The sequence below is a fragment of the Helianthus annuus genome, chromosome 9 (genome assembly GCF_002127325.2).
Source record: "Helianthus annuus cultivar XRQ/B chromosome 9, HanXRQr2.0-SUNRISE, whole genome shotgun sequence".
Lineage (NCBI taxonomy): Eukaryota > Viridiplantae > Streptophyta > Magnoliopsida > Asterales > Asteraceae > Helianthus > Helianthus annuus.
The window spans coordinates 42330609-42402697 of NC_035441.2; the positions used below are offsets into that span (position 1 = coordinate 42330609).

At 36.0% G+C, this 72089-nt stretch overlaps 1 protein-coding gene and 2 long non-coding RNA genes across 3 annotated transcripts in view; 2 read left to right on the plus strand and 1 right to left on the minus strand.

Annotated features, from left to right (window-relative positions):
- Window positions 1-14870: 14870 nt before the first annotated feature.
- LOC110914813 lies at window positions 14871-17480 on the plus strand. Its single transcript, XR_002578617.2, has 3 exons — window positions 14871-15096; window positions 16731-16797; window positions 17247-17480. It is a non-coding gene; the product is annotated as an uncharacterized LOC110914813 (long non-coding RNA).
- Window positions 17481-37299: 19819 nt separating this feature from the next.
- Window positions 37300-38562, minus strand: LOC118481708. Its single transcript, XM_035976917.1, has 3 exons — window positions 38004-38562; window positions 37822-37949; window positions 37300-37680 (listed from the first exon to the last, which is right to left on the minus strand). The coding sequence occupies exons 1-3, from the start codon at window positions 38560-38562 to the stop codon at window positions 37300-37302; spliced, it is 1068 nt and encodes a 355-aa protein (XP_035832810.1).
- Window positions 38563-65767: 27205 nt separating this feature from the next.
- Window positions 65768-72089, plus strand: part of LOC118481969 — an 11793-nt gene continuing 5471 nt past the window's right edge. The window contains exons 1-2 of the long non-coding RNA XR_004866470.1: window positions 65768-65961; window positions 66045-66180. This is a non-coding gene — a long non-coding RNA (uncharacterized LOC118481969). The remainder of the gene's footprint in view (window positions 65962-66044; window positions 66181-72089) is intronic.

Consider the following 72089-nt stretch of genomic DNA (forward strand, 5'->3'; position numbering starts at 1 on the left):
ATATAAATGAAATTTTAAAGAGGTATGTTATGCCCTAATAAATAATTTATCCTATGAAACGTTTTTAATAAATCATGACGAATAGGATTGTAAATAAATAAAAATAAAACGCAAATAATCTTGGAATTCCCGACACTCTATGACAAGCCCAAAAACTTTCTCTTCTACCCATTCCATTTGGGAGTGAATAAAGCCACATTATAAAGAGTTTTGCTTGAGGACAAGCAAAGATTCAGGTGTGGGGGTATTTGATGTGCACAAAATGCAACATATAAATTACATCAATTGTGGCTTAAAACTAACCCTTTTTTAGTACTAATGTTGGAAAAAGTGTGCTTTTGTCTTCCATTTGTATTTTCAGGATTAAATGAGCTCAAAATAACGAAAGAAGCAAAACGACAGCAAAATCTAAGATAAATACAAGAAAAGGAACAAAAGTGACAAGCCCGACCCCCCGACAGCATCCTCCCAAGCAAAACAGAGAAGACAGAAGACTGAACACGCCCCGTGCTCAGCGAGCACGGGGCCGTGCCCAAAGCACCAGAAAAGACAAACCTATAGAAGCTTCTACTGCCCACCACGAGGCCGTGCCCAGCGGACACGGAGGCGTGGTCAAGTTGCTGTAGGCGCATTTATTGTAATTGCGAATTACAATTAATGAAGAGAGAGAGTGTCAGATAGACACGGGGCCGTGCCCAGCGGGCACGGGGCCGTGCCTGGGCTTCTGTTCAGCCTATAAATAGGAGTGTTTGGAGCTCTTGCAACTCATCCCTTGGCACACCACCTCTCTCACACTTCACCCACCACCCACCACCACCATAACACCATCATCCACCACCATCATCCACCACCATCATCCACCACCATCATCCATTGTCCATCATAGAGTGTGTGAGTCATCTCGGGATCCAAGATTGATCGTAAGAGTTCTTGACAATCAAAGGCCATGTTTGCCTAAGTCTCTTACATCACTTGGTGAAGACAAGTGTTTAGTGTAATACTTTTTATTTTTAATCTTTTGCACTTTTTAATTGATTTTGTATTAATGACTTTAATTACTAGTTTCTTATGTTGAAGGTGATTCTTCCTTATCGTTTGTCCGTGGTGTATTGGCATTATTTTACTGTCTATATAAAATAAAAGATTTTCACCATTCATATCTCCACGGTCTATATGGAGATATGTTGGCTACCTGGTCGGGTGTTAAGGGAACGGTTTGGAAAGAGTCTTGCCATTGTTAAGTGTATAGATCCTGCAAAGGACCTGGGTCAAATTTAGTAGGACCTCCTTCAATACCCAAAGGTATTGGATGGCGGGGGTCCGAACTCTTTGATCCCCTCATAAGTTAAACTACTATTAAAACTTTAACCCAGCTACTTAGGACTGTATCCCTGCTGACTCAGACTACTTAGCTGAGGGTAACGTCACCTTCAAAAGAGGGGCCTACCACATTATGCATTAATAACTTAATTAATTATCTTTCAATAATCCGACCCTTTAGGATTGTATCATTGCTGACTCAAACTACTGGGTTGAGGGTAACGTCGCCTTCAAAAGAGGGGCCTACTACAATAACTAAGATAATCTCTTAAACAAGTGTAAAAGTGCGAAAATAATCAAAGGTTACACTACACACGAGTCGGATCCAAGTGATTCATCTTGTCTACCTGTTTTTATTTTTATTTTATTTTTCAGCATTTTAGTTAGTTTTATTTTCTTAGTTTAAAATCTTTTCTAACATTTTGATTTGATTAGACGTTGAGGATAAACCGGTACTAAAAGCTCTTGTGTCCTTGGACGACCTCGGTATCTTACCAATACCATACTACGTCCACGATGGGTGCACTTGCCCATATGTGTGTTTAGTGTTAGTAAATATCATGTTTTATAAATTTAAAACTTGGCTAAAAGTGTAAAAAGGGCTTAAAATATACATCTAAAATATAACACACTTCACGCACATCAGAGCCGTGTGCAAACACGAGTGTTTTTTAGAAAATTATGCATAACACATTTTAATAGAAAGTATATATAGGTATATAGATATTGTACCAAAACGTGTTATCTATTATTGCTAAAAAAACAACTATAAACATAGATCATCGGTTAATATATCAGATACAGACGATTATTTCCATTCTCTTATTCAAAAAAGATAGTATCCACCCATTGACAATGTAAATTGTTTATAGACGTAAGTACATATAAAAGATGTCTAACAAACTTAATAAAATTCAAATACAACTTAAGTTTTAACAAACATTAACTAAGAACACACAATCACCTGCCTAAACAACTTTCATCAAACCTCAATCAAGAGTTTGTTACGCAGCAACATGTCCTTTGCTACATGTTGTGTCCTGGTTAAATATGCTACTGGAGACAATGTCACAGCTGCTGATCCAACAATGTCCCTATACAACAGATGATACCAAAACCCTTCTTTATTACTAATTTTTTTTCTCATCAACATCTCCCTGATTTGTCCTTTGAATTGTAGTTCAAAGTCCTGGGAGAACATGTCTTCTTCATCGTCCTTTTCAAGTTGAAGGTCCAACAAATCTTAGAGATTGTATGCATTCAAATTATATGCACTATCCATTTTAATCTCTTCAATACTAGCATCTGATCTAATCAAAGTCAATACTTGGGTTTTTGAGCATAACATCCACGTTACTATTTTTGGATCAGTTGGTTTCTTGGGAAAAGAATTATTGAAGATGAGTTTGGTGATTGTGGTCTGCTAACTAAATTTGCAATGGATTTAGATAAAGCAGATGATGAGAGAAGGTTTTTCATAGTATGGATCTTTTGAGACAGAACAACAGTTGTAGGATAGACTGGGTTTTAAAGAACATTTGGATCTTCAGATCTATTTGTAGGTCTCAACTATCTTCAGTTTAGACCATCTGGCAATGGATCTAGCTGAACCATAACCAGCAGCCACAAGCTCTACTCTCATTCTTTTAAACTTCAATGCCTCATCTGAATCCAATGTTTTGACTTTCTTTCAATTAGGTGGAGCTGGCTTTACCAGATGATCATTGCGCATTTTTGTGATTCTGTCGAATTCTTCTCTAAGAGCATCTGCTGACCAGTCTTTGAATTGATCTTTGGTTGCATTATATGGTTTGTACTTCATAATGTGTCCAACATAATCATCCCTCAATTGCCTCTCAGACATGGATTTACTCAGGTCCCTAGCATAGTCTTCAAGTTTTATGACTTTGCTAAGCTGAAATAATAAGAACCTCTAGTATTCCCTGTCATCAATCCCTATGCTATTCTCTCTTGCTATAACCTCAGCCTGTGATACTTTTAATTTCAGATACTCATCTAAGTTTTGAGGCTTCTTATAGCCATAAAGAGATGGGAAGGATCTTTTAGATGGATCCTCTATTGTGAAGAATGATTAAATTTCACCTTTAACAATGACTAACTCCAGAGGATATTGAGCTTCCAGAGGAATGACTGATGGTAGTGTAGCAAATGGAAGAGATGAAGTAGGTTCTCTGGGTGTAAATGACGAGGATGAACTGTTTTGAATGGAGGCAGATGATACAGGGATTGCTGGCTTAATCTCCTCATCATCTTCTAACACAATATGTGTTTTTCTCTTACGTGTGGACATGATTTCTGGTGAAGGGGAACGTTTTGGTAGTGAAGATGAACGTATGGGAAATCTTTGTGACGTTGGAGGTGGTTGGATTGTGGTTGGTGTAGTGAAAATGATCATGGCAGATATTTGACAAACTTCTGCTGAAACAACTGGTGTCTCGGCAGCTGTTTGGTTAACCTCCGCTGATACTTTTGTTGTATCAGCATCTATTAGGTGAATTGGTGATGATGCTGTTGAATCTATTTTCTCGTTTTTTGTGGTGATTTTTCTGCAGAAGATTTGGATTTAGTTTTTTTTTTTTTGGTAAAGGAGCACATTTTGGTGGTGAAGGTGAATGTGTGGGAAGTCTTTTAGATGTTGGATGTGCTTGCAATGTTGTTGGTGTGGTGAAAATGAGCTTGGCAGAAGTTTGACAAACTTCCGCTGAAACAACTGTTGTCTCAGCAGCTGTTTGGCTAACATCTGCTGATACTTTTGTTATATTAGCGTCTATTGACAGAATGGGTGATGATGGTGTTGAAGCTATTTTCTCCTTCTATTATGGTGGTTTTTTTTGGAGAAGGTTTGGATTTAGGTTCAGCAGAGGATACAATTTCTGTAGGATTAGTAGTGCTTTCCTTTGTATCTTGCTTCTTCTGCTTTTCTAAAACTTTTCTTCACTTTTCTGGTTTAGGATTTCATCAATCCTTTCAGCTTCTGAAGCTTTTGCAGAAGATTTTTGTTCAGCTGACTCTGGCTGTTGTTGCACCTTTGGTTTTGATTTAGCTTTTGAATCTGGTGACAACTTTCTCAGTGAATCTTTCTCCCCCTTTTTGGCATCATCATCATCATCATCTTTCTCAAAGATTGATCTAGGGGTGGAGCCAGTAAGTTTGAACATATGTTCCTTAATGTTCATAACGTCCGCTTGTGTGTCTTTATACCTAGTATCAACCATATTTCTGATAAATTCCAAACTGAAATTGTGGTTACTTTCAGCCAAATTCCTCTGAGCTTGAAGGATGGGTCGCATAGAATTCCAAAGCTCATTGGCAATTTGCTGTGTGGTAGGTTGACTTTTAAAAAGCTCTATCATCTGCTTCAACAATTCTTTCATTTCAGCAACATTTGTTTCAATGGTAGACACTATAACCGTCAAATACTTATAACTTAATTCATCGCCTATTTTAATAGGATCATCTGAATTTCCACCTGTAGTGGTTGTATTTGTTTTGATAATAGGAGAAGACTCCATATCATCAGAAACAAATGCCCCTTTTTCTTGGTTCTGGGGACTTCCTACTAAAGCAGAGATTACAGTTTTTGAGAATTTTGAATTCGAGACGGCAGTGGTAGAAGCTCGATTTAGGGATGAAACAGCGTTTATATAGAGAGAAAAAGTGAAGGCTGACGTGGCAGTAGTTATAAATATCTGATGGCTAAGATCTGTCCACGTAAGAACCTCTCTTGTGACAACAGATGAGAGTTCTTTGGAAACCTCTGTTGGCCGACTACAGAAGTTGGGAACAGTGTGAGTCAAACAGTCGTTAGATAAACAAAAGTTATGAGAATAGATGATAACTTTCAGCAGTGTTTTTTACTTTCAGCTAACATCTGTCCACGTCAGAACCTCTCTTGTGATAATGGATGACAGTCAGTAGTGTAGTAAATCAACAGTCATTAGGATAAACAGAAGTTATGACAACAGACGGTACCTTTCAGCAGTGGATGTATTTTTAGGCAAGCAGAGGTTTCAAAAACAGGTGTTTTCAACAGTTGTAACTCAACAGTCGTTAGTCTAACATTTGCTATTAGTCTAACCACTGTTAGTATGAAAACCTCTGTTCAGCATTTTAAGATTGAGTAACATCTATTGTTCGGTAACATCTGTTGGTCCATAGCAGACATTTGCATCTTCAGACATTTATTCAACAGCAAATGCTCTCTTTTGTCAGACTTTAGCTACAACAGACCTTTTACAACAGCAAATATTGACTCTTTGTAATTTGGTCTTACCGCAAATTCTTCCAAAAAACTGTTATTGATGAACAAATATTCTAGTTTATTTTGTATTTACAATCATCTGTTCAGCTTTAAACCAACCTTTAATCCTTTTAAACCTCTGTTGACTAACAAACATCTGTTCAGACATAATTCAACATCAACATAATCTAAATCAAACCCAGAGACAATTACACATCAACATCAATCTGCAATCCTTAGATGTTATTCAAAATTATATAAAAATACTTAGGAATGACTGAAATAATTAAAATGAATATGCGACAACAAAGATTAATAGTATTATAAATTATTCATTTATTCAGCAGTGGTAAACCAACAGTCGTTAGGATACACAGTTGTTTCATAAGAATGTTCGAATATATGATAACAACAGTATGCTTATACAAAGGTCTACAATTACAATGTTCACATACTGTGCAACATCTAATCTAATGGACTAACAAACTCCCAACATCTGCTATTAACCTAACCACTGTTACTATAAAAACCTTTTGTTGACTCAACATATTTTGATTATCATATGTTTTTTTAACATCTGGTCTCCCATATAGACCTTTCCTTCTTCAATCTTTCATCATCAGCAGATGCTCTCTTTTATCAGACTTTAACTACAACAGACCTTTTACAACTCCAAATATTGACTCTTTGTAATTTGCAGGAGCAAATTCTTCAAAAAACTGCTATTAATGATCAAATTTTATACCTTGTTTTATCTTTGCACTCATCTGTTCACCCTTAAACCAACCCTTGATCCTATTAAACCTCTGTTGACTTACCAAACATCTGTTCACACACAATTCAACATCAACATAATCTAAATCAAACTCAAACACTAAATAAGTAAAAGTAAATGCAACAACAAAGATTCATAAAATTAAAATTTATTCATTTATTTATGACATTAAAAGACCAATAATTACATAACATACTGAACAACAAAACTTTCAAATCTAACAATAACAACAAGAATTAAGAAATTTTAGCTTCAACTCCATCGATAGCTGAACCTCTCGATGTATGCCCTTCAGCATCGCCATGAACTCCACGTCTCTATCACCGCACTCAATATTACAGACAACACAAAGCTCACGAACCAAAGTTGAAGGCATCCGCACCAGATTTCTGGAAACCTGCTCTCTCGTGAACAGGCCAACTTGCAGTCCATTAAAGCATCTCTTCAGCTCTCGAAGAGTAGCCCTATCCTCATACACCTGTTCCTCAATTTGCCTGATAAAATGCTGCTTTAAATCATATGATTTTGCAAAAGTGTATGATGCCATTTCAACAAACTATATTACTCAAGTGATGTGAAAGTATTGTGACAACTACCACTTTTCGGTAACTTTCTTACACTTAAAGTACTCAATTTTAGCTACATTTTTATGCATTTTGAACACCCGAACTGCGTATTTCATGACATAAACTTAGAATACTCATGGAATACTTACTTATGATGCACATGATCCATTTTTATTAAATACATTTGAAACAGTTTAAACAATGCATCGAAACTACTAGAAAACTAGTATTCAGACGAAAACGCAGGATCCGCAGAAACTATCTAAACGACATCTTTAGGACTCAGAAGAAAGTCCAACAACTAATATACATTAAACCCTAACTAGGAATGCAAGGGTTTGATTTAAAACCTTTCTGAAGTCCGATAACACTAAAAACTACCCGAAAAGCACTAAAAGCGAAAATTTCAACACTTTTCCGCAAAAAATATGCAGAAATCAGCTTTTTAATATTTTTGCAACATGTAAAAGTGTTGTTTAACATAGAATTCATATGAGGATACCTTCGGGTATCATCCGAACCAATAACTACATCAATTCACACAAGTTACACAACTTAGCGTTCAAATAACGACTAACGGAAACAATGCGAAACGAATATCCGAACAATATCGGATCTTTTTAGTGACCATCTAGTGTTATTTGGATCATTATGGCCTGGTAATAGCCACTTAACACCTTCTAAACACTTAAAGACTTACACATACAAGTTTCCTAACATTTCATCAAAAAATGCTACCACTTAAACAAAGAAACCAAGTTCAAAGCAAGGGTACCCCCCATTCATTCATGGTCACAACCACTTATGTATATTTTTAGCCGTTTTTACACGTTAGTCAAGTTTTAAATTTATAAAACACGATATTTTACTAACACCAAACACACATATGGGTAAGTGCACCCATCATGAGCGTAGTATAGTGTTGGTAAGATACCGAGGTCCTCCAAGGACACAAGAGCTTTTAATATCGGTTTATCCTTAACGTCTAATCAAATCAAAAGTTTAGAAAAAGGTTTTAAACTAGAAAATAAAAACAAAAATGCTGAAAAATAAAAACAAAAATAAAAATAAAACAGATAGACAAGATGAATCACTTGGATCCGACTCGTGTTTAGTGTAACCTTTGATTTCCTTCGCACTTTTGCACTTTTTAAGAGATTATCTTACTTATAGTAGTAGGCCCCTCTTTTGAAGGTGACGTTACACTCAACCCAGTAGTTTGAGTCAGCAAGGATACAATCCTAAAGGGTTGGATTATCGAAAGATAATTAATTAAGTTATTAATGCGTAATGTGGTAGGCCCCTCTTTTGAAGGTGACGTTACCCTCAGCTAAGTAGTTTTAGTCAGCAGGGATACAATCCTAAATAGCTGGGTTAATGTTTTAATAGTAGCTTACAGATGAGGGGATCAAGGAGTTCGGACCCCCGCCATCCAATACCAGTGGGTATTGAAGGAGGTCCTACTAAAGTTGACCCACGTCCTTGCAGGATCTATACACTGAACAAGGCAAGACTCTTACCAAACAATTCCCTTAACCCCCGACCAAGTAGCCAACATATCTCCATATAGACCGTGGAGATATGAATGGTGTAAATATTTTATTTTATATAGACAGTAAAATAATGCCAAGACACCACGGACAAATGATAAGGAAGATTCACCTTCAACATAAGAAACTGGTTATTAAAGTCATTATTACATAACCAAATAAAAAGTGCGAAAAGATTAAAAATAAAAAGTATTACACTAGACACTTGTCTTCACCAAGTGATGTAAGAGACTTAGGCAAACATGGCCTTTGATTGTCAAGAACTCTTACGATCAATCTTGGATCCCGAGACTACTCACACACTCTATGATGGATGATGGATGATGGTGGTGGATGTGGGTTGTGATGGTGGTGGTGGGTGGGTGAAGTGTGAGAGATGTGGTTTGCCAAGGCATGCCTTTAAAGTGAACCAAGCACCCCTATTTATAGCCTGCGTAGAAGCCTGGACACAGCCCCCTGTCCGCTAGACATGGCCCCGTGTCCACCCTTTTTCTCTTTCTTCAATAATTACAATTTGTCTTTATTAGCTCCACACGCCCCCGTGTCCGCTGGGCACGGCCCCATGTGCAGAAGCGTATCTGTACTATCAAGATTTGCAAGATTCTGCTAATCTTAGCATTGACCACGGCCCCGTGTTGAGCTGGGCATGCCCCCGTGTCGGGAATAGAAGCTTCTACAGCTTTGTCTTTTCTGTAGAAGCCTGGACACGGCCCGTGCTCAGCTGGACATAGCCCCATGCTCAGCTGGGCACAGCCCCATGCTCAGCTTTCTTCTTGTTTTTTTGCTTTGGGAGATGTTGTCGAGGGGTCGGGCATGCCACGTTTCTTCCTGTTCTTTGTATTTATGTTGGTTTTGGCTGTATATTTGTTCCTTTTGTTCGTTTAACCTCATTTGACCATGTAAATTCAAAAGGAAGACAAAAACACACTTTTTCCAACATTAGTACTAAAAAAGGGTTAGTTTTATGCCTTATTTGATGTAATTTATATGTTGCATTTTACACACATCAAATACCCCCACACTTGAATCTTTGTTTGTCCTCAAGCAAAACTCTTTATTATGTGGCTTACACACCCAAATGGAATGGGTAGAAGAGAAGTTTGGGACTTGTCTTGAGTGTCAGGAATCCAAGATCTTTATTGGGTTTTATTTTTATATTATTTACAATCCTATTCGTTATGATTCATTTAGAACGTTTCATAAGAGAAATTACTTATTTGGGCATAACATGCCTTTTTAAAATTCCATTTATATACAAGTTCACATACCTCACGCGAGATCACTCAACACTAGGCCGAAGATGTATTTTTGTGAAACACTCGAGACCTGCATGGAACTTACTTCTACCATATGCTTGCCAAGCAACCAATCCACCTCCTTTTTAACTATAAACCTTTGTAAATATCAAGAGGACTTGGGGAAGGGTTAGGCTTGGGTTAAAGGTAAGTGATTTCGGGTTAGTGGTTAGTAAAAAGGGCTAAAAGCATAAAAAGCGTCGGTTGTCGTGAATCCTCTTTTTTTTTACATTTATTCGAACTAAGCATATTCAAACAAGATTTTTGAGGAACTTGTTTGGTTATTGCAAAATTCTTTCTCTTTTTTTTTGCACAAGATAACCGAGATTTTTACTAAAACAAAATGGGTTTGAAAAGAAAAGGGTTTTGGTGGGTAAAGGGTGTTTGTTTTGTGGGTTTTGAAACGAAAAGGTTTAGGCTCAAAGGGGATAACTAGGGGGATTTTGGGTAGGTGGTAAAAAAATGAAAAATAATGGTGTTGAAAAGAAAAAGGGTTAGTCCTAATGCCTCCATCATTTACTTACTTGGGTTTAAGTTGGTAAGGGCCGGGAATGTATCGTCATGGCAAATTCTAGAGTCGTAAGAAACCAAAAGGCTATTCACACAAGAAACGAAAGATGAGCACTTAATCTAAAGATGTGTATTTGTTTGCTCAATAAAGGCTTAAAACTCACTTTTTTGTGGGAATGGGTTTTTAATGTGATCAAATATATATAATCAAATTTTAACTAGATTTGTCATGCCGTTTCATAATTTTCTTATGTTGGTTCTTTTTATCACGACGCTATCGGTTGTAAATTTGTAAAAATATAACCTTTTTAGAACTTGTTATTCCCAAATTAAACCAAGACAAGTAAAAAAAATGAAAAGTTTTTTGAAAAAATTTGGGGTGATTAGCGGTTCCAGTAGAGTTTTGTGTAAGGCTTGTTATTAGGACTTGCAAAATTCAAGGTTTTAGCATCCCCCCCACACTTAAATTACACATTGTCCTCAGTGTGTCCCAAAAAAAAGTTTTTCGGTTGATTAAAATGTGTAAAAGTGGGTTAAAAACAAGATTTTATGTTACTAGGTAGCTGAACACGGGGTGTGTCGAGCTGAGCACGACCCCGTGGTCAGACTGCCAGTACCAAAAGTAAACAGAAGGCTGGGCATAGGGGCGTGTTCAGTGAGCACGGCCCCGTGTCCAGTTACCTGAACTGGGCATTTTCTGCAGATCCTCGGGCACGGGGGCGTGTTGGGTTGAGCACGGCCCCGTGCTGAACTTGCTGTAATGAAGAAAAATTGTCGGGAGGCTCTGTTTTTGTGCATGGGGTGTGGGTTCAAGTTTCCCTTAGTGACCTTCACCATTTCGAGTGTGCTTTATTCCTGAAAATTAAAACTAAACTAGAAAACATAAAAGTTAAACTAATCTAAAACTAAGGATAGTTCTGCGGAATGCCTCCGTGGTGCGCCACGTTTATAAGGGTCATTGGCTAGATCCTCCTTATCGGGTGGTTCTGGCTCATCTTCAATTAGGGGGTCGTCATTGCTGATTGGATATTTTATTGACCGTTCAAGATCGACACACCTTTTGAAGGCCCCTAATTGAATGGGTAAGTTGTTTTTCTTCCGATTAATCAAAGCTTTGTGGGTTTTCACAAAAGGCCGTCCCAACACTAATGGAGCGTCATCAAGGATGACGAAGTCGGTTGGGATTACCAATTGATTGGACTGGACCAACACATCCTCAACTATCCCTATTGATTTTATTGTTTTCCGATTAGATAGAAAATGGGTATTTGAAGTGGAGAAAAATCACCAATGGCATTATATTAACACAAAGATTTTTATCAATTGTAATATTACTAATAAAGGAATTTTGAAAAAAACATGGAACCGGTGTAATGTTGATTCAAATAGGTCTTCTTTTATTAGAGAAGTTTGATCATTTGTTAACCTAATGCTTACTTTTTCGTCGATTTTAGTGTTAGTGTTTAACTCTTTTAAAAACTTAGCATGAGTGGGCACTAAACAATGATTTTCGAAAGAAGGTGACAAGAGATTAATTTCTTCAAAATTAGATTCTTCTTGAATTTTAACGTTATCGGACTCACCTTTTTCGTTGTTTAACTCATGTGTCGGTTTTTCACTTAATTGCTCTTCCATTTTTACATTTTCAACTCTCTTTTTTATTTAACTCTTCTCTTGCGCGGGATTCCTCTTCCCTTGCGCGAGATTCTTTTATGCAACGTTCGATAGTTTTAATGTGTTCTATTACCTTATCGGCTATGTCGGTGATAGAGTAAGGATCGGGATCCTCAAAGCTTGAATCCGGATGTTCGATCCTTGGTTCCTCATAATACTCATATGAAGTAGATGGTTCATACCATTGTTCTTCATTGTAAGTATATGATGGATAAGGGTCGAAGTTTTGTTCTTCATAATACTCATATGAGGTGGCTTGTTCATGCCATGGTTCCTCATAATAAGTGTATGAAGGTGGTGGCTCATATCTTGGTTCCTCAAAGTATGAGTATGAAGGCTCATACCTTGGTTCATCAAAATATGAGTATGAGGGAGAAGGTTCATACCTTTGGTCTTCATAGGATGTGTATGAAGTCGATGGCTCGTACCTGGGCTCCTCATAGTAAGTGTATGAAGTGGATGGTTGAAATAAGTCACAATATTGAACCGAGTGCGAGTCACCACAATTAGTGCAATAGTCTTCCCTATAATCATCCTCCTCATAGGTGTAGTTGAAGCCTCTTGAGTATTGATCCATAAGAATCACTCAGCAGACCACAACAGAGTCTCGAGACCAGAAAAACAAAAATAAAAACGGAAACAGAGGCTGGACACGACCGTGTTCAGTGAACACGGCCCGTGTTCAGAGTCTGTATCTGGGCGTTTAAATTAAAGTTACTGGTTTTGTGCAGCACGGGGGCGTGTTCAGTGAGCACGACCCCGTGTTCAGACTCTGTATCTAGGTGTTTTTATGAAAAATATGCAGCACGGCCCCGTGTTCAGTGAGCACGGCCCGTGTTTTTTTTGGGTAAAGAGCACGACCCGTGTTCAACCTACTGTAAATGCAAAACTAACTAAAATGCAGAAATGTGCGCGCGTTTTGAAAAAGTTTTGAAAACTAATTAGGCCGTCGATTTTAAGCTTTCTTAAAATCCTTGTGTCCCCGGCAACGGCGCCAAAAACTTGATGCGCGTGTGGTGTTATAGGTTTTTATGTATATTTTAGCCGTTTTTACATGTTAGTCAAGTTTTAAATTTATAAAACACGATATTTTACTAACACCAAACACACATATGGGCAAGTGCACCCATCGTGAGCGTAGTATAGTGTTGGTAAGATACCGAGGTCGTCCAAGGACACAAGAGCTTTTAATACCGGTTTTTCCTCAACGTCTAATCAAACCAAAAGTTTAGAAAAAGGTTTTAAACTAGAAAATAAAAACTAAAATGCTGAAAAATTAAAATAAAACAGATAGACAAGATGAATCACTTGGATCCGACTCGTGTTTAGTGTAACCTTTGATTGCCTTCGCACTTTTTCACTTTTTAAGAGATTATCTTACTTATAGTAGTAGGCCCCTCTTTTGAAGGTGACGTTACCCTCAACCCAGTAGTTTGAGTCAGCAAGGATACAATCCTAAAGGGTTGGATTATTTAAAGATAATTAATTAAGTTATTAATGCGTAATGTGGTAGGCCCCTCTTTTGAAGATGACGTTACCCTCGACTAAGTAGTTTGAGTCAGCAGGGATACAATCCTAAATAGCCGGGTTAATGTTTTAATAGTAGCTTACATATTAGGGGATCAAGGAGTTCGGACCCCCGCCATCCAATACCAGTGGGTATTGAAGGAGGTCCTACTAAGGTTGACCCAGGTCCTTGCAGGATCTATACACTGAACAAGGCAAGACTCTTACCAAACCATTCCCTTAACCCCCAACCAGGTAGCCAACATATCTCCATATAGACCGTGGAGATATGACTGGTGTGGATCTTTTATTTTATATAGACAGTAAAATAATGCCAAGACACCACGAACAAATGATAAGGAAGATTCACCTTCAACATAAGAAACTAGTTATTAAAGTCATTAATACATAACTAAATAAAAAGTGCGAAAAGATTAAAAATAAAAAGTATTACACTAGACACTTGTCTTCACCAAATGATGTAAGAGACTTAGGCAAACATGGCCTTTGATTGTCAAGAACTCTTATGATCAATCTTGGATCCCGAGACTACTCACACACTCTATGATGGATGATGGTGGTGGATGTGGGTTGTGATGGTGGTGGTGGGTGGGTGAAGTGTGAGAGATGTGGTTTGCCAAGGGATGCCTGTGAAGTGAATTAAGCACCCATATTTATAACTTGCACAGAAGCCTGGACACAGCCCCGTGTCCGCTGGACACGGCCCCGTGTCCACCCTTTTTCTCTTTCTTCATTAATTACAATTTGTCTTTATTAGCTCCACACGCCCCCATGTCCGCTGGGCACGGCCCCGTGTGCAGAAGCGTATCTGTACTATCAAGATTTGCAAGATTCTGCGAATCTTAGCGTTGACCACGGCCCCGTGTTGAGCTGGGCACGCCCCCGTGTTGGGAATAGAAGCTTCTATAGCTTTGTCTTTTCTGCAGAAGCCTGGACACGGCCCCGTGTCCGCTGGACAAGGCCCGTGCTCAGCTGGGCACAGCCCCATGCTTAACTGGGCACAGCCCCATGCTCAGTTTTCTTCTTGTTTTTTGCTTTGGGGGATGTTTTCGAGGGGTCGGGCATGCCACGTTTCTTCCTTTTCTTTGTATTTATGTTGGTTTTGGCTGTATATTTGTTCCTTTTGTTCGTTTAAGGTCATTTGACCCTGTAAATTCAAAAGGAAGACAAAAACACACTTTTTCCAACATTAGTACTAAAAAAGGGTTAGTTTTATGCCTTATTTGATGTAATTTATATGTTGCATTTTACACACATCATTACCCCTGATGCAAGTTGGTGAAACAAGTGGGCGTAGTGGTAAAGTAAGGTGAAGACTTATTGTTACTAGTTACCATAATCAACAAAGCACTTCATCTCATTTTTCACCTTCTTCTACACACACATAAGAAATCCTCTCAAACTTCATAAATTAACCAAGAACACCCACCAAAATCTTTCACCATTTTAATACTTTTTGATGATCAAGATGGAGCTTGAAGATACTTAAGGTGATCTAAAGCAACAACAAGAAGAAGCAAGCCTTTCCATCCATTCAAAAGCTTTCAAAACCCCAAGATAAACACTTTTTCTTTTCTTTAATTATCATCAAGATCATCCCTAGCTATTAGTGCTAGAAGTAAGCTTCAAAAATCCCTTTTTTCATACTTATTTATGTATTATTTGTTTAAAGAACATGTAATAAAGTAAATAATCATACAAAATAATATGAAAATACAAAGAAGCAAAATAATAATCATGATATAAAAGTGTGTTTATGTTGTGATTTAAGGATGATTACTTGCATATTTGGTCTAGTTTTGATGATAAGCATATGAATAACTTGTTAGATGATGTTTAAAAACATACTCTAACAAGTGTACATAAAAATGTTTAAGGGTTTTGTTAAACATAAATGTTTAGATGTATGATCATAATCTTTGATTTTGTTAAAGTATATAAGGTTTTTCTCTAAAAATAATACTTTTACAAAGTTATAAAAAGAAAAATACAAGATAGGTTTTTATAAAAAGTTTGTTAAAACTAGAAGTAAAGCATGGATTTTGAACTAGTTAACATATGTTATGATCATACCAAAACCCTACATGTTATTGATTTCATCTTGTTAAGATTTTGATATAAATCTCATATGTTTTTATTAAGAAAAATATGAGAGATTATTGGTGATTTTATAAGAAAACGATATGTTTTATTAAACATGGCTAAGCATATATTTCAAAGGAAATATGGCCATTTTTCTTAAAAATCATGTGTTATAAAAACTACCATTTTTGACAAAATCTTTATTAGATTAAAAAGATTTTAAAGAATAGTTTTTATAAAAGCAAAATTTGATATAAATATATATTTTTGAGAAAATATATATTTAGTTAACTTAACAACTTATGTGCTATGTGTTATTTATTTGTATTAGTTATATGTATGATAACTAGGAACTTGAATACAATGGTACAAATAAACACAATGTACATTTCAACTAAAGTCTTACAAGACTACATGCAAATACGCCTTAAAAACAACTTACGGGCGTTCTGAGCCTTCGGACACAACTTATGGACAAATCGGACTTACGGACAAATATACGGACTATATATATATAAATTACGGACTGTAGTATACAATATTCGATGACTTGGTTAAACTTCATTTTCTAAAATCAAAGAAGTAAACACATATTTTTCTACAAATATACAAAAATATTACTTATGGTTTATTATTAAAAAGGTATTTTTTTTGGAAGATATAAGTTATATATATTTTCTAAATGTCTAAAATATATAGTTTTAGTAAAAGACTAAAATTATATTATTAAAACCAATCTTAAAAAATAGATTATTTTTAAGATATTTTTCTATACCTTTTATTACCAAGTGTTAATTATATATTTCACCTATATCTTAGAATATATAAGCATATATATTCTAAGAATACAAGAGCACGTATAATACACATGAGAACATACGTATTTCTATACGTAAAAACGATACACATATACTTCACCTAACACTTGGTTAAAACACAGTTATACATCTACGATACAACTCACGATACAAGAATATATACATATATATATATATATATATATATGGCGAAATATCTATATACACTAAACAATTATCAGTTAATACATCTAAGACACAGTTCAACATATGACAAAGACATACAAGTCTTGACACACAATCAAGACAGAAGACTTGTACTCAAGTCATTTACAAGGACCGAAGTGTCTAACAAATATAAGAACATTTGTAGGTCGCAACATTGTTCAAGATGACCACGCGTAAGATCACAAACACGTACCATTCACGGACGCAATACTGTGAGTTCATCTCCCCTAGTCATTTAAATATTTTACAACTTTACAACTATCGGGGAAGATACATGTTCAATCTTATGTTAAAGTTAGGGAATGAAACACCTTAGATCATGTGCGAATAGGGGTTATACATCTAAGCACCATTAATCCAGTTTGGACCTAGGTACAAGTGGTTAGATCTAATGGGTTTTGGTGAGCCCCACTCTTGGTCGTGGACCCATACAGAAGAGTGCTTTTGTGTCCCAGTCGATATTAGTCGACACAAAATCGTCTAGGTTTGGATTGCTTCCTTTTTCGTCACACATATTAATGTCCTTGCAAAACATTAATGATCAACGATTTCATTGACGCTTTACATACTACAACTTACATTTAAAATACATCTTTTACAACTAAACTGCATGAATTCGCCAACTTTTGTTGATGTTTTCCAAACTTAACATGTATTTCAGGGAATTAGTGGACCATGACGGGATTCTCAAACAAGATAACAAGTATCGGAACTCCATGCCATCTTTTGGAGGGTTTAACTGTTATATTCCTCCTCTTTGCGGCAATTTGATGGTTTAAACCTTAGTAGTTTATTTTCATGTTGATGTATGAAACAATAACACTTTACTTTTCTGTTAATGGTTTGTAACCGAAACACTAAACTTATGTTGTGATCTTTTGAAAACAATTATGTAATGGCAATGGAGTATGTTTATTCATATAGTATGTTCATGTACATCGATATTTATGCAATGAAAACAATACAGATCACACCTCGCGCTTCCGCTATGAGCGGGTGTGAAAAGTATGATATTTTCATAGGAAAACGTGATGAAAAATAGGTGAAGTGGCAATGAGTTTATATACTGAAATATCTAACAGTGAAAGAAATCACACTTAAACCCATTGTACATTTAATAATCTAATCAATCAAAACGTGTAGATTTAATATAAACATATTAATTTATATTTCAAAACAGCAGTCTTTTAATGCAAAAACCTCTTCAAACCCCAGCTTTTATGGGAAAACTATAAAATCACATAACAAGAAACCCAAGGGACAAATTTTAAAACTTCAAAGAAAAAAACAGGTTATCATAATTACAATTAACCTCTTCATTTACCATATAGACGCGTTTTTAAACACTATAAAAGACCGATGATTACTTTTGCTTCAAAACATCTCCAAATTGTCTTACAAATCACTGTTTATCAAAAGCAATCAAAATCAGAAAATCCAACAAAAATCTACATGACAAACTTCAGCTTCTACCACTGGTCAGACACCAGCGATGTTAAAACACAATTCTCGATGTGGTCACTCAAAGAAAAAAGAGCAGACGAAGAACTAAACAGGAAAGTTGACATAATCAATGACACTAATTACAACAAAACCTGGAACAACATAGCATTGCTCGATAAAGTCTTCCACTCGCCTCCATCAGATTTCCAGAAGAATGCATAAGAGTTACTGACACAACTACTAAAACAGGATCAGAAAATCTGCAACATGCTAACTGATCTGAAAAACAAAAAAGAGCATGAAATCACATGGAGAAAGGCCAGAGTCTACGAAATCCTAGCAAGTGTTAACTCTAATGTGTAGTTTATGAATATTTCAGTAAATTTTTATCTTTCTATGTATGTTTATTTAATTTAATAATCTCAATACGCATATTAACATATTCTAAAAGGTCACTGTCAATAAAAACTATCAACATTATCGACACTTGTTTCTTCATAATCAAATTAAACTACAGGTAATCAAAATAAGCCACAAACTTAAAATGCAAGTCTCCCATCAACGAAGGTAGCACATATAACTTTTCACGATGTTGCACCAATCTACACTTTGTATAAAAGAAGAAAATCTCACTTACATAAGAAAAGCTGAATTTTGATTTAACGATGTTGGAACAATGCAACTCTTCCATCAAACAAGGTGCCATATGGAACTTTTCACGTGCAACAATGATACTGGAACATCGATGTTGAAACGTTGATGTGTGAATGGAAGCTTCATTGGAACGACGATGTTGGAACAATGATACTGAAACGATAATGTATAAACAGAAGTTCAAACACATGATATTGGAACGATAATGTGTAAACAGAATCAACAAATGTTCGAACAAAGAACTGTAATCGAAGATTAGCCGGCTGAATCATGAGAGCTATGCATTTGAGAGAGAGAGAGAGATATTATTCAAAATATGAGCGGGAGAGATAGATTTGAAATTTGAAGGTGGAGCCAGATTCATATATCTTATTTATAGGGTTCGAATATATGGTTTGAATTTTGAATCTGGAGCCAGAATTTTGAATCTGGCTAGAGGTTTACTTTGGTTACGAAGAGCGGAGGTTTGAATGTAAAGTGAAGAGTAGATGTTTTAATTGTGAATGAAATGTAGATATTATGGGCAGAGGTTTGATTGAATTTTAAAAAATGATTTTATATATTGGGTTTTATGATGAAGTAATGACATAAGAAAAATATTGTTGGACAGCCTCTCTGTTTGCCACATCAGCTTTTATTATGTCACTCAGATTTCTCCTTTTATATAAAGTATAGATAGATGATTCATTTTGTTATAATTCTTATTGGAATCTAATATTATATATTATTTATCACGCATAGCTAATGTATTATATTCACACATTTAATAGTATAACATTTAATTTAATATGTATGATACAATCATTTAAAATATATTATAATACATGTAAGAAGAAGAAAAAATGTAATGTTAAATATGTTTAAGAGTAAGTAATATAGCATTTAATTTAATATGTATGATACAATCATTTAAAATTATATTATTGATTGCTATAAAAGGTACTCCCATGATTTTTAAACAATTATATCTTTTTAAACCTTCATATTTTTTTCTAAAAAAGTTATAGAATAAAAATGAGTATCTTATTAATATAACATTTAATTTAATATGTATGATACAATCATTTAAAATATATTATAATACATGTAAGAAGAAGAAAAAATGTAATATTAAATATGTTTAAGAGTAAGTAATATAGCATTTAATTTAATATGTATGATACAATCATCTATACTATATAATAAAAGAAACCAATTTTGAGACACTTGTCATCATATTAGACCATGTATCTTATGAATAATTATTATTTAGTTTAATTAATCTCTTCTAATTAATTATAGATAACCCTCCTATTAAATAGTATTTAATTTAATCTCTTAAAGATAATTATTATTTAGTTTAATTTTAATTTAATCTCTTCTAGAAAAAAATTCATAATTATTTATTACCGAAACATATTTTTTTAATTAAATTATCTAACCATAAATTTTAAAATTCGTTGAGTAAATTGCCACTTTAGTCCCTGAATTTTTGTCCAAATTATCATTTTGATCCAAATTGTTTTTTTTCTACTCTGGATCCCTGACTTTTCCTTTTTATTGTCATTTTGATCACATTGCCTAACTTAGTCTAAAAACAAGGTTAAAATCAGGGGTATTTTTGGGATTAAATTATTATGAGGTTTATAAATTGTGTTGTAAACTACCCCTGGTTATCACTACACAACAGTTATGCCAAAAATACCACTGGTTATAACCAGATTTTTAGACTGAGTTAGACAATGTGATCAAAATAGCAAGAAAATGGAAAAGTCAGGGACCCAGAAGAGAAAAAAAAACTATTTGGACTAAAATGACAATTTGGACCAAACCTTAGGGACTAAAATGACAATTTACTCAAATTCGTTTGATGAAAGGGAACACACTCAACTATCTTATTTATTTATTATGAGGATTCTTATTACTGTCTATTAGTTTATTTTAAGAAATTTATACATAGTTAGGTTCAATATTTGTTTTGTCATATAATTATTATTATTAAATTAAATATATAACTTGATTGTTCGTACTTAGGTCCTTAATTTGTTTATCATGTTTATAACTAAATATATAACTTGATTGTTATTTCTAACCACCTATAGTGTTCGTTTATTTTTGAAAATAGAGATTAAATTCAAAATTTTGATAAATCACATGGATCATCCATATACTTTACTCAACATATTATTTTCATAATTTATTACTATCTAACTTTAAATATATATATATATAAAACAAAATGTTGCAATACGTCGCTAAAATCAAGCTAAAAATCTAATAATTATGTAAAAAAATTTTGGATTCAAATTATTTTCGATAATGTGCGAATTATAATTGTAACTTTTTATTTCTCATTAAATATAATGTAATACATAAATACAATAATAAGTATTATATAATATAATATATTTATTTTTGTATCATTTTCAAAGATTACATGTTTCTTTGATGAATTTTATAATAGTAACATACATCATCTTTATATTAACTCATTTATGTCAATTTGGTACATAAACGTCTCCATCTTTGGTTTGCATTTACAAGAAATGTTTATTATATAGTTTAGATTGTTCAACCCGTGTAACACACGGGAAACTAACCTAGTTTAAAATGTTGGTTCAGTTCTGTTTGTGCATAAAGGAAAACATATAAATCATACCTGTCACAGCAGATAGTGCAGAGGAGAATCCTGTGAGAGAGTTCGACATGCCTGTCATCTTGATCTGGTTCCTCCTTAGGGTGCTGACTGATGATGGGGACTTAGAAAACCGAAAAGGGTATCGGTTAGGAGAGGAAGTTTCGTGATGATGTTATGGCTAATGGGGTGTGAATTGTGTAACTGAGTAACCCTTAAACCTCCACATAACTCTCCTTATATAAGCACCCAGGAGGAAACCTAATTAGTTACTAAGGGTAATATGGTCCATCAACAATTACCAACTAATTAAATAATAGGTTCTATATATATTTTGATCTCTATAATGTAAATGATTAAGATGGCTATAGATTAAATATTATACATAACATATTTAATCTTACATTCTCCCACTTAGCCGAGTAATCATTTACTATGAGTATTAGATAAGCCTGATCAGGAGTTAACACTCATTTTAGCCTTAAACAAGTACTATAGCAGAGAAATACAGCCGTTGAATCATTATGCGACTCAGGACCCCCATTAATCATACTATAGCCTTAATTTAAAACCTAATCATCATGATCAAAATACGCGTAAGCCCTTTGTTTGATTTGTAACCTTTTTATTTGTCTATATGCCATTATACCGGTTGAACATATTCTAATAGACATACAAAATCAAACTTGAGGAAATTTCATTAAACATAAAACATAAGCTAGTACAATATGCTCAAATAAGGTCTTTACGTAATCCCATATTCCGAACATGTTCTTCATAAACCTTAGGAGGGAGACCTTTAGTCATCGGATCCGCAAGCATATCCTTAGTACTAATATACTCGATACAAAGATTATTTTCCTCAACACGTTCACGTACAAATAGATATTTCGTATCGAGATATAAACCAGCTCCAGTCGAACTGTTACTGTTCGAGAAACTAACGGCAGCTGAATTATCACAGTAAAGCTTCAATGGTCTAGAAATGGAATTAACAATTTTGAGTCCAGTGACCAGATTTCTAATCAACATTCCATGACAGGTTGCGTTATAGACAGCAATGTACTCTGCCATCATTGTGGAAGTTGTGGTCAACTGTTGTTTATGACTCTTCCAAGAGATAGGGCCGCCTGCTAACATAAAGATATAGCCCGAAGTGGATTTCTTGTCATCTTTGCATTTGGCAAAGTCAGAATCAGAATAACCCACCACTTCTAAATGATCACTTCTTCTATAAGTCAGCTTATAGTCTTTCGTCCCTTGCAGATATCGAAGTACCTTCTTAGCTGCTTTCCAATGATCTAGGCCAGGATTAGTCTGATAACGGCCTAGCATTCCAGCAATATAAGCGATATCTGGACGAGTACAGACTTGAGCATACATCAAGCTCCCGACTACTGATGCATAAGGTATCTGGCTCATTTGCTCCTTCTCAACCTCTGTTGTCGGACACTGAAACGAACCGAAAACATCTCCCTTAACTACTGGAGCGACGGAGGGTTTGCACTGTTGCATGTTATATCGTGTAAGGACACGATCTATGTAGGCCCTTTGGGACAATCCTAAGATCCCTTTGTTTCTATCTCGGTGAATTTCGATGCCAATGACGTAAGATGCATCTCCGAGATCCTTCATGTCGAAGTTATGCGAGAGTAACCGCTTCGACTCATGCAACATGTCTAAACTATTACTTGCCAATAGAATGTCATCAACGTAAAGGACAAGTATAGTAAAGTTGCTCCCACTCATCTTGAGGTAGGTGCATTGATCCACTTGATTCTTCATAAAACCTTGCTTCTTCATGACTTCATCAAACTTGAGGTACCACTGACGTGATGCTTGTTTTAACCCGTAAATGGATTTCTTCAGCTTACAGACTAGATGCTCCTGACCTTCAGGCTCAAAGCCTTCAGGTTGCTTCATGTAAACATCTTCGTCCAAATCTCCGTTAAGGAAAGCGGTTTTAACGTCCATCTGATGCAGCTCTAAATCGAAATGAGCTACTAGGGCCATGACGATCCTTAATGAATCTTTACGAGAGACAGGTGAAAACGTCTCTTGATAATCAATTCCCTCTTTCTGAGTGTAGCCCTTTGCAACCAATCTCGCTTTGTAGCGTTCAACGTTACCATTCGGATCCAGTTTTGTTTTGAACACCCATTTGCATCCTACGGGTTTGACTCCGTTGGGTAATTCTACCAAATCCCAAACGTCATTTTTCTTCATGGAATCAAGCTCATCAATCATTGCTTTATTCCATTCAGAAGACTGATCACTGCTAATGGCTTCATTGTAAGAGATAGGATCATTGAGCTTTCCGGGATCCATTTCAGTCAGGTAGGTAACATAATCATCCCAATTAGGAGGCCTTCTTTGCCTGGATGACCTCCTGAGTAGATTATCGGGTTCAGCGTTGTCTTGGTTTTGAGCGTTTGATGTGCCTTCGTCATGAGGTATAATGGGTTCTGATTGTAGAGGTGAATTTGGAGTTGGTGCAGTAGCTTCAGGTGTAATAATTGCATTTGGTACAAGAGGAGTAATCGGAGTAATGGTAAGCGACGAGTCTCTCCCCCCCGCGTCTTGTACTTCTTGCAATTCTTCGTAAGGGTTGGTACTGCTCCAACTGACCTTGAAATCCTCCAGGAACGCGGCACGCTTGGTTTCAACAATACGGGTGACATGGGAAGGACAATAGAAACGATAACCCTTAGAGTTCTCAGGGTACCCGATAAAGAAACAGGTAACTGTCTTAGGGTCAAGTTTCCTTAGGAAAGGATTGTAAAGTTTTGCTTCAGCAATGCAGCCCCATACTTTCATATATTTAAGACTCGGTTTCCTTCCTGTCCAAAGTTCATAAGGAGTTTTAGGGACAGACTTAGAAGGAACTCTATTGAGTATATGAACAGCTGCTTTTAACGCTTCAGTCCAGAGGAATAATGGTAAGTTAGTGTTGGCTAACATACTGCGCACCATGTTCATAAGGGTACGGTTTCTTCTTTCAGCGACACCGTTCTGCTGAGGTGTACCAGGCATGGTGTATTGGTTCACAATCCCCTGGCCCTTACAAAACTCATAAAATGGACCAGGAGCTTGACCCACATCAGTATGCCTTCCATAATACTCACCGCCTCTATCTGATCTCACAACTTTAATCTGACGATCTAATTGCTTTTCAACTTCAGCCTTATAATCTTTAAAAGTTGTTAGAGATTCAGATTTCTCCTTAATAAGATACAAGTACATGTAACGAGAATAATCATCAATAAAAGTGATAAATGAAGTATGTCCTGTTATGCCAGCGATTTGGTAGGGACCACTAATGTCAGTGTGAATGAGTTCTAATAAATTAGAACTCCTAGTGGCACCTTTCTTATTTGCTAATGTCATTTTACCTTTAAGACATTTGACACATGTTCCAAAATCAGAGAAATCGAGAGGAGGTAAAACTTCATCCTTTACGAGACGATTTAATCGCTCTTTTGAAATGTGGCCTAAACGCTGATGCCACAACATGGATGAAGTCTCTAAGTCTCGTTTCTCTTCCATCTTTGTGAGTGATTCATTAATGTTATATGACAACAAAGATTTGGAAAAGCCATCATCTAGTTCTAATCTATAGAGACCTCCATCCAGAACACCAGTACCATAAAGAACAGAATCATAATGGATAGAGAGTTGGCGATGACCATGGGAAACAATAAAACCGTCCATGTCTAACTTTGGTCCTGATACAAGGTTCCGAGTTACCTCAGGAACATATAAGGTATCATAAAGTTTAATACATAAACCAGTTTTCATAACTAATTGTAATGTTCCAATGGCCTTCACTTCTAATTCTCGATCATCCCCAACCTTAAGCGTTCTTTGGTTTCTTTCCAGCTTCCGGATTGAAAGGAATCCCTGAGTAGAATTGGTAACATGAACCATAGAACCAGAATCAAACCACCAAGAATTAGCAGGAACACTTAAATTATAGGATTCAAGTATCATAAAATAATCGTTACCTTTCTTAGCCAGCCACTCCTTAAAGTCAGGGCATTCCTTCTGCATATGTCCTGTCTTTTTACAGAACTTGCAGCGGATACTGCCTAAGGAGTTCTTAGAGCTGGAAGGTGCACTTGTATTAGGGTTAGGATTAGACTTATGGACTTTAGAAGCATCCTTCCTCTGATAATTGTGCTTCCTTTTCTTAGGATTGGAGGTAGTGAAATTGGCAACATCAGTATGGCGATCCATCCTCATACGCTCCTCCTCCTGTACGCACATGGCGACCAGCTCACTCATCGTCCATTTTTCCTTCTGAGTGTTGTAATTGATCTTGAATGCTTCAAAAGAAGAAGGAAGCGAAGTAATGATGAAATGAACAAGGAAACCATCACTGATTTCCATTTCCAGCCCCTTCAGCTTATTGGCCATGTCATTCATCATCATGATGTGCTCGCGAATGCCGCTCCTCCCATCATACTTAGTTGTCACCAGCTTGAGAATAAGAGTACTAGCTTGCGCCTTAGACGTCCCTTTGAACTGAGCCTCCACATGTTCCAAGTAGGTTTTAGCATCTTCAGAATCAGGAATAGCTCCCCTGATTGCATTGCTTATGGATTGCTTCATAAACATGAGAGACATGCGGTTACACCTAGTCCACTTTTCATGAGTTAACTGCTCAGCAGCAGTACTTTGAGTGGTAAGGTCCGCTGGCTTTTTCTCTCTTAGAGCATAATCAAAATCAAGCAATCCGAGAGTAAGCATGAGAGCATCCTTCCATGCTGCAAAGTTATCACCAGTCAAAGGTGGAATCCCGCAGTTGGGTGCTGATAGTGGAAATAAGATGAGCAAGTTATGATACTAAGGAAGAAATTCTAATGTGATCTATGGGCACGTTAAACTAAGGCAGGCAAAATAATGACCATTTTACATAACGAAGCTGTGATAATGTCTATTACTAACATCAAAATAATAGACTTAACTAAAAAAAAAAAATTCTACTTAAACGAAAACAAAACAGCTTTGGCCAGAAGTGTAATCATTTAAGCATATGTGCAAAGTGGTTGTAACAAATCAGCTTTGGCCAGAAATTGAAACAATCACTTTAGTTATGCACTTGCTAAGTATGCCATCTATGAAAGAATTAAATCAGCTTTGGCCAGATATTAAAACATTCATGCTTATGATGCACACTTAGCATAGCTTTCGTAATACTTGAATGATAAGTAGATGTATCAAGTCAGCTTTGGCCAGAAATGATATATCAAAAACTCATTCAAGTTAAGCTATTCTGGTTTTGTAAAACATTACATTATCTGATTCTGATTAATTAACTAAGTAAATTACAAAACCATTTATTTAATAGCAAACTACCCGTTAGCGCGGATCGATAATGAGATTGCGAGTCGCAACCACGATCTCGACTAATAGCAAACTACCAGAAATGATATATCAAAAAAATTTTTCTTTAGTTCACATTTAAACAGCTTAAAATAATGAGATTGCGAGTCGCAACCACGATCTCGACTAATGACGTTATGGTTGCGAGTCGCAACCACGGTCTCGACTAATCACGTTATGGTTGCGAGTCGCAACTACGGTTTCGACTAATCACGTTATGGTTGCGAGTAGCAACCTCATGGTCTCGACTAATCACGTTATGGTTGCGAGTAGCAACCTCATGGTCTCGAGTAATGACGTTATGGTTGCGAGTAGCAACCTCATGGTTGCGAGTGATGACGTTATGGTTGCGAGTAGCAACCTCATGATTGCGAGTAATGACGTTATGGTTGCGAGTAGCAACCTCATGATTGCGAGTAATGACGTTATGGTTGCGAGTAGCAACCTCATGATTGCGAGTAATGACGTTATGGTTGCGAGTAGCAACCTCATGATTGCGAGTAGCAACCTCGTCAACAGCTGTTAATTGTGATATCATAACCGAAAATTCGAAATCTAAGGGATTATGAGATATCCTTTCCTGTTTTAAGCTGATCTAATTTTGTTAACAGATTTCGAAATTGTAATTTGCTTATCTTTTAACAGTTTTCTAAAAAATTTAGAGGACAAAATTAGATCAAAAACAGGAAAAACACTTAATAATCCAAATCATATTCCAAATCATAACAGAATTTTCGAATTTTCACATGAACATGATGAACCTTAATCATAAAAAATAAAATTCTGGAACCCGAAACCTGAATTTTAATAATTTTACTAAACAGATTTCGGCTAAAATTATAATCCAGTTAATTCGGTGAACAAACAATTAACCTTTTCATCGAAAATCATGATTTCGAGTCGATACTTATGACTCGAAATCGGCTGTTAAGGTTTTAAAGGTTTCAAAATTCCGTTTTCCAAGTTTCAATCCCAGAATTATGGATACGAAAACAGAACTGACTAATCAACATATGCTCTGATACCACATGTTGGTTCAGTTCTGTTTGTGCATAAAGGAAAACATATAAATCATACCTGTCACAGCAGATAGTGCAGAGGAGAATCCTGTGAGAGAGTTCGACATGCCTGTCATCTTGATCTGGTTCCTCCTTAGGGTGCTGACTGATGATGGGGACTTAGAAAACCGAAAAGGGTATCGGTTAGGAGAGGAGGTTTCGTGATGATGTTATGGCTAATGGGGTGTGAATTGTGTAACTGAGTAACCCTTAAACCTCCACATAACTCTCCTTATATAAGCACCCAGGAGGAAACCTAATTAGTTACTAAGGGTAATATGGTCCATCAACAATTACCAACTAATTAAATAATAGGTTCTAATATATTTTGATCTCTATAATGTAAATGATTAAGATGGCTATAGATTAAATATTATACATAACATATTTAATCTTACATAAAATATATTATTGATTGTTATAAAAGGTACTCCCATGATTTTTAAACAATTATATCTTTTTAAGCCTTCATATTTTTTTTTAAAAAAGTTATACAATAAAAATGAGTATCTTATTCGTTTTTTGAATATGATATTGTAATATTTATCTTTTTTAATAAAAAAAACTAACATACTATATGGGTTATCTCCGCATCACACCACCCACCCTCTAGTGTATATATTATGATATATATAGAAGTTAAAAGTGTGTCCCCTAATTCGGGTCAATTTATTTTTTATTAAATTTTGATGAGCAAGAAAAAGGTTTAACAATTAATTATTTGGCGAATATATATGTGACTTATGATTAAAGGCCACATTTGATTTAATTAATTAAAATTTAAATGTGCTTCAATCAAATCAAATCAAATCTTGATATAATAATCTCTAGAATCCAAGTACTACTTCTTGGATTTTAAGATAAGCCGTTGATTGCGGGGGTTGATAGATCCCCACTATTGTCATAAATGAGGCCAACAACTTTCAAACTTTACCAATATCACTCCTAAATTTTCTCGTTGCTTCAATTTGGTCTTCTAGTATATTTTTTTTAAAAGCTAAATATAATTTTAGTCTTTGTGGTTTGTTTCATTTCAACAGTTTAGTTTAAAGGTTTCATTTTTCATCTGTGGATTCAAAAAGGTTTTATTGTTACCATTTTACTCCACTGGGTTAAGTTCATTCATTTTTTTTAACGAGAAGGGCAATCCAGTCATTTTATATGTAATTCTGTTAACTAGAAGAACAATTCGACCATATAAAATGACCGAATTGCCCTTCTCGTTAACAGAAAAAATGGATGAAGTTAACTCAGTGGACTAAAATGGCAATGGTAAAACCTTTTTTGACCTACAGGAGAAAAATGAAACCTTTAGACTAAACTGACGAAATAGCCCAAACAACAAAGACTAAAATGGCATTTAACTCATTTTTTTTATTTTCCTTATTTTCATTTTTGTGGCAAAAGACTTTGTACAAACTTTGGGTCATAAATTCGAAATGCATGTATTGAACATTATTGCTTTGAGCAAGAGGTAAGGCATCATTGGTAGAAATGGATACACAATACACACGTATCCGTATAATTAACCTTATTTGAGAAAAGTAAACGATTTTTCTGTTCACGCTATAAATGTGACAGTTGACTTCATTAGGTGCAATGGTTATGTTGATTGAGTTGTAAATAATTGACAAAGGACATATTGCAAACTGCTAGTTGTATGTTCAAATTCAAAGAAGCATTCAAACATTTTATCATCTCTATGAATACGATATTTGTTAAATATCACAAAGTTATTTGTATATTTATGTTTTTTTTCGAGTTAACTGTCATTTTCGTCCGTGTGGCTTGTTCACTTTTGCTATTTCAGACCAATTTTCAAAAATGCACCAAGTTCCTCCCTGACATACTGGAAACGTGTCACTTCAGTCCAAAAATTAAAACTCAGTTAAGTCAGACATGTTAAATGAAGGGTATTATTGTCAATTCATAAAATAAGGTGAAAATAAAAGATGTATGAATTGACAATAATACCCTTCATTTAACATGTCTAACTTAACTGGGTTTTAATTTTTGGACTGAAGTGGCACATTTCTAGTACGTCAGGGAGGAAACTGATGCATTTTTGAAAATTAGCATTAAATCACAAAAGTTAACAAACCACGGGAATGAAAATAACACTTAACTCTTTTTTTCCTCAAACACCTAAAAGAAAGTATAAATCTCATATCATGGAATGTAAAAGAAGTTATAGCCTTAATTAGACCACTTGTTTGTGGATGTTAAAGGCTAGGGCACCAAAGCCACATCATCTTTTTTGGACGGTAAACACCAAAACACCATAGTATTCTTAACACGATTGAAGGAGAAAGAGACATGGCCATGTGCACCACAACCGATCACCAATTTTCTTTTTTTTTTATTTCTTTTATTTAATTATTATCTAAACAAAATGTGATAGTCAAAAGATAGGTTATTTAATTGTAAGTTAAACAAAAATGTGATAGTTAAAAGATGGGTTAGTTAAAACCCAGTATCTATGTGACAAGATGTTATAAACTTTTTAATTAACACTAGTACAAAAATGAACAAAGGATGCTATGGGTGTTTTCAAAAGATGCGGTTAGTAAGTTGCAACCGCATCTTTTGATTCATCTGATAAAGTCATGTATTCATTTTGAAAAAAGCATCGCCCAAAAGATGCGGTTCTAATGTTACCGCATCTTTTGCATCTTTAAATTTTGCAAAAGATGCGGTTCTAATGTAACCGCATTTTTTGCATCTTTCAATTTCGCACATAAGATGCGGTTCTAATGTAACCGCATTTTTTGCATTCTTTCAATTCATCCGATCAAGCATTCAAAGCATCGCCCAAAAGATGCGGTTCTAATGTAACCGCATCTTATGTATGAAAAATGAATATCTTTTGAGATTTCAAAGTTTGTTTTTATATGGATATAACACACCAGTCGTTTGCTAAACAGAACTGACATCCACTACAAGAAACTGGTAAAAATAAAGCATGTGCGATTATTAAAGAAATTACAAATATACACACACACACATTAGTGTTATTTTACAATATAATAATTTGTTTTTTTCATAGGCTATATGGAGGGTGTCGACAGTGTTGGTGTTTCAGTAACTCTTCATTCGGGTCGGCTTCTGGGTCAGGCAGTAATTGGTATCAAAACAACCATGCCACAACGAAAAGATGTGCAAGATGCACATTTAGTGGTCCTAAAACGCGTGACATGTAACGCCCTGCGTCCCTGAACTTTTAGCTTTTGTCAACTTTAGTCCTTATACTATGTGACTCTTGACACTTTTGATACTTGTGAATCTTTAAGCTATGATACTTATTGATACTTGATACTTAATTCCATGAAGCTAGATTCTTGAAACTTGATTCTTAACACTAGATTCTTGATGCTTAATCTAGATACTTAATTTTTTAAGACTTGATTCTTGATACTTGATACTTGGAAACTACATTCTTGACTCTTGATACTTGGTGCTTGACTCTTGAGACTCGTGAAACTTGAGACTTGGTTGAACGAGATACTGGAGACTTGTCACTGACGGAAGCTATGAAACGTAGAAACTTTGTGTTAATGATGTAATCTAGTTATGTGATACTACTACACAATAATATGCAACGCAACGCTTAATCTAACTCGCAAAACGAATCAACGACGGTGAAACTGGAAGGATGGGATTGACCGAATGGCAATCCGATCGGATGACCATCCGATCGGAGGGCCACTCGATCGAAGTGCCATTCGATCCACTTGCCACATCGCCTTAACCTCACTCTTGCACTATAAATAGGCCTGTCACATCATTCCTCACTGATGTGACAGCCTCACTCGACCAGACGCACGCCCTCTCCCATTTCTTCCATTTCCTGGCGATTTCGGCATGTTTTACACTAGATCCTTGTACATCTTTGATCTACGCACTATTCTCCACATGATTCTTCTTTGAAATCACACTTTTCACCGTGAAATCTCTAGGATTTGAGCTCTTGAGGATGACGTCATCATGGCGGTTTGTACAACTATTGTGTGATATCATTCTAGTCAAGATCTAGCTTAGATCTAAGGAATTTCATGAGTTCTTATACCGAATCTGTCACACCCCAACCGATGGCGGAATCATCGGGGCATGGCACTGAGCGAAACAGATTGTCCAGAAGTTTCCATAACAATTACTATACTATTCAATTTAAATTAATACGTCCCATACCGTATCTCAAACAGTAAATAAATTATTACAGACAAAATCCAGGCAAATATTTCTATTCTGACAACTCAGATTTTAATTACAGCAATTGTTTATCTGCTTCTAGAGACCCATAATTTGACCACTACAGACAACTATTTGTTGGGCTCTAAAGCTTTATTCTAGCCTCGCTTTCCTAGCAGATAAGCATCTTAAACACCTGTCACATACGTTAAAATAAAGTCAATACATAAAATGTAAGGTGAGCATACAAGTTTGATAGTAGCATATAGAGTTCGAAACAGTTTGCGCATAACCAGCACGTACACAGAGGAAAACGAAGCATGTTAATTATCGACATGGATCTATCGATACCAATGACTGCGGGTTGACTGCCCGAGGCAGTTCGCAATACATGATTACCACCGTAATCCATGCAAGTAATTGTCCTTAACAACTCCGTGTGAACGGGTGCTGAGTCCAAACTATAGTACTATCGTCGTTAAGGCAGGTTGACAGCATTCCACGTGCAAATATAACAACAAGCACTCATTTAGTAACGTAATACATGCGGTAATGGTTAGCGTTTAAAGTAATTGCGTAGTGTGTTCGATTGTGATTTAGAATAAGTAACGTATGTAACACCCAAAAGTGCTAAAGCAAAAAGGGTTCGAGTATACTCACAGCGGTTGATGAATTGAAGGGAGTGCTTGAGAGCAGGGTTAGCCTGAATAGTTCGATAGCATAATGATAAGCAACGCGTAAAACGAAAACAAGTGTTGGAGGGTCGGACAGCTGGTCGATCGGACGGTAGTCCGATCGGACGGCTGACCGTTCGGTTGACAGTCCGTTCGGACAGCTGTCCGGTCGGGCGGTAGGCCGATCGGGTGGCTGTTCGAGTGGATTGTTTCTTCCTTTGAGTAAGATGTGTTTGTGTATGATGGTTTGACTTTTTGCAGTATTTGAAAACATTGAAGTATCTTTACCTTTCAGGTCGGTCGATCGGACGGTCGTTCGATCGACCGGCAACCCGATCGGCTAGGTACCTCAGCAAAAACAAGTTCTCAGCAGGGTGTCAACTGATCGAACGGCTGTTCGATCGAGTGGCACTCCTAGTGCGTCGAACATGTTGAAAAATCGTTTAAGTGTTGAAGTATAGTATTTCATGATCCGAAGAGTAATCCAATCGGATGGTAGTCCGATCGAACAGCAGTTCGTTCCATACTCCACTTCAAATAAATTGGTTAAGTGTGGGACCATGTGCTAGCCGATCGGCTAGCCAGTCGATCGGCTGACTGTCCGATCGGTCAGCACCCTGACCTGATCAGCCTATTTATCTAACACTTGGTTGTTCTGATTGTTTGTCATTTTATCGAGGTATTTTGAGAACGAGCCAAACAACAGAAAACTCGGCTTTACTTGGTTCCCCTGATCGGACAGGAATCACCCAAACCCGGTCAGTGAACTGTTCGGGACGGCTGTTTAACGTTTAACCCGAAATCGGTGAACCTCGTGGATAGAATCCGGATCTTTGAGCCATGCAACCACCAGAATGATTAGCAAGTCGGCACTAGCTCCGTTTCTAACGGTTTTGAAGGCATTGAGTGCAGTCCGATCAGCTGGCTGTTCGATCGGCTGGTAGCCTGATCGTTCAGCTGCCTGATTGGAGTGTTCGGTGCGACGATTTTTTATATTTCGATTTTGATTTCGAACGATGCGAGGACGATAGAGTTTCCTATTCAAATTACTTTTTAGTCCTAATCACTCATATCTCGCACTATCCTTTCTCCACTAATTATCATAATTCGATTCCGATTGAGTTCGATTGAGTTTCGATTGCGATTCTAATTTCGATTGATTACCACACATAACATAAAGTAAACATGCAAAAGTAACACATAAGGCACACACACACACATATAATAACACCAAAGTTGCATAATTCGAGTTTTGAGTTCGATAATGATTAGATTAGTTCGATTATTGATTAATTGACTTTATCGCATTGATACTTCCTTTCATTCACAGTCGTAAAGCGTTTCGCAGCGAAAAACATTCGATTACTTCGACGTTAGCAATTACTCAACATAATACAACTAACGTAAACATAAAATAGACTAACTACAGTCAAAGAAGTCAAAACAGTAGTTGAGCAAAGAGTGATAGATCACAATTAGCGATCTTTTCTTCTTTTGACTTCAATCTTGACTTTGACTTTGACTTTCGGAAACACGGGGTGTTACAGAATCTTTACTAAATCTAGACTTTTTCGACTAAAACTCATGTTTCGTTCATCTTTTCTTAAACTTTTACTTAAAACGGTGAAATCCGGGTCTAAACGGGCTGTAGACTTGATGATTAGTCTGGAGTCGGCTTGGAAATGGATTGTTGTCGGAGAAGATGGCTGGATTACGGATTCAAACTTGAACACTTTCAAGAACAGACACCTGATCGGATGGGGTGATTCTCATCCGATCAAACAGGTTGAGCTACGATGTGTACACCATTAAGCACACCAAATACCTACGTGATGACACCGATGGGATTTACGTTGATTAAGGTATGATATACTCAATACACTAATATACCTTATTCTTGTTTTTCTAATATAGTAAACATTTTATTAATATAATTTATTCTTATTTTATGCAGGATAAACGAAAATAATGAAGTAAAAAAGACGTGTTTGATTATTTGTGCTAACTAAAAAGACATTGTCGATTGTTTGTGTTCTTTCATTTAAAACTTTTACATTGGATGGGCCAACGTTTTCCTTGATTGAAAATACACCTTTTCACTTTATTATTATTATTATTATTATTATTATTTTTATTATTATTATTATTATTATTATTATTATTATTATTATTATTATTATTATTATTATTATTATTATTATTGTGAAATCTAAATTCATTCAAAACTCTTAATTAGTGGGGAACATCTAAACACACTTGGGTAATTATTGTTGATGTTTGCAAAAGACCCGATATCAACTAAGCAATTGCCGATGGGTAATTATTGTTGATGTTCGGGTCGGGACGAGTTTCATACCGTTTCGACCCGTACTGTTTCGACCAGTACCATTTCGACCCGTACTGTTTTGACCCGAACCATCTAGAATCGAACCGTTTCGAATCGAACCGTTTTGACCAGTACCGTTTCGAACCCAACAAAATTGCCCCCTAATGTACAATCTCATTAAAAAAAACATTTTTAACCAAACCGACCCGAAACCCGTTCTGACCCGAACCAAAACAACCCCTTTTTTAATTAACCCATTTTAACCTATGACCCGACCCGACCCAACCCGTTTGCCAGGTCTACGTAATATTGTTATCATCCTTATCCTTAGTCTAAGGATAATTATTTTTTTTTAAAACCGTAAGCGCAAACCTCCTTCCCCAAAATTCTCCCCCTAAAACTCAAACCCCTACAATCTAACCCCACGACTTCCCACCTCCATTTCCACCACTTCCCACATTCAATCTGCCATTTGCCACACTCCATCGCAACCCTAATTCTCCAAAAAATTCACCCCCCCAAACGACCCTCTCCAGCCAATTGTTCCGACGCCCCCAAAACCCCACAGCGCCATCTCTCCAGCCAACTGTTCCGACGCCTCAACCCCTCAGACGCCAGCCTTCGTCACCCCTCAAACGACACCTCCAGTTCCGAAACCACATCTAAGAGGTGATGAAACCCTTAACCTTCTGATAAATTTCATTGTTTATATGTTTGGGTTTAACATTTGATGTGGTTGAGGGTATAAACATATATATAGTTTGTGGTCCAGATTCGTGTTTGTATTGCACGTGTAGTTTATTCGGAATATGATTCTTATATATTCGAGCAACGCGGGCTCGACTTGTGGCTCGGCTCGACGGCTCGACTCGTGTCTATGCTTGACGACTCGACTACATTACTTTTAACAGATCTCTGTTGAATCTGCATTACTTTTAGTCGATTACTCTTCTTGATTTAAGGTACCAATGTTAGTTCTTTCTGTAACATCATATTTTACTGAAGTAGAAATCTGTACCATCATATTTTATTGAAGTTGAAACAAATATGTAACTATGTTCTGCACATGGATGAAAATGAAGTGGAAGAACGATTAAACCAATGATATAGTTGTTATGAGGAATGATAGCTTAGATGCTTATAATGTACACACACAACTTTTCATTCTTCGGTTTGGCCTATCTAAACTTAACACAAAATTAGTAAGTTTATTCGGAATATGATTTTTAGTGTATTGCACGTGTCGTTTATTCGTAAAAAATATATATATTCGAGCAACGAGGGCTCGACTTGTGGCTCAGCTCGACTCGTGGTCAGCAATCTGTATAAAGAACACAGTTAGTTGTTAATGAAGGTATGCAAAAATTTAATTTAATTCTTCTCCTCTTTAAGTTCTTTTAGTTTTTTCTTTCTATCAAATTTGTGTATAACTAACACAGTTAGTTATGAAGGTTATGCAGACATTGAAATCAATTCTTCCCGACTTTTAGTTCTTTTCTTTCTTTTTGTTATCAGATTTTTTAATTAGTTTAAAATTGTGTATTAGTTTCCAGTTTCTTAATTTGCTAATAAAACCATGAATTAAGTAAACGTTCAATTCTTTAATATCCTCTTAGGTTAGAAATTTTTGATATGATTCTATGAATATTGTTAATTTGCTAATGCCTAATGGAATATGTGATTATGTATTTGTGTGAAGAACCTTACCTGACCCGAATTGTGGAACCGACCCGAAAATTTTATATCCGGTTATATAGTATTATACACTTTTCTTGCACCTTATCATGACAAGTAATATACACTTTTCTTCAATACATAGACATACACATACACATACACATATATAATAAATTGTTCTATATATTTTATTTTTTAGCCATCACTGCAAGCTTTTAATATTTGAACCAACCACTTCAAGCGCATTTATTGTTGATTCAATAAAAAAGGGAAAGTCGGAGGAAAGTTACCTCATTTCAGAGCTAATTCCCGGTGGTTTCGAGAGAAATTTTACATGGACAGTTATCAATGTAAGTTTTCTTTAATAATTAATGGGGAAAGTGAATACGGCGCTGTTACACACATAAGGGTATAAGGAGTGGTTAAACAGTTTAGAGTGGCAAAACATTGAACCGACCAATCAGAGCGTGCCATGTCAATTTGGCAAAAGTGTTTAAACTTTGCTGAAAAGTGTTGGCATTGGTTTAAACACTTGCTGAAGTGGTAAACTTTTATGATTATTTTTTTTTTTGCAATAATTAATTTAATATAAATAAATAAAAAACAATAAACTTTCATAATAAATTAAATTAAAAACATCAAAGTTACACTAAATTAAAAAACAATAAAATTACATTAGCATGAAACAATTTAAACTAGTCTTCGTCGGAATCGGCCAAAAGATGGGGCAAATCTTGACTTGCGAGATGATCTATGAGATCGTGTTTGAGTCTCCAATGGGTGTCTTCATTCAACAATTCGCCCAACACCGTATCGTCTAGAGCCGGCTCGACCGGAGGATCCCGAATGTGCACCGGTGCTATCGCCTTTCCATCGTCTTTCAAAATCATGTTGTGTAAAATAATACACGTGTACACGACATTCCTAATTTTTTTAACCGATCTTGCTCGCATCGGTCGACTCAATACACCCCATTTCCCCTTCAAAACACCAAAAGCCCGTTCGACGTCTTTCCTTGCCGCCTCATGTTGCCTCTTGAATTTCTTTTCGTTTACTTCGTGAGGGTAAGGGATAGACTTCACAAACACGGACCACGAAGGGTAGATTCCATCCACGAGCAAATAACCACGTTTGTATAAATGGTTGTTAACGTAAAATGGACATTTTGGCGCGGTTCCATTTCGTTCCGTTAAAAATAACGGAGATTGTTGTAGAACATTGATATCGTTTTGAGAACCCGGTGGACCGGCAAAAGCATGCCAAAACCATAAGTCTTGAGAAGCAACCGCTTCGAGCATAATAGTCGGGTATCTATGATATCCTCGCATGTATTGGCCTCGATACTCTGTCGGACAAAAACGCCAAACAAAATGGGTGCAATCAAGGCTACCGAACATACCTGGAAGGTGATGTTTTTCCTCATGAGCTTGGTATAAAAGTGCCATGTCGTGGCTTGTCGGTCTACGTAAGAACTCTGGACCATATATTTTGCAAACCGTGTCACAAAAATATTCTAGGCACTCGCGGGAAGTTCTTTCGGCCATATGCAAGTACTCGTCGTTCTCGTCTGGAGTGTTTCCAGTTGCGAGCTGTTTAATAGCCGATGTCACCTTTTGCAAGGGCGTAAAGCCCTTCCTACCTCGCGCATCGGGGGCCTCTACAAACCACGGGTCGTTCTCTTCCACATCGGACACAATTTGTAGAAACAAACGTTTTGACATACGGAACCTATGTCGAAAGATATCTTCGTTGTACTTCGGGTCTTCGACAAAATAATCCGCCATGAGTGTCTCATGCCCCTCCTCACGTTGACGTTCAATATATCTCCTTCGGTTAGATGTGCCGGTATCTTGAAGTTCGGCTTCTTCGATAAGATTTTGAAAAAAAAGAATGCTACTATCGGATGAATCGTCGCTACTCATGGGTGGGAACCATAACGGGGGGAGGTCATCCGCCATTTTGTAAGATAAACTTTTTGATGGAATTGGTTTGTATGAGTATTTGGAAAGTATATGGTTAAATGGTGTGTGTTTATATATATATAGAGTTTAATTTTAAAAAAAAAATTATTTTTTTTTAATTGTAAACGGTCATATGACCGTTGGGGTGGGCCCCCCCTTTTGCTTTCTCCTTTCTCGCTCGGTATTCCCTCACCGCCTTCAAACTTTTGCCGCGATGGATGTTAGTTGGCGGCGGTGTTTGCCGCGCGGCAAACACCTTTGCCGCACCCAACTCTCAACCACACCGTATCCCCTAAGCTTAAACCCGCCTCCCCTAAGAAGGCCACGAGAAGAATCGTAGGCATGGACTCAATGATGTAATTAAACTGAATAATATTTAGGAAATTTTTAATCAAAACTGCGTAGTTTTGATGGGTTTTCCGTGTAAGCTTAGGTGTATAACAACATCGTATTCACTTTCCCCATAATTAATTGTGGAGTAACTGTAGTGCTACCAACAACCGGGCTCATGGGAATGCGGTTATATGTTGATAAAACATATGTGGGAGTTTGTTGAAACAATTCAACATGACTTTATTAATCGTGCAAGTGTATTTCATATATTTGAGATATATCAGCCTTTTAATTTATTTGTATACATTTATATACTGTGTTTTGTTTGTTTTTCATAAATGGAATACACAAGAGAAGACTTCGGGTGAAGAAATTGAATCTATGGTCGTAGACTTGATTGAGCGTTGGATTAAGGAGGTGTTTGGGGTTCGGACATGAACTCCGTAAAGGTGTCTCAAGGTTAGCTCAAATTCCACCATTTAATGTTCATTTATATCTAACGGATAACAAAAAATTTGCTTTTAGTATAAAGATATGTATTGATATACAACGATCTTTACGGTTCTAAAGCCTTTTCTTACGGTTCTAAAGCCTTTTCTTACGGTTCCTAATGTATATAATATATATTTCCATATCCATAATTGTTGTTTAATGTCTTCATATGGCAATCGCAGTAACTGAGTGAGATTGTTTTTGCACAAGAAAAGCAGATAATTGTCAAAAGCCATCAGTGAGGTTGCAAGCATGGATTGAAGACATTGGTTTGGGTTAAAAATATGAAGACATCGGTCGGTTCAGGAACTTATTGTATGTCAATTTCATCTTTAGAGTTATATGTATTGTTGTGTTACTGGAAAATTTTTGTAATATTGTGTTACTTTGAAACCTCTGTATTTTATATTCTTGGGTTGTATTATATTTGTTTTAATTAATTTTGTTTTTTTATATATTTTATTTTAATTTTTAGAGAATTTGTTAAGGGAATTTATTGGAAATTTTTAATAAAATTTCCGGAAAATTATATATATATATATATATATTATTTTACTCTAAACGCCAACAAATGCGGTTCTAGAATCCCATCTCTTGAGTATACTAGGAATAACTTTTTTGTTAATATATCAAAAGATGCGGTTCTAGAACCGCATCTCTAAAGCATATTATGGAAAAGTAGTTTTTTTGTTAATATACCAAAAGATGCGGTTCTATCAAAAAATGCGGTTCTAGAACCGCATCTTTTGGAACCGCATCTCTTGGCATATAGCCAAAAGATGCCTTGCCATAAGATGCGGGTCTAAAACCGCATCTCATAGCCAATTTAACCGCATCTTTTGATTAAATCTGTACTAGTGTAAAGCACTTAACTATACATATGCAAGAGTCATGGTGTTAACAATAACATATGCATGTCACAACCGCGTTATAAATAAAGTTTACACTGAAGTTCTCAACCATTAACACACCATTATTCAGTTATAACTTCAAATGTATGTAGCTTACCAACCTAGCACCAACTAATTAAATTGCATTTTACAAATTAAGATTTGTAAATGATAATATAACTAAATACCAAACCCTAACAATGACAAAGATTTGTAAATGATAATATAACGAGTAAATTACTTTTTGAGTCCCTGTATTTTAGTGGTTTTAACCACTTGAGTCCAAAATCAAAAAGTTTAACGCCCTGAGTCCCTAGCCATTTATTTTATAACGTTTTGAGTCCAATTTTGTTCATTTTATAACGATTTGAGTCCAAAAAATTGGACTCAAAAGGTTAAAATTTGAACTCAAAAGGACTCAAATGGTTAAAGAAAATGCTTATAGGGACTCAGGTCGTTAAACTTTTTGCTTTTGGACTCAACTAGTTAAAACCACTAAAACACAGAGACTTAAAAAGTAATTTACCCTATAACTAAATACTAAACCCTACCAATGTTTATTAGTAAAAGGTAAGTTTATTCACGAAATTTTAATGACACATCTTCTTTCATCGAATATATTTTAAATTATTTCCTTATTTTATATAATTAGTTTTATTTTTCTTATTTGTTTTAAGAGACAATTGCATATTTCCCCTTAAAAAACTACTTAATTACGTATTTACCAAACTTAAAATTAAAATTGCATATATCCCCTTTTTTAATTATTAAAATTGCATATATCCCATTCCTTAACTAATAAAATTACAACTTTACTCATTTTAATTTATTTCATTAAAAACAAGTTATATAATGACTTTTTACCCTTATTTTTACTAAAATTTAAAAAAATACATATTTATTCATTTTTACTAGTTTTTGTAGATTTTTACTAGTTTAGCGGTTTATTTCAGTGTTTAAGTTTTAGTAAAAATAGTAAAAATGAATAAATAAGTATTTTTTTTAAAGAATTGTGAAAAATCCACAAAGACTAGTAAAAATGAATAAATTTGTATTTTTTTAAGTTTTAGAAAAAATAAGGGTAAACAATCATTATATAACTTGTTTTTAATAAAATAAATTGAAATGGATAAATTTGCAATTATATTAGTTATGGAAGGGGATATATGCAATTTTAATAGTTAAGGAAGGGAATATATGCAATTTTAATTTTAAATTGGGTAAATACGCAATTAAACAGTTTTTAAGGAAAAATATGCAACTGTCCCTTGTTAATACGCATTATATTAAGTAAATAGATGAAAAAGTAAAGCTATTTTGCATTTCAATTAGTTAGTCATATTTTTAGCCTTACCTAAATATAACGTTGATCTAAGAAGCATCCACAATGTACAAACCTCACAAACTCTTACAAAATGTCACTCTGGCATCACATCAGATATACAAACTTTCTTAAAAATATCTTCACAAACGTATCAAAAAAAATTTCCTAAAAAATTCTTATCCGCGTGGGTGTGTATTTAAGTAGGGTGGACCCATCAAAGAAATTCATTAGAGATCGGGCATGTGGACTTGAGACGAACCGAACGTGTGCCACAATATGACCGCATGAGACTGTCCGTTGCATGCCAACGAAGAACATACAAGTAAAAAGCGCACCGCGTTGTGATGATGTATACATTTTAAAATTCTCCATGTGAATTTCCATGTGAGAGGCTATAGGACTTCTTTTGGTAAAGGCATACTAAGAAAATCCTTCCCAACTAGGACCCACACTTAGCCAATGTATTTTGTTTCTTTCTCTTAACGGTGAATATAATTTTTTAGTGACAAATATTAGCGTATAAGGACTAGTTAATCACTTAAGAGTGGTAAATAAAAATCAACTAATCAGAGTGTGTCATGTCAATCAGTGAAAATTGTTTAAACTATGCTGAAAAGTGTTTGCAATGGTTAGACACTTGTTGAAGTGGTAAACTTTTTTTTTATTTTCATTTTTTTAATTTAAGATAAAATGGAAAAAACATCAAACTTTTATAAATAAAAAAAGCATAACATTAAAATCTAAGTTTAAAAAAACTAAAAATTACAAGGCCATCCATATTTTTTTGCAATCTCACGTTTTCTAACGAGTGTGATTTCCAACATCGAAGGGTGGACCTTGTCGTGAGGCCGATTAAACGTCTCCAAGTCCTTGTCGTACATTGTTTGTCGCAACGCCTCTCGTTGCTCATCCGCCAAGGTCAAGTATTTTTCTTCTCGTATAAGTTTAATATCCATTAACTCTTTCTTCATTGCCTTGTATTCTTCGAATCTACCGGTTATATCTCTTGATTTTCGTTTCTTGAATACGACCCTTTGTCCTTTTTCTCCTTTCTCTTTTGTCGTCTTGGCAAGGGATCCTCGTTTATGTTGGGAATATCGCTCGAGACTTCGACATTCGGTGTATCCGCTCTATAATTTCCCGAATTCGAAGACTTTATTTTTTGACTCAAGCCCGAGCTTTCTTCACCCAACAAGGGTACTGGCGACCACTTTTGATTTGTTCTAACAACCTCCCAAGCCGCAATATGAGCAAAGTCACATCCTTCTTTGCTTTTGTAATCCTTTAGCGCTTACTTCATTACAAAAGCACCGTCACTCCCGCTAGGACGTAAACAATCCTAAAATAATATATTATCAACAACTTAATACAAATACTTCATTAAAAAATAAACCGTTGTAGGATCGAGATTCGATCTATACGAGTCTATCAGAAGAGTTCTAATCCAAATCAAAGGCGGAATTCAGTGATTCGGAATTGATTACAGCTTGATTCACACACAGATTCACTTTAACTGTCTTTTGTATTGATTTCACAGCTTTACACGGTCTAGAGAGACTTCGGCAGCACCTCGGCTCCGGAATCACAAAGTTACAAATGAGAAACCAAGACCTAGTATTTATAGGCATCACCAATTCGTACGAACCAAGTAAGTCCATTTCGTACGAACTGGATCTAGTCCATTTTGCACGAAATGGCCATTTCGTGTGAAGTGACTATTTCATGCCTTTTTCCTATTTTCCTTGTACAACGTGTCTAAATCTATCATTTCTATTACAAGACTCGATACAAGACGAAGTCGACAAACATATGCACCAACAGACTCCCCCTTGGATGTTGACGAAGTCTTCGGTGTCGATTCTTTAGTATGACATCTTGATCAGTCTCCGTGTTCTCTCCAAAGTATCTAACATTGTAAGCTTCCATCAAACTCTATCTTCTTCTCTCTCTCTCTCTCAGCAGCTAACCTCCCCTTGGATGTTGATCTTATAATCGTTAAAATCCTCAGCATTAGCAGTTGGCGTGATTATCAGGATTCGAATCTGGCTCTAAACAGCTTCTATTTCAGACTCCCCTTTGCTAGCAGACTCCCCCTTAAGTTGTCCTGGGATCGCAATCTGACATAGTTTTCGTTCTAGGATCGTACCCTGGCTCAAACTCTGCTCAGGCTTTATGCAGAAAGTCTTCAGGAATCGAAACCTAGCTAAACTGCACATCCTCTACCCAACACATAAGTTTCACAATTATTAAAATTTAACAAATTTAGAATCTCTACTAACCACTTGTAATTGTAACACTCAAGTTTGGTTTCAACTGAATGAACCATTTAATCATTTCAAAATCAAACCTCATTTCCAACAAACTCTCCCAAACCTCTATTCATCATGTTTAGCACCCGGAATTTTGAAAAATAGCTTTCCAACATCAGTTGTCGAAAATAAGAAGAAATAAAATCTTTTTGAATTTTCAAAATTTTATGCTAAAACATTCCGAAAATCTTTTTGGATTTTTGTTCTTTAAAGAAATGCAGTAAAGACATATTTACAGACAATATTTTTGTAAGTTTGTGTAAGAAGATCATATCAGTTTATGAGACAAATCACTAACACCGTTAAGCTTTAAACATTTTAAGCTCTAAACGATTCACGTAGATTGTCAGTATACTGATCCACTTAAATTTTCACACAAAGTTCAACTGTTTCGAGATACGAGATTAATGTTTTAAGCACTCAACTTATCCGCGTGTACCACCTCAGAATATACTCCCGTATCCAGACTTCTATATTCAGTCTTACAGGTGAATGTACACTAATTATAACAACCCCAACATAAAACCGACACCCTCATAATTTTTCTGACACCCTATTATATTTTAAAATGTCTCAATATGTCTTTAAATACACCCCGTATGTGAAAACCGAGCCCGAAATACAATATAGCATTAAAAATAAATTAAAAACAAGTTAATTAAGCTGAGGCGGGCCGCGTAGGACCCCACCTCAACCTTACGCGGGCGGTTTCAAGGTTAGAAACTGAATTCATGGATTTTTTAAGTTCAGGCGGGCCGCGTAAGACCCCCCATTAGTTTACTCGGGCCGCGAGAGCCCCAGAATGTGGCGCAGCCCGGTGATGACACGTGTCATCATCGTGTCAAGTCTAAGGGGGTGATCCGGACGAGCTACACGTTGACCCGGAGTCAACGCGGGCCGCGTAGGCCCTATGCTTGTGTTACGCGGGCCGCGTGAGAGTCAGAATCAGCTCCTATATAATGGGAGCTCGGGCTTTCAATTCCCGTCGCTCAAACTTTTCATTTCTCTCTCAAAATTCTGATAGTAGGCTTATTTTACGGGTATTATACCCCCCTAAATAGCGAGGTTCTGATACGATGTAAGTGTCATAACCCCTAGAGACGTATTAGATAATCGGCCCGATTGATCCAGGGTTCCGTAACGGCTGTCGTGGTTCTGCCCGACGTAGTCGTTGGAATGCCGTCTCGGGGAGGGTATTACTAATGTTAAAATGGGTTATTATACTAACACACGTGCATTTGTGTAATTTATAGATTATTCCCAAGAAATTCTAATTGAAAACCCTAAAACAGCAATGTAAGTAATCCTCTTTTTGTTAAATATTTTTACAAAACCTTAAATACCTCTCCATGCGAATAACAGTTATTAAGTATTTGTAAGAATACAATTATCGTGGGTATGTTGGGGTTTTGTATACAAAATTTGTTACCACCTGGTCAAGGAGTAACATTTCCACAAGTCGGGTCTGACAGTTTCAACGGGTGATAATTGATATAACTTGGAAACAAATGTAATTGTGGGTATCACCCTCAAAACTGTAAACTGGGACTTTTTGTTTAAACTTGATTAAACTGGGATTCACTCACCAGTATTTCCCACTGACAAAATGTTTTTAAAACGCGTTTCAGGTAACAAAATGTGAAAGCCAATTGGAAGCCAGCTGGACAGCACTGAAGGCTTGGAAAGTGGCAATAAAGTTACCTAAAAGAAATAGATCTTTTTTCTGAAATAAAAATAGGATTTATTCCTATGAAAATGTGTGTACTGAAAACTTGGGTTTTACCCATGTGTTTAATATTATGGAAATGTGGTATTTTACTCTGATTAAATATTTCCTAACTACGGTCCTGATGAAAATTTCCGCTGCCAAATTTGATAATAACCAGATACCACCAAAACTGGCCACGGTCGGCCGTTCCCGGGATTTTTCCAGGAGGGAACGGGGGTTGTGACAGAAGGTGGTATCAGAGTTATGCCACCGATTCAGCCACAGAAGTGTTCTGCTGACATCAAAATTCAAAGTGTTAGGAAATAAATAACAGAAATACTTGTATAATTGTATTTTCTTGTTATGTGTTATCTGACGACTATTTGTTAGTTTACAGTATGACCGACCAAGGACCATCTGACGCGTATCGTCAATTGTCTGGTTCGCCTAGAAGCGAAGGCACCTCCTCTTCTCAGCCTGCCCTCTCTGGGTACTCTGCTGATACGGAAGAAGGAATCTTTGTATTTAAGGCTCAATCCGAAGAGCCATTTCGTTAGAAAAAGAGGGGATGGTTCAGCAGGGGAGCACACGAGCGTAGAAAGCGTATGAAAAAGTTACAGGAACAGCGAGTGTTAGCCGCAGCCAAAAGAGAAACCGATGCATATGCCCAGGATATGCTTAATAGGGGAATAGCTAATATCCATATTTTAGCAACCACTGCAGCTGACCCAAACCTGGAACAAATGTTAGCACCCCAACCCCAACCACAACCACAAATTCTTGATCAACCCATGGAAATAGAAAACCCTGAAAACCAAATAGAAATGCATGATTTCAACCCGGAGGAGATACCTAGGGTACTTGCACCAAATCCCCTAGACCCGAATAATTACGACCCCTGGTGGGATGATGTTAGGGACTATGTGCAACGCTACCCGATACAGGAAAATGTGCCAATGCCCAACCTAGGAGCCTACCCAGGGTTAGATCCTCAAGATCCCTATTTCAATAATGATGTATACATTAGGGAGATCTTAGAGAATCCCTACCCATACCAGGCCCCGTACCAGGAACCTGCACCCCAGATTCCAAACCCAGTCCTAGAACCTGCACCCCCAATGAGTGCAGAAAACGTACAAGAACTTAGGACTTTCGATGAGGAAATTTTAGAAAGCAGTGAGAGAATGCGACAAGTAGGAGAGCGTCTCGTATGGAAATACGATGAACGCAAAATGGATTTCTGGATGAATCATATCCATGAATGTGATGGTGGAAACGGTAGAAATAATAATAATAATAATAATAATAATAATAATAATAATAATAATATAATATTATATAATATGTGTGTTTGTGTTAAAAAAAAAAAACTACGGATGCCTATTACTAGTAGTGTAGTTTTAAATTTCAGTCGGTATTGTAATTTTTATTTCAGTACTGGTGTGTAATAGATGCATACTATATGAATAGAGTAAGTCGCAATGATCGACGCTTTTGACCAAAAGTGTGTGACATGTGATTGGCTATATTCAAATATTATTGATATTAATATTTGGTAAATGTTTAAAATTTAGATGGACAACGCATAGGCCCTATGCTTGTGTTACACGGGCCGCGTGAGAGTCAGAATCAGCTCCTATATAATGGGAGCTCGGGCTTTCAGTTTCCGTCGCTCAAACTTTTCATTTCTCCCTCAAAATTCTGATAGTAGGCTTATTATACGGGTATTATACCCCCTAAATAGCGAGGTTCTGCTGCGATGTAAGTATCATAATCCCTAGAGACATATTAGATACTCTGCCCGATTGATCCAGGGTTCCGTAACGGCTGTCGTGGTTCTGCCCGACGTAGTCGTTGGAATGCCGTCTCGGGGAGGGTATTACTAATGTTAAAATGGGTTATTATACTAACACACGTGCATTTGTGTAATTTATAGATTATTCCTAGGAAATCCTAACCGAAAACCTTAAAACAGCAATGTGAGTAATCCTCTTTTTGTTAACTATTTTTACAAAACCTTAAATACCTCTCCATGCGAATAACAGTTATTGAGTATTTGTAAGAATACAATTATCGTGGGTATGTTGGGGTTTTGTATACAAAATTTGTTACCACCTGGTCAAGGAGTAACATTTCCACAAGTCGGGTCTGACAGTACCAACGGGTGATAATTGATATAACTTGGAAACAAATGTAATTGCGGGTATCGCCCTCAATACTGTACACTGGGACTTTTTATTTAAACTTGATTAAACTGGGATTCACTCACCAGTATTTCCCACTAACAAAATGTTTTTAAAACGCGTTTCAGATAACAAAATGTGAAAGCCAATTGGAAGCCAGCTGGACAGCACTGAAGGCTTGGAAAGTGGCAATAAAGTTACCTAAAAGAAATAGATGTTTTTTCTGAAATAAAAATAGGATTTATTCCTATGAAAATATGTGTACTGAAAACTTGGGTTTTACCCATGTATTTAATATTATGGAAATGTGGTATTTTACTCTGATTAAATATTTCCTAACTACGGTCCTGATGAAAATTTCCGCTGCCAAATTTGATAATAACCAGATACCACCAAAACTGGCCACGGCCGCCCGTTCCCGGGATTTTTCCAGGAGGGAACGGGGGTTGTGACACTAATGATATCTGTAAATGGGTAATGCGAGACCATGAGAGCTCAGGTTAGAACTTCCGTTCAGACAAAGAGATGATGGCTCGTCTTTAGGTGTGTCCCGTTTGGGGATCTTTTCTTCAACAGCACATGATTAGCATTTTTCAATGTTTCATCATTTTTTATACTTAGGAAGGGCTTAAAGATTTAAGCAGTGCAGAGCATTATACGAGGACTAGGCTACTGCTCCCGCAAAATCAGAAGTCCTGGTATAATACCCCAGATATCATCACGCACAAAGACCTAGTATGTCAGAAATAGAAAGCCCTTCAAACAAGATTTCGGGGGTTACCCATATATCCGAGAGATGTTCCCCACGAAATAAGTAAGTCTTTGATATTTAGGTTTATATCTCGAAAACAATCTACTGAATGTATAAAAACCTACTGGCATATCATTCGTGAGATCGTTTATTACATTTGACTTTCCATTTCTTTAGCGTGCTGTGATAGTCCACTGATGTACTATCATTTCCTCTTTTTCACAACAAAAACTCTTTTTCATTTTCAATGTTTTTGGATTTTAGATTTTATCATGTTTTTGGCTTTTTCAAATTCTCTAATGTTTTTGGATTTTCTGAAATTTCTTACCCCCCCCCCCTAAAATTCAAAACCATTTAAAGAAAATTTGACAAACCGATGTGAATTGCTTCAATTCTCCATTCACTTGGCATAAACAATCAGAACTCCCCCTGACAACAAACTATTTTCCCATTATGATTTCAAAACACTTAAGTTTGTTTTAATCAAAATGTTTTTTCCGGAAAATTAGTTTTGTTGATTTTATAAACCACTTGTAAGATCGGGGAGAAACTCATCATTTTGTTTTTCTTTTTCAACCATTTGCATGAAAGTTAACTCAAGTTCAACTTAATGACCTCGATTAACCACTTGTAGGTTCTCTTATCAATCAATACCACTTGTAAATTGAAATATGACAATTTTCAATTTTTCAAGAAATATACCACTTGTAGGTTATTTCACAAAAACATTTTTCAAGAATGATGCCGATTCCTGCTCCACGATTACCAACTTGGGAGCTCCGGCAAGTCAAGATTTTAAGTAGAGAATGCTGTCACCCAAGCCTGACCAGTCTTGGGTGATTGTGAGTCATCCTCACTCCACCATCTTTTTTATTTATAAAACTCTTTCACGCCCTTTACCTTCCCGTAAACCATTTTTCCAAAAATATGTTTCACTTTTCCATTAAACGCCTTTTCAGCATCAAATTCTTCCTTACCAGAGAAGAATTGATCTGAAATCTCAATCTTTCCAACTTTTGATTTCAAATTATCTTTTGACAATGGCGGAAAGTTTTCATCGTTCATTTCTGGAACGGAATTCTTATCTCTTGACACGACAAATGACTCCTCTGACTTTGATGAATAAGATTCATTGTCAGAACTAGTTTCAGATTTAACAACCCATTTTTGTTTGTTCAAATCGACTCTTCTTTTGTAAAAACGTTTCGAACTTTCACCAACTTCGAAAGTCGAATTTTTGAACTTTTTGAATTTTTCTATTGGTTGTTCTGTTTCATCAACACATTTTTGTTTCATTTTTGAGTTAAAAGAAACTCCCTTTTTTGAGTTGGTTGGCTTTGGGCAATTCCAAGAAATGTGTCCAATCTCTTGACATTTGAAACAAGTTCTTCTGTCAACTCTTGGTGCAAATTTTTTCAAAACATTCTTTTTCTTTTCTGCGAGAAACTCTTTGTTTGACTGTCTTCTGAACAGTTTCTCCTTTTCTTCTTCTGAACTTGTACCTGAAACAAATTTAGTTTTTGGTTTATAATTTTTCTCATTTTTATAATTTTCAGGTGGAATAAAACCTAAACCTTTCTTTCTGAAATTACTGTTATAGTTTGGTTTCTTTTGATAACCAAAACCAGAACTGTAACCTTTTTTTTTTGTTCAATCTTTGTTGAACCTTTAAAATGTCCCTTTTCTCTGCAACGAAAACAAGTAACCTTTGATTTATCAAAACCTAACTGAGATGTGGCAGCATCACGAAGATCATCTCTTCCGGTGATTTGTTTGAATTTTTCTGCTCTTCTCAACACACTTGCTAAACACCACTTGATGTCCATCAACTCAAGTTCTTCAGAATCAATCTGGTCATAATCTTCTTTTGTAAGCATCGGATTTCCGATTCTTCCAGCAACTAAGCTTTCATACGATTCTAACACAGTGACAAGCGATGCCATGTGTTGCTTTGCAGTTTCTGGAGAAAAATTTTGACCATTTTAAATATTCAATGTAACATTGCATTGCAGATTTGTTGAGCTCTGTCATTGAGAACTTGGTGTTGAGAAATTTGGATTAAAACTTGAATAAGATGAAGAATATCCACCACTCTGAGTTGTAGTGCTAACATTTGTTCTGGAAGTATCATCAGCACTGAAAGCAGTATAGACTAACATCTTGTTGAGCACTTGGATTATTCATGATAGCAGTTTTCTGAACATCCAATTCATGTTCTTCAAGCTTCTGAATGAACTTACTCAAATTCATACTTTCAGATTTTCTCATATGTTTTAAAATCAACAAATATGTTCCCCATTTATTCTGTGGTAGTGCATCAGCTAGCTTATCAACCCATTCATCGTCTTCTTTCTTGATGTCCAATCTTCTCATTTCCTGAACAAGATGACAATAACTATCGATAGTCTTCTTAGTCGTCTCATCTTAAAAAGCTGTAGACATATCAAATGATTTCTTTAGTAATGCACGTTTATTTTTTTATCATATCAGCACTTCCCTTAAACTTGTTAATCAACGCTAACCAAATTGATCTAGCAGTTTCCTCATGTTGAAGCAAAACAAAAATATCTTCTTTTACCGCTTGTTGGAGAATACTAATCATCATTTTTTCACCGGTGTATTTTAATTTATCATCTGCTGAATAATCACTTAAAGATTTTTCATTTCCACGTTCATCTTTTGGTTTAACGTAATCTTTATCTAACGAAACCCATGCATCAAACTTATAAGCTTGCACCCAGTTTTCAAAACGCTTTTGCCATCCTTTAAAATCCTCAATATACATAAGCTTCGGAGGCTTTTGAAAGGTTCCCGTTTCATTTTCGATTTCAACAGTTTTGGCAACAGTAACTGGAGCAGCCGGAGTAGTAGCAAACGCGTTATAAAAATCTTCTTCCATGTTTCGGTAAAAAGTTTCACAAATTCACAAAGTTCAAGCGAATTGGAGGTTTAAATGAGCTGGGATCTCAAATGAACTGAACTTCTTTGATGCGAACTGGTTCAAACGAACTGAACCTACAATCTGACTGATCACACGAACTGGGTTTGATGCGAATTGAACTTAATGCGAATTGGACGACTACGTACGAAATGGCAAACTTTCAAAAGCATTAAACCTTTTTACCCACTTCATGCGAATTGGATTTACTTTCACGCGACTTGGTGGGCTATTTCGTGCGAAATGGATGATCTAGAGGTCAAAACGTGCGAAATGGACCAAAGACTTACCAAACCGTGTGAATTGGATCCAATTCGTGTGAGCTGGACTTTATCAATTTGTGCGAATTGATGATGATGTCACACGATGGGACAATTTTTGACAAAATTGATCAAGATTTAGGTCGATTTTAGGTCTAATTCTTTCAAGGATTGATTAAAACCATGTTTCGCACGTTATATGTGAAAATCAGTTCATTTTAACCGTAAAAACTCCGTTAATTTTGAAAAATGTGAAGGAGAATGAGTAGAAGTCAGAAATTTCGATGAAAACAAGCTGAAATCGGTATGAAATCTTCCTCCTGAGCTCTGATACCACTTGTAGGATCGAGATTCGATCTATACGAGTCTATCAGAAGAGTTCTAATCCAAATCAAAGGAGGAATTCAGTGATTCGGACTTGATTACAGCTTGATTCACACACAGATTCACTTTAACTGTCTTTTGTATTGATTTCACACCTTTACACGGTCTGGAGACACTTCAGCAGCACCTCGGCTCCGGAATCACAAAGTTACAAATGAGAAACCAAGACCTAGTATTTATAGGCATCACCAATTCGTACGAACCAAGAAAGTCCATTTCGTACGAACTGGATCTAGTCCATTTCGTGTGAAGTGACTATTTCATGCCTTTTTCCTATTTTCCTCGTACAACGTGTCTAGATCTATCATTTCTATTACAAGACTCGATACAAGACGAAGTCGACAGACATATGCACCAACAACCGTATATAAATAATAAAGTATACCGCTTGATGATATAAACCGTTGAATGTGTTCAGTTTTGTTTGCATCACGAGCCATTTTGATCTAACTTGGTGGTGGGTTCGGTTACTTCCTCCGACCGTTTGATTGAAGTGGTTTAGAACTTGCTTCCAAAAACCATCCGCCTTTTGTTGATTGCCTTTCTTTTTATTCAAAGTGCAATGAACATAAGCCTTTGTCAACGCCTGTTCTTGTTTAGGCGTCCAATTTTCCCGTTTCGCTTTTCCCCTTCTTTCCGGTGTGGCTTATTTTGGCTCACGGGATTTTCTTGAACCGCAACATCTTCATCCTCATCATAATGTTGCTCTTGGGTATCCGGCACGAACTCTTCATCGGAGTCATCTTGTATGTCTCTCGGTGATTTTGAGCTTGGGGTTTAAAAAGCTTTCGGTGATTGTGAGCTTGGGGTTTGAAAAGCAAACGGGTCAAAAGCATTTTGGGCGTCTAGGGAGTAATCATAATAACCGGGTCGAACCATCGTCGGACCATGTTGCATCCAATTTTGGAGGGGTTGGCTATCATAACCGAAATTTGGATGCATGGGTTGGTTAAAAAAAACGGATGTTGGGTTTGATTCGCAAACCCAAGTTGGGGATGAAACGACACACTAGAACCACCCGAACCACCGCGTTTATCTTGAGCCCTCGCCTTCGAACCGGACCCTACATTTTTTTTCTTTCCTTCACCTTTGTTTGAGCCTTCAATTTTTTTTTAAAAGATTTGAAAGATTGAGTGTGAATTATAGTGAATATGGATGTTGAGTTTGTTTGGTGAAAACGGAAATGAATTTGTTTAATTTGTAAAGTTAAAAATTGATTTTTTTTTTGTTATTAATGTCAACAGCTATATAGCCGTTTGAAAACAACTTTCCCGAGCGGCAACATGTCCCCGATCGACATTCACACCGCGCGGCAAAGGAAGGTAGGCGGCGGTGTTCCTGAGCGGCAAACCCCTTTGCCGCCCCACTCCGTATCCCCTTAGTCTTTTATACTAATAGTACTAAATTATTTCTCTTTGTTTAGGTTTACTTGAGACATCTTCTTTAAAAAGCATTTGCCTCTATCAAGTAGGCTAGTCTCATATTACTAATATATATTTTGTTTCTAAACGCTTAAGAGAAATAGGATAATAATTTGATATTCAATCTAATACTTTTTTGAAATGTTTACTCATTATAATAAAAATGTATTGTAAGAAATAAAAACACTTACAAGCACTAAATTACTTTGATATTCCATAATAAATATTATTGCTTTGTCGGTATCACAATTATACCAACTAGTAAGATTCTCGCGCGCTTCGCTTTCTCATACCAATTGTTTAAGCTATGATACCAATTGTTAGAATTCGAGTTTTCACTTCCTGCATCCTTATCATCAATAGTTTGATCTTCATCAACAATCACTTTCTCTTTTGATTCACTTTCTCTAGAACAGATTCAAGTACCACAAAACAAAAATTCACAGATTCATCAGTAGTTTGCTAAGAAAGCAAAATTTTCATCTGTTAAATTCTCAGGTAAACTACTTCAGTCAACAAAGCCTTGGATGAAGAAACTTTGTTGTTTGGCCTCTGCAGGTGAAGGGACAAGAGTAGTTGGAGGTGCTTGAACATGTGCAACATGCACTTGAACATATTGGACTTAAGGACTGGTGTCTGAACCTCTTTCATAGGTACATGGCTTAAGGCTTATGCAAAATGTGTAATGTTCTGGACATTTGGTTCAGGGTATTTTGGGAATTTTAATAAAAGTGTTGTTGATTGCTAGATTGAGGTCTTTGATTTGCATGGGCGCAACTTCCTTGGGGCGGGAGGGGGCGCCCGCCTCACCGAACTTTTCGACGCGTAGTGTTATGAACAGTACCTTCGTATAGAAATTTTTAGGTATATACGTTTTCACCCCCCCCCGGAATTGGGAAAATCGACCCCCAAGCTTCGCCAATGTTGATTTGGATAGGTTATTACAGGTGCAGTGTTGCTTGTTTGGCTTCTACACTCTTTGAGTTATCCAACCCTACCCTTGACCTGCCATTTAGTCCTGGATACTTCCTGCCAGTTCTTTTGTAGAAATTATTTGCTTTAAGACTAAGTAGGGCCACTTGGTGCAAAATGTCCATTTCCACTAAGTCAGTGGGATCAATATGCTTCTAATCATCAAGAATAAAAGACAGATTTGTAGTCCTTTGACTATCACCATTTGCTGTAAAAGCAAAGTATGAAGAATATTGATGATTAACAACTCCTAATGATGATTCTTCTTGACCCAGAAGTGCAGTGTTTCCAAAGACATAGTCATCAGACACTTTTCTAGTTTCCTAGAGCTTCTTTTTCTAGATAAGCTCTCTTTCAAATGTCAAAAGCTTACAGTGAAGTTGAGTCAAGGTCATTTCCTTAAAATCTGGCATTGTGCTCATCACAATTGCTATAATATCCCACTTTTTAGGAAGTGACCTGAGAAACTTGTTACTTAAAGTAGAATTTGAAAATTCTTTGTTTACTAGTTTTAGTTCACTTATCAAACAGGAAAATCTTTCAAACTGTTGTGTTAACGATTATCCCTTAACGTGACTAAAGATCTCGTATTGTTGATTTAGGATTCCACAAGTGTTTTCAATCACATCCTCTGTTCCACCAAATTGTTCTTTCAATGCATCCCACAACTTTTAAGCACTATTACAATGTAATAGGCTGGCATAGATCTCGTTTGGTAGAGCCATGGCCATAATACTGAAAACCTTTGCATCTAACTCAAACTTTTGGAAATCTTGCTTTGAGTAATTTTCCGGTTTCTTTGGCTCATGAACATTCGGATTTTTGGCACTTGGTACCACTGGAACATGTGGTCCAATATCACGGACTTCCAACATCCTGTGTTCTGTTGAGCTAGAACATGTGCCATCCGACGTTGCTAGATATTGTATCATGATGTGAGTATGTGATAAGCATCAGATGCTTGTTGCTGAAATGAAATTTATGGGGATCATGATCGTTTTAAGACATCCTTATGATCATTGTGAAAAACTGTGTACGTACAAAAACTTTTTGAATTTGATGTTTTCAACTCTATAATTTGATACAACAAATAATTTGTTATCAATTTGTGAGCTGATCTTTTTGTATTAAACTAATTGTGAAAACAAGCTTAATATGACTAAACTCTGATACCAATTGTTAGGATCTGAGTTTTAACTTGTGTGTTTTAGGTGAACAAATATGGATGAATAATAGAACAATATGGAATTTCAGTGGAATTATATGAGCACACAAAAGTAAAAAGTTATATCAAAACTGTTTTATATTTATAATCAAAAGATTACAATTACAATAATGATTTTAGAAACCCTATTCAGCCTGATCATTTGCCCCGCTTGCGGTGTGCACATATAATTTATATATGTGTGGGCGTTCGGGGGGCAAAAGTGAAATAGTACTAACTTTAACGTTATTTTACTAATTTCGTGAAAATAACGTTAAAAGCGGCGGATGGTTAATCATGCATCATGTGGTGACGTTGATAGCTGAAAGACACGGGGTATATGCACCAATCAGTCTCTGTCCCGATTGTTTGAGTGTTATGTGTCTTAGGTCCAAGGCTTGATACAAAACTACAATCGAGCCGGGGGTCTCACTGGAAGCAGCCTCTCTATTCCTACGGGGTAGAGGTAAGACTGTCTACATCCACCCTCCTCATACCCTACCTTAGCTTTGCTATTGGTGGGATTTACTGAGTATGATGATGATGATGATTCAGCCTGATCACTCACAAACTGTTCGCACAAAAGGATGTTAAGTGATGTAATAAAATAGATCTTTAACAACTAAGATCTATTTATACTAAGTACAAAGGCCTGTTTGCAATCAAGCTGATGTCACCCTAATAGTGGCATCTAACATTCCTAATAGAAATGATTCCACATATGTTAGAAACCACAGATGTTTGAAATATCCAATGGAATTTACAACTGTTCTAATGTAGCTAACATTTGTTCTAAACTAACACTGTTACATTGAAATGTATGTTCTTCAAACCACGGTTGGCTTTATCTAAACGTCTGTTCTGGCCACAGATGTTTGGTCTTCTCAATTGGTGCATTCTCTTCAATAGGGCTTAGACCACAACAAGATTTTCTTTCTTCTTCAACAGAGCTTTCTAGTCTTCAAATAGGACTTTGCTAACTTTAAACATATGTTCTTGTTAGTGTTCAAGATTCACTATCTTTGGAGGAGTGTGCATCATTATCTGTTGATTAGCATGTTTTGGCTTTCAGAAATCATTTTTTTTTGTAGGTCCAACAATACTATAGAAACCGAAAAAAGTATATAATAAAGTCATAATATGCTCAAAAGTATATCGACACATGTTTTACATATATTAAAAACCATAACGATGAATATAGGTACTGATGTATTGTAATAATGCCCTTTTAAAAATTACAGAACTTTATTTCACTAATTTTATCATCAAAATTGTTTTAATTTCCAAAATTTATTCAATATTTATTTCACTTAATTCTATCTTCATATGTTATTTGAATTTCTGATATATGATACAACATCATTACTTAAATTATATAATTTAACAAATTTGAAGGATGTACAGTAGCAATTCTTTTTCTTCTTAAAAATTTTCTTATAATAGTTACTTTAATTAGCATTTGTTATGAATGCAGACATTCAAGCCCATTGGCCAAGCCTGACCTAATGTTAATGGGCCTTAGGGTTGTTGCTATATTGCTCTATATATATGATATATGTACATGAAATACGTATGCATGAAATCTTTTCTTATGTTTTTGCTCTCTTGTTTATAATACGTTATCAGCACGAAAGTGCTCTGTTCAAAACGCTAATCCTTTCCTTGCCGTTTATCCGAGTCACTTTCAGTCACCGGAAGTAATCTCTTTGTCTTTACGGATACGGATAGAGGAGAGTTCATGGCGTTTCTAACCGGAGCGAATCTGATAATGGATTACGTGTTTTCCAACGCGGCAGTTGCGAGAAGCTTCACGACGTATCTCGGAACCGCCATTGGTGTGTCTGCGGAATCCAAATGGAGGATAACGATAACATCTCTCCTGAAAGGATTCAACCAAATCAATGTCATCGTGGTTCTCGTGATAATTATCCTCACCGTCATCATCTGTTACAGCACGAGAGAAAGCTCAGTACTGAACATGATTTTAACCGCTCTACACATTATCTTCATAATTTTTGTGATCATAATGGGGTTTTGGAGAGGTGACTCTAAGAACTTCACCGAACCATCCGACCCGACCCGTCCGAGCGGGTTCTTCCCATTCGGAGCTTCGGGGATGTTTAACGGTGTTGTTTTGGTTTACCTTAGTTACATTGGATACGACGCGGTTTCGCGGTTTCGACGCTGGCAGAGGAGGTTAAAAATCCGGTTACTGATATTTCCATCGGAGTTACCGGGTGTGTTATTCTTGTAACCGTTCTTGACTATTTGATGGCCACTTCAATGCCCATGCTTCTACCGTATGATCTGGTATGTATTTAATTTGCAATTAATAGGTGAGTTAATGATAATAATTGTTTACAAGTAAATGTGTTTTTTGCTTGTGGTTGATGATGTATTTACCACCGCTTGGTTTGCATGTTACACGTATTTAAAGCATTTTCTAAAAAAAAAAAAAAAAGTAAAACTTGTTTTTCTCTAAAAGTGTTGTCATTTAGTTTGTCTAGCTGGTGTAGTTACAAGACAACTAAGTTTTTGGATAAACACTTACGTGTAAAATATATCTTGGTTATTTTATGACTTTAAAGATATAAAATATGCATTTGTTATTGTGTTGATAAATACTTGGTCTGTTTTTAATGCTTTTGAATTTTTATAAACTGAGGTAAAATTTACTTTTGGCGTATATGTTTTTTTGATTATTCGGATTTGAAATAAAATATTTTAAGTAGCTGACTAATTATTGATGATATAAAAAACATATATAGTTTTTAATATTCGCACTGAATTTAAGAACGAAATAATTTTTTTTTAGGCATGACAAGCAAATTAATATGAACTTAATCTCTTTAACACTCACACACACATATATGTATACGTATAATGTCTTAGGATTATGTGTGATTTATATATGTAATTGATATGCATATAAATTGTGAATAAATTGATAAAAATGGGTGGAGGTAAACCAATGTTTATAGTATACTAATTCTATAAAATAAATTTGGCTTTAATGATGGAAAGAAAGGGAACTTATTATGTTTTAATGTGTTTTATTTGAATATTAATGGTTTGAGGTTATACACAATAATTGGTGATGTTTAATTGACATTATTGAGACTTAAATTTTTGTTTTAAAATCATCAGTTTCATGTAACAATTAGTTACATGTCCCATGATTATCCATTTAAATTGTTCGGTTACTAGTTTCTATTAGATGTATTTCATAGACAATAAACTCTAGTTAATGCTCTAGAGAAGAAAGAAAAAAAATCATCTTTGAAGCTTGGTCAAATATATCAAGCTTGAAAGTTGTTCTTTTGGTTTAAACTAAAGCTATACGTTAGGATCAATCCATAATAAAAATAAATAAATAAATTCCCTTAAGAATTCCATTGTTTCAACGTTACAGTAATCAGTATTATTAAATACTTTAAATGACACTTACTTGTCAAATTTCTTAGCAATACTTCTGTTTGTCTCATTGTTTTAGATAGCATATATGTTATATGTATTGCCTTTTGACAAGTTAAATGCGCTAAACAAATTAATACAAATTTCATTGGTAGCTGGTTACCAAACAACTACGATGAGATAAACATTGTTATGCTTTAGTGATTTGATATTTCAGCTTGTTACAATGCTATGCATAGTCAACATAATTAATTGTATGGTTATTCTTCTAATTGCTTGTTGTTGCGATACACATATTAATAGACATTGATATAGTCATTAGAAATGTGCCCTCACATGAAAATGATGAAAAATAGCTATGAAAATAATTAGTGGACTTTAGCTTAAGTAAACTACTCTGATGTTAGTTACTTAAATCGATAGATAATAATTCATTTGAGTTAGTGTTGATGCTCATTTATACTGAATTTCACATAAATCAATGTTGAGAACCCGAAGTTCTCCCAAATGTATACAAAGTCCCGTTTGTTTTTAATAAAGTTTTTTCAAGTTCAACCCAAACTTTAGTTCATCGCACTTGGCGTTTTTGGCTAACATATAGCCTAGTGATGGAAAACCTTATGAATAGTACATGTTTTCCCTCTAAACAAAGGCTAAAACTATAATATTTCACGTGGTAGAGACGCTATTGATCCTATTTCACGTGTTAATAGCATATTAAATGCTCCAGAAGAGCATCGATAGTTTACCCGCTGATATCGAATTTTGTAATTCATAATGCATCATATTCTAATGTATACCGAAGAAATTTATTAAGTTTCCACTATGTTTGAATGAAAAGTCATCACCTTGGAATGGTGTAAAAGAAAATATACTAAATATCTAAAATATATCATATAGCAAATATGGCCAGAAGACTATATTAGAAGTTACTAGAAATGATACTAAATTTTCACAATATTCCATTAAATCAAATATGGTGAGTAACCTGAAGTTACTAGAATATTTATACGTTCACCACATGGCATGACCAAATACGTCATCAAGATAGCATCATGATATGCTAAACAGTCAAACATGCTAACTGGTACCGTAGCACCTCTAAGTAATCTAAAAACATTGCTCCCAAAATGCCTTATCATATGTCTAGTTAGTTTTTTTTTGTGGCAAATACATTTTTATGCCCTTCCAAACAATAGACTCCTACAAACAATCCCTCTTATATGGGACCGTTGAAATGTACAGTTGTGTGGATTGTGGCATTCATACATGGTTACATGTGAGTTTTTAGCTACCCGTATGTAGCATATGCCCAACACTATGGAACATTGTTTTTTATACATGGTTTAACACTATTATTTGACAACCCAATTGTAGGGACCATTGTTGGGCACATTGTGAAATATAGTGAGAGGCATACGTAGTCGAGACGAAATTCGTCGATTGATTATATCAATTCAAAACCAACTGCTTATCACAAATACTCCCCATTACAACTGGTCTCCTGAAGAGAACCAAGTTTCCATTTTTTTTATATTTTGTTGTGCAACCTATATACCAATAGCACCACCATAACATATAAATGGGATATGTACATCGTATTCCCAGTCTTAGGGGGAGACAAGAAAATGAAAGACTGGTAACATAAAAAAATGCATCATATTATATATCGACCCCTGAAGTGGTCAATACAAATCTGAAGTCCAAAAGAAAGAGCGTGTATTTGCAAATAATAACAAATGAAATACAAGATGCATTCACTAACACAAATAAGGTGACAAAGTCACATATACCAGCTTAAACTTAACACAAATAAGGTGACAAAGTCACATATACCAGCTTAAACTTATCTGCTCGAATGGAAGTACTCACAAAATGATTATCATATTAATAAATTGTGAGAGATAAATCGGTTCCAAAAAGATAAAACCCACAAACACAAAAAGAGCAGAGTAACGCAGTTGGTGTAACCTCAAAAGAGGTGGCACACAAAACACCATAAGTGATTGCATACAAAACCCCAGAAGTGGTTGCATACTAAACCTTAAAGAAGGTTGTTGTCAAAACCCCAAAAGTGGCTAATGGAGTTCTAAAAGAAACTCTAGTACCAAACAAATATGAGATCGCGATGAATTATGTACAAAATAAGTACACTATGGAACCGTAATGAAACACGTGTAAAATGATATATTTGATTATGCTATAGCAATAGATGTAATCAATGAAGAAAAGGATTACATATATAGAAAGTGTGCAAGAGTGTACGCACACAAATAGTCAAAATGGCTACATGACTTAAGGTTGAACTAAATTTGCTCGACAAACTAACGTTTTCGAACCAGCAGTTCGAACACCCATAGACGTCAAACCAGTAGGTTATAAATGGGTGTCTTTAAATAAAAGGAAACGTAAATAATGAGTTTTTGCGATGTAAGGCACGCATTTTAACATAAAGATTTTTCCCAAATCCCAGCAGTTGATTATGAGGAAACGTATACCCCTGTAGTGGATGCGATAATCTTTAGATGTTTAAGCGGCCTCGCAATCTCAAAATGACTTCAGATAAAACAACTTATGGATGTCATCACCGTATACATGTACGAGACAATTGCAAATGGCATCTGTATGAAAACCCCTGAAGGATTAAAATGCTCAAAGCATTATGAAACAATAACCCCATATGTGTTATATATATGAATCTTAAAGGAAACTACTCGTATGTGGTACATTCGACTATACTTTGAAAAGAGAGGTATAATGTTGATAAAATGAGCTAGATCTATTTAACAAGATTTCACTCTTACAGTGATAATGCAAACATTATCGAGAGAGAACTCTCAAACTAAAGAGGAAAATTTTGAATGACCTTTACAGAAAGTGTAGTTATTCTCGACCTGTAGTTCGAGTATATATGTACTATTTTTGCTCATCAATCTGACTACATCTAGAAGATGTTATACAGAAAAAGCTCATTCGTTGAATACATGAACAATTGTCTGATCGCTTGACATAGAAAAAAAAAATATTCTTATCAACCCCAAGAAAGGGATGTTGAACTACTTAGTCAAGAAGTACCATACTTAATTGCGATCAGAGCATTGACGTATCTTGCAAACAAGACGACATCTAATATTACGTTCTTGCTAGATGTATTGGTAAGATTACAGTTCTAATCTCAAATGTTGTACTCTTTTTCCCTTCACTAAGTTTTTCCCATTGGGTTTTCTTGGTAAGGTTTTTAACGAGACAACATAACTGATCCAGTAGTATCAGTTTATCTTATAGGTCCCGAAGTACTAATTTAACATCATCATAAATCATGTTGTTAATTATGTATAATGCGTAGTGCACTCTTTTTCCCTTAGCTATGGTTTTGTCCCATTGGGTTTTCCTGGCATGGTTTTTAACGAGGCAGAATTATAAAGTGTATTAAATAATTATTTGACATATTTACAAACTCGAGACACGGGATAGTTCCACAAGAACAATATGGCGTCCTGGGTTATGATTGATATATATTAGACTCGCATAGAGTTCGATCTCAATCCAGATACAAGTTATGAAGGTCGAAGATTTCAGCATATTTAAGAAGTATGTAGATTAGAGTTGATCAAGAGAAGCTCAAGCTATACTATATGAAGACAATGTAGACAACAACACTCAAATCAAAGAAGACTACACCAAATATCAAGTCAAGCAATTGTCACAGAAGATTGGATTCAACATCATCAAGATGTATAAGTAAAATTGAGGGGGAGTAATGTACCCATAATATACACAATGTATGTACTCTTTTTCCTTGACTAAGTTTTGTCCCACTGGGTTTTTCTTAGTAAGGTTTTAATGAGGCAACATAACTGGTCCTGCAGTATCAGTTAACATCGGTCCTGAAGAATCGTGTAAACATTATATAGTAGTATAATGTTAACAGTGTATGTGTATTTCTAAATGTCTGAGGGGGAGTGTTATGAATGCAGACATTCAAGCCCATTGGCCAAGCCTGACCTAATGTTAATGGGCCTTAGGGTTGTTGCTATATTGCTCTATATATATGATATATGTACATGAAATACGTATGCATGAAATCTTTTCTTATGTTTTTGCTCTCTTGTTTATAATAGCATTAATGTTTTATACTTTTAAATGAGAGTCTTTTTAATTTAACTTATTTCTCTCTTTTTCTCTTGGCCCACTTCATTATCTTTTTAAATAATATACTAAACCTTCACTATACTATAACTACTAATGCAAATAAACTTTATTCTACAAAATTTAATCAAAACATATTTATATTCCAAATAAAACATTTTTGTTAAAACAAAACAAACTAACTAGTTTTTTGTTTATCATAATGCCGAATATATGATAATTTGATATAAAAATGTGTTCATCATTTTTCTTACAAGATACTCCACTGCATAGGGCGGGTGTCTCCCCTAGTTTAACACATTTATGAAGCTTTAATATCACTTGGCTGTAAATGTCATTGTTATTAATTAATTGTTACGAAATAAATATTTCTGCATAAATACAAAACCTTCCTATTTAACATTGTGTGTTCACTGTTCACTTTTGTGGGAAAACATATTATGTAATTTGGAAGCCACATCAATTTAATCTTAAAACATATTTATATAAGTATTTCAAGCACTTGAATACGAATGCCAATATTTATCCAGGAAGTAATAAATAAATTAAAATAGCATAGCCTTCGCAAATGAATATGGATGTTAGGCCACCTATGTGTTCTCGTCCCTGTAAGCTCACCCTCTATAGCAACCCCATTTCTTAGGCGTCATAGGAGAGAGGGGGGGAGGGGGTGTCATGGATCAATTTGTTGTCTGCTTCGCGAGTGTTAATGGCTTTTTTTTGGGCCCTTTCAAAAAACAACCGTTGGAAAATGGTAATAATTAAAAAATCTTTTTAAATTTTACTTTACACATTATATATATCCCACTTTTTTTTTATAAAACCACACCATTCTACACAATATTTTCTCTTCTACTTTTATACAAGAGTAAACTGCCATTTTGGTCCCTGTGGTTTAGTCACTTTTGCCACTTTAGTCCAAAACTTAAACCTTTTGCATGTGGGTCCCTGTGGTTTCAGTTTTATTGCCATTTTGGTCCAAAAATGAAATCAGGTCATGTTTGTCTTAAAAAATCCTGCTATTTTGTCCTTTTCCTCATGGGCAAAATGGTCATTTCTTTTTTATAAATAAATACCAGATTTTATAAGACAAATATGACCTGATTTGCCCCTGAGGAAAATGACAAAATTGCAGGATTTTATAAGAAAAATATGACCTGATTTTATTTTTGGACCAAAATGGCAATAAAACTGAAACCACAGGGACCCAAATGCAAAAGGTTTGAGTTTTGGACTAAAGTGGCAAAAGTCACCAAACCTCAGGGACCAAAATGGCAGTTTACTCTTTATACAATCTCACTCCATGTTTCTCAACAACAACTAAAACATGTGGGACCTTGAGAAAGACTTTTCTCACGTACCGGAGGAGGATCGAACCATTTTAGAAGCTAGTAAGACAAAACCCGAGCAAAATATATGTAGTTTTTTAGTAGGTTTTATTTTTAAGTAAGTTGGTTGCTTTTTTTTTAATTAAGCATGTAGTTGTTTTTTTTAAGTAAGTATGTAGTTTTTTTAGGTAACATTTTAAGTAGGTTGTAATTTTTTATTAATTTTATTGGAATTATGTTTTTTATATTTTTAATATTGTTTTAATTAAAAAAGGTATATAAACTAATATTAGAGGCTGTGCTTCGTGGCGGAGTTATAGTAGGGTGCTGGCAGGGATGTATTTGTTACATGATATACTGATGGTTTATTATAGACCACGCACGCTTTAATCTAAACGGTAAAAATAAGCCATAAACATGGTTACGTAAACATGTCTAGAGTTAAAAGTTAGCTTTAGCTATAACAAAATAAAAAAAATAATTAAATTTTTTACATGGTATATTAAAGGGTTAATTTAGATCATATATGTTTTAATCTAAATGATGGCAAAAATAAGCAAGCAACACAGTTAAATAAAAATGTCTAGAGTTAAAAGTTGGCTTTAATTGTAATGAGTTAAATAAATAATAAACAAAATAAAAAAATAATTAAACTTATAAAAAAGATAAAAGAACAAATATTTGTAAAAAGAAGAAAAAAAGTCAACTTTATCAAACTTTAAGGGCCGTATGTTAACTCTATTAAAGTTCGGGAGTCGAATCGTAAATCATTTATAGAAAAATAATTATTATCAAAATCCGGTATAATAAATTCATTAAATTTGGAGGCATAAACGTATATCGTTTATAAAAAAAAAGTTATTACAATTTAGGGGTCGTAAGATTACTCTATTAAAATTCAAAACTAAAAACCTAAATTAATTGAAAAATCAATAATATTGTATACCTAGAAACTAATGTCACGTATAGATACATCAACAAAGAATTATTGCTATTAACATATTATATAGAATTAAAAAGAATAAAATTAAAAAAAAAACAAATAATTAGGTAATCTTGTTCATGTAAGATATATTTATATGGTTATGGCACTTGGTATTAGTTTCCATTATTTATTTATTAAAGATATTAAAATTAAATGAGGACATGTTTTGTGTTTAGTTTACTTGTTTGTATTTATGTTTTTTGTTGATATGTTAGGGGCGGATTGTTTCAAGGTGGTAGACAACAAATAATTTCCTGATCCAACCCTTGTTTCTCTAGTTTTGATTTGTTTTAGGCGACTTGGGGATGGTAATTAACCAGAGTGTAAAGTTGGAGACGACTATGGCAGTTTGTGAGTTCTTCTTTTCCCATCATTAAGCTTGATAATCGAACAAGGAGTTTAATGGTTGTTGTAATTTTATGGCTAACTTGCAGAATGTAGATGTGAGGAGATGGGATTTGCAGAGGAAGGGTTGAAGAAATGAATGTATTTGAAGACTAGGTTAACAAGAAGATCTTAGTTTTTGTTGTGACTTTCAGACCACTTTGTGCATATGCTTAGTTACATCAGGTAAGAGTCTTTTTTACCACACTTTAAGATTTTTTATGTTCAGATTGTGTGAATGAGCTGGAATTGTGCATTAGGTAGACCATGTCATGACTTATTATTGTGTAGCTTCTGACCTAACCATCCACGCCTAAATGCCAGATTATACGATAGACCTTATACTATTTATTACATTGATATGCTTGACTTAATTGTTAAAATTTATGGAGTATACTTCCGTTTTGCTTTATTTGGTTTGGTCGTTTTAATAGTTTTGTCCCAATCCTTTAAAAATAGTCATTTTACTCCAATAGTTTACCATGGTTTTTCTATTTTGCTTCCCGACTCTTAACTCAGTTTAATCATTCAACTAAAGGTAGGGGTATTTCAGTAATTTTATATATAAGTAATTAGTTATATATTATTAATTCTTCCCTTCTCCCGTTAACTCTTCTCTTTCTCTTAAATTAAGAGTTAATTTATGTGGGACCCACCACCTATCCATCCATTTCATCTTCCCCATTCTTCACCACCACCATCTCCACCTTTCACCACCACCACAACCATCCACCTAAAACCACCATCACCACCCCCCTAAATGGCAAAACTTGTACTTGCTGCTGCACTCACCATGGCGGACTTCCTAGCATATGTTTTCCAGACGGCCTATGGCAGATGCACCTCATCTCTTTCGATTACAAGCTCAAGATGGCAGTGGAGAACCCGAAACAACAACACCACCTTAGGTTGTGCTGCAACCAACTCTAAGGAGTGAAAGATCATCAGTGTGAGTGTGAGGCGATTGAATAAGTGGTGCAACAAGCTCAAATGCAACTGCAGCGGCAGCAAGGTGGACAACAGAAGAAGGAACAGATAAAGTACCGCCAGAGGAGTGGAGCCGGAGCCGGAGCTGACGGCGGTTGCTCTGCCGGAGACTTCCTCGGTTCATAGCCATTGACCTCCCAGTTCCAGCTGTTGTTCGATATTGATTCATTGTTCTTGCTACCGTGCCCTAATTCGTGAAATTAGAGGAAACAAATGTAGATTTCCAGGTGGTGGCAGCGGGGTGGAGGTGTTACGGTGGTGAGTTTTCCGGTGTGTCAGGGTGAGGTGGTGGCAGCGTGGTGGAGTTGTTATGGTGGGGAATTTTTCTTGCAATGGTGGGATAGATCTTTTATGCTGGTGGGTGCTATTATGGTGGTGGAAGTTGATTGTTGTTCAAGAATACAGACAAAAGATGTAGAAGAGTTTTGGGGAGAAGGGGAGAACAAGACAAAAGATGGGGGAAGAATATAACAACTCTCCCAAAACCCTTAAAACACCCTAAACGTCCAAATATACACCTCGTATGTGAGAAACGGACCCGAATAACCTTTATATTAATAAAAAACAAATAAAACAAATAATTATAGTGCTTCGCGGCCCGCGACAGAGGAAGCTTAGGTCGGTCGCGGGGCGCGAGGGAGTGACACAAGGCGACTCCTCAGTACGCCACGTGTCCCCCCTTCGTGTCGAGTCTACCCGGTGAGTCGCCAAGCCTAGGCCATAGCCTAGGGTCCTCGCGGCCCGCTAGGGACTAAGCCCGAGGGCGTCGCGGGGCGCGACAGACTTCGAAAACATGTATAAATAGGGCAGGGGTGGCACAGTTCACAGTCGCTCATTTCTTTTTCTCTCTCGACCCATATAGTGCTATAATACTCGGGTATAATACCCCCTAAAAAGCGAAGCTCTGCCTCGTTGTAAGTATTATAACCCCCCAGTTACGTATTAGTTACTCTGCCCGATTGATCTAGAGCTCCGTAAAGCATGTCATGGCTCTGCCTGACTCAGTCGTTTGAGTTCTGTTCGGGGGTATAGCTAATGTAAATTGGGTTATTGTACTAACACGTGTGCATTGTTTATTTTAATAGATTATAACCAGGAAATCACCAGAAAGCAGTAGTATTATCTAAAATAGCAAAATGAGTACATCTTATTTTTGTAAACTGTTTTTACAAAACCTCAATTATTTTAAATTATAAAAAAACAGTGATTGAGTCTATGTATTCTACAATTACTGTCGGTATGTTGGGGTTTTGTATACATTACTTGTTACTACACTGTGAGTAGTAGCATGACCACAAGTCAGGATTGACAGTACCGTGGGTGGTAATTGGGTAGATAAAAACATTGTAATCGCTCTCAATACGGTAAAGATATAAAATTTTGTTTTGATTAAACTGGGATGCACTCGCCAGTATTTCTTGCTGATAAAACTTTTTAAAACACGTTTCAGGTAACAAAATGTGAAAACCAAATAGAAGCCAGCTGGAGAGCACTGAAGGCTTGGAAAAGTGGCTATAAAAGTTACCTAAACAAGAAAGAAGTTTTATTTCAATAAATTAGGGTTTATCCCTATAAACATATTATAATGGAAACTTGGGTTTTTCCCATGTATTTGTTATTTATAAAAGTGTGGTGTTTTACTCTGATAAACTATTTCCTAACTACGGTCCTGATGTAAATTTCCGCTGCCAAATTAATAAACACCGATACCACTATACTGTCCTCGCGGTCGCCCGCTCCAGGGGTAGGGGTCGGGGGTTGCGACAGAGAGTGGTATCAGAGCTACAGCCACTGATTTAAGCCACAGAAGTGTTCTGCTGACACCAAAATTTTATCATTCATGTTAGGAAATAATTTATGTGATTACGTGTATATTTGTATATTATTGTTTTGTGTTATTTGACAATCTGTTAGTTTACAATATGAGTGAGCAAGGTACGTCTGACGCCTATCGTCACCTAGCTAGTTCTCCCAAAAGTGAAGGAACTTCATCATAGCCTACTCCTTCGGGGTATTCTGCTGACACTAAAGAAGGAATCTTCATCTTTAAGGTGCAACTCGAGGAACCATTCCCTTCGAAAAAGCGAGGATGGTTTAGTAAGGGAGCACATGAGAGGAGAAAGCAAATGAGAAAGTTACAGCAACAGAGAGCGTTAGCAGCAACCAATAGGGAAGTAAATGCCCAAACACAAGAAGCAGTTAATAGGCAGTTGGCAAACTTTCATATACTAGCCACCACGGCAGCAGATCTAAACCTAGATCAGATAATTGCACCACAACCACTGCCACTATTCCCAACCCAACCAATGGAGATAGAACTTACCCAAGGAAACCAATTACCCAAACCAGCATTTGACCCTAACGAGATACCTAGAATCCAACACCTAATCCTTTAGCATATGATCCATGGGAAGATGATCATAGGGGATATTAGGAACTTTATCCACAGGGAGACCCGATGCAAGATCCCATAGCACAGTATACCAACCTTAATCCCTAAGATCCGTTTTGGAATAACGACCCGTATTTTCAGAGTGTGTTAGGCGACCCGTACCCATATGGAGAACCTATACCTCAGTACCCTGACCCAGTACCCGCACCACTGCCGTCCATGAGCGAGGAGAACGTGCAGGAACTCCGCACATTTGGTGAGGAATTAGTAGAGGAAGGAGAGAGGATAAAACAGATAGGAGAGAAGCTCGTGTGGAAATACGACAAGCGAGAAATGCAATTCTGGAGAAATGACCCCTAATATATATATCGTACATTACGGCTTAACGTACTTCACGTACGACAATGTGCGTGATTTGTTCTATAACATGCGTTGTCACACCCCCAAAATCCACACGCGGAGTACCACCGCTTGGAGGCGTGACATAACCAGGATCAAGCTACCAATCATATTGAACATGTGATTAATAAGTAAAAGTAAATGCCATTCCACCACCAATATGAAAGGTGTTCAAAATATAAGTATGTTATCTCTGTTTAGCGGAAGCGTATAAATAAAACCCAGCATAAATAAGTATGAAATGTCATAAGTGTTTAACGAAACAATCATGATCCAAGCCCACAACGACCAGCTCCTCCCTGTGCAAGCTCCATGTACCTAACGACCTGCAAGGCATGTAACAGAGGATCAACAACTAGTTGAGCGAGTTCACAGAAAGTAAATGCGTAATAGTAAGTTCGTTTGTAACATGTGGCTCTACTGGGCCGATAGTACGTTCTATTGGTGGGGGCTTCCCATGTTGTATATCCACTAGACTATTCGTAACCATAAGTGTTCTTCACAACCGAGAACAATAGTACGTACAAGCTTTACGTAGGTTTTATGTAAGTGTCCTTTTGTACCCGAGGACAGTGGTACGCGTGGGGTTTACATAGGTTTTACGTAAGTGTCCTTCCTGACTCCGGAAGACAGTAGCATGTTATTGCTTACGTAGGTTTTACGTAAGTGTCCTTCCTGACTCCGGAAGACAGTAGCATATTCCTGTTTACGTAAGTTTTACGTAAGTGTCCTGCTGAACCCGAGGACCATGGTAGATAGTCTAGTAATCATGTAAGTACGCGTAATTGTTCAATTCCATCATTCAACCCATTCCCTATCCCCGGGAATCCCATGCCTTAGTAAGAGTGTGAACTCACCTTGGTTTGCTCGGTATGTTATTGCTTCTAGAGTTAATTAATGTTTAAGTCCGTTACACACGACCTAGGGTACATTGCACATAAATTCGAGATAAGTGTTTACATTCAATCAGGGTTTATAAGTCCTTGATGTCTAAACAGTTGTGATTCGTGTGATATTCGTGTACAGAATAATGTGACACAGATTGTTCATATCTACAGTATCACACAGTCATACACAGTAGCATACAGTAGCATGTTGTAATGTACAGAACATACAGTAGGCTCTATACACTGGTGTTTACAAATAACTCGTTTCGTACATTACTTTGTAAGGTTCTGATTATACATAGCATATGTAATTCTGACCACCACCAAAGCATAACGCTCAGACAAGGCATCAAGATGAAAGTTCAGACACTATATCACAAGTAAGAAGGTCGGGCCATGCCTATCTAAGAAACTCGGACCATGCTTCACTATTAAAAGGTCGGACATCAATAAACAATAAAAGTCGGATATCAACAAGCCATAAAAGTCGGACTTCTTGTGATATATACATAAAAGTCGGACCTTGGTGTCCTTAGTAAAAATTCGGACCCCCTTGTCCATATAAAAGAAGTTCGGACCACCCCCTAACCATACATGAAATTCGGACTCATGCTTCATCATAAATAAAGTTCAGACCTTGTTTGTTATATAAAAGCCCGGACCTTGTTTAATGTATAAAAGTTCGGACAACCATTCACTATCACAAAAAGTCGGATCCTTTCATAGAAGTCGGATCTCTCTTATACAAAAGCTCGGACAAGACCTATTTCATAGAAGTCGGACTCATATGCATATGTTACAAACTCGGACATGATATATTATATCATAAAGGTCGGACTTCATACATTAACCAAAACTCGGACATTCATGTGTGTTAAAGAATTTGGACCTTTATCAATTAAACAGGAAACTCAGACAAGCATAATGAAACTCAGACTACAAGTAAAATCAATCATCGAGCAGAACATCAACCACAAGAACATCAGTTACGTTCATACATTCATACGATCAGGAAAACCCTAATTCACACATTTTGCAGAGCAGAAATCAATTATCAGTCAATCATTCTAACATGTCTTGTATCTTAACATCAGGCAAATGATTATACACTAATCAACATCATTATCACAATAATCAGAATCCAAAACAACAATCACAGAACATCATATGAAGAACTAGGGTTTATAAGGATTACAAGAATCAAGAATTGATAACAATCAAATAATTAACAAACAATTACCTTGTATTGATTCTAGAGAAAGTGTGGAATCAAGGGTGATTAAGAACTTGTGCCAATGATGATGATGATGATGATGATGAGTGCCAGAGAAGATCAGAGAAGTGGAAGTACGTGTTTTGGTTTTTGTTTAGTGATTAGCGAATGATTAGGGTTTAGAATGATTAGAGTTTCACTAATTACTCCATATATC

Bases quoted from the DNA above. Each gene is read 5' to 3' on its own strand.
- LOC118481708 (XM_035976917.1), bottom strand. From the start codon at position 38,562: ATGGCGGATGACCTCCCCCCGTTATGGTTCCCACCCATGAGTAGCGAC. The intron at 37,950-38,003 runs GTATGTTCGGTA...TTTGTCCGACAG, and splicing joins GGAAAAACATCACCTTCCAG to AGTATCGAGGCCAATACATG. The intron at 37,681-37,821 runs GTTCTACAACAA...GTGTTTGTGAAG, and splicing joins GTTCTCAAAACGATATCAAT to TCTATCCCTTACCCTCACGA.